Here is a 72,089-nt window from a genome sequence, read left to right on the forward strand (position 1 = left end):
AATTTATAGCATGAAAGATCTATAATCCTAGCTCTGGAGTATGTTGGCAAGATGACACTATATTCAAACGAGGGAAGGGGAGTAGGTTTTGCATTTGATGTAATCAGCTAGCTTCTTAATTGACTCTTCATTTTAGTAACGGCACTTTTCCAGCTGCCTTTTCAGAGTGCAGATTTATTTATAAATAAATAAATAAAAAGGGAACATTTATAGAGAACTAAGCTTCCTGGAAATACCACATTTGAACTCACAAGCTTCTTAACATCCTTTTTATATCCTGATGGTGTAATCCATGTATTTTCATCCTTAGCCAGCAAGTAATTTGGCATTAGCACCTCACTTTATTTAGGGCTGTTGCAAAAGACTCCTGCTTTATGGCGAGTGTTAAGAGGAGAATCTAAACCTGTAAAGACAGACGGTCTAAATTTAGTAAGAGTAATGGAAAGCATTGTGCTTAGAGCTAAAAAAGAAAAGGGATAGCATCGTGGGAACAGATTACTGTCAGGCTATTTGGCTCTTTAGCAGGACTTGCCTATTTAGCAGTAATAACCATGATGACCAAATTTTGCTGTAACTATGAAAACCCATATGACTCTTTGGCCTTACTTATGCTGGCATAAATAACAGCACATTTTTTCCCCATTTTTTAAAAATTATTATTTTAAATTTTACCCTTTTTGAAAACTGGCCTGTTTAAAAAGGAATGAAACAAAGTTTGCTCTCTTTCAAATAGGAATTAATTCCTCCTTGGATTTAAAGCCTCCAGGACTAATGTGGAACCTACATACTCTGCGATGAGTATCTTGTGAGTCTACAAATTAAAAATCTCAGGTAGGATAAAAGCTGTCCTGAAAAGAAAAAGTGGACGATAGATGCAGGAAAAGCTGAGATGTACAAGCCCTTACTTTTTAGATATGATGGTGCATTGTTAGAGATGTCTACAATTTCAAAAATTTGGGATCAGTCTGTGGGGGATTGCTAGCCCATGATCAGGGCAGAAACTGAAGCAAAAGACTTGCAAAGAAAGCTGTCAAAAGTGCACTTCAATGCCTTATATAGGAAACTAAGGTACCACCTATGGTGGCAAAAGAGAAGATGTGAGATTTCCTGGTCACAGAGAAAATACCCGTGTCTGAATCTGACAGGGACACAGAGACAGGGATGTGACAAAAGGCAGACAAATAGAGAGGGTTGTGGGCAACTGGGGCAATGGGTTTTCAGCTGTCATCTGTGTGAAACCAAATTGCAATTACAATTTGCTACTCAGTGATGGATAAATAGAGAGATATAATGCATCCTATTTTTAATACGTGGTTACTTAGATAGCTGCTGGATTTTAAACTGTAAGCAACGTGTATTTTATCTCCACATGTTTTTGGTTTGGGTCCTGAGTGTGCCTGATGACTAATGCAGTATGCTAAGCGTCATCCATCAGCGAGGAGCACTGTGCCAGGAGTGCAAGAGCACTGAAGACTGAGTTCTTTAATTCTTGTCCAGGGAAGGGTATTGATCTCTGTTTTTTAAATGGTTTCTTCAAAAAGGCAATTCTGGGACCCATGCAGTGTTTTAATTTTTTTTTACTTGAAGAGGACTTACAGGATGACATAATAACATAAAGGTGCATTTGCTGCAACAGATGGAAGACCTTAGCTGAAATGGAAGCACTGAATAGAGACCAGGTACTTGGCTACACATGGGAAAAATATCCACTGTTTGGTTCATGTGCGCCCATAAAATGCCAGAGGATAGATGCAATTAACCTGTTTGCAATTCCTTATACTTTGTAGATATTCGCAAAGTGTATCATTTAGAACCATCATATAAAACTATCTCCAAAAGCAAAAAGTTAAAGGTACATTGTAAAAAATGATTTTAACTATAAAAACCTGCTAGTAATTTTAAAGTGGTTCTGGGACTAATTTTTTTTTAATTGCACAGCAGAAGTTCAGACTAATTTCAGTAGAGTCAAACTTGCTGTGCCAGAATTAAACCGAGAGGTGAGAATCAAGCTCACTATTTTTCCTTACTTCACAATCAGTGATCTTTCAAAAACAGTTTTAGAAAATCATATTTATCGAATTTATCAATTTCAAATGGGTGAACTGCATTCAGACAATATGAGCATTCCTGTATTTCTGGGGTGACTGGAGACCCGACTGCATAATGGGAAGAAGAAAAACACAGCTGTGTGAACATACTGAAGACTATCTGGATTCAGTTTATGCTTGTCTGGAAGATGGCAGTGCTCCTCTCAGAGCCTTCATGTGAACACTATAGTTGAAACATAAGACCCTTTTAAAAAGGTTACACAGTTCATGAACATTGCAAGTCCATGCCAGAACATTGTTGTGGTCCATAGCCCTGGGCCCTGACACATGGGGTTATTAGACAGGCAAAACAAGAAGGAGGGTCCGGTTGCCCACAGCTAACAACCCACCTGCAGCCTCAAGTCACCACCTATACCTTCTGGTTGCAATCACATGACTCAAAGGGATCAATTTTCCATAGCCCGGCTGAATGACTGTCAGAGGCTGTGACACATGTCTAAGAGTTCTGAGCCAAGTTAAAGTCTCACTTTTACCAGCCAGGTGGGGTTCTGCTCCCCCTCACAGCTTCCCATCTCCACCTCTGTGCTGGGCCCTTACACTCTGCCAGCCCCTGGGCAGGACAGAAAGGAGGGAATTATGGGACCCTCCTGTCTTGGTTAAATCAACTGCTATTTTGGCTCACTGGTCTGTGAAAATACATCAGCGCTGTTGGCCTAACCCAGCTGTGGAGTAAAACAGGTCTTATGGAGCTTAATCCTGTAGGTTTTACTTTGCAGCCTCCAGCAGGGACAGAAGGCACCACAGCTGATGGGCAACGGCTCATGAAGGCAAGGGAACTCACAAGCTCTGTAACCAGTCTTTCTTACCAGGCTGCTCCAATCAAGGTGACATGGAATATTGTATGTTTGGCTTGCTTATTGCGACAGAAGTTGCATGGTTGGAGTGGAATGAAGGACAACACGCAGTGGTAGAGCAGGTACTCACTGGTATTAACTTCTATTCATGTAAACAGTCCCACTGAAGCCAAAGGGAGACCTGGAGTGAATACGTTGTGCATGTTGTGTGTTGGAAGGTTCTATAATCTGGTTCAGAGTTGACTAACCATAGCATTTTAGCATGAGCATCTGGAGAACTATTTTTGACCCAGATGGTAACAGGCCCTCATCAAATGTTTGGTTTGATTCATGCTAGCTGAATGACTCCACTAACAATGCTCTCATGTTTGAAAAATGGTTTACAGGTTGATATGACAGTATAACTCTGTAGATTTTGGCGCCGTTTGACACAAGAAGTACTCTTCTGGAAATGATTTTCTAATGGAGTGTCCCAGTATCTTATCTATTGCAGATCTTTGCCATTTTTTGCGTGATGGCAACATGCCAGGAGATGCAATGTCACGTTAATAATTGTTACTATGTCATGTATGTTTCAGGGCAGATAGCCAAAGTGATAGGTGCTTTAGAAACAATTAAACTTTTTTTTTTTTTTTTTTTTGCTTTTCATATTTCTTGTTCTCCAGAACTTTTAATTTTATAGGCTGCTTGTTCTTCTCTCCTTGATCTGGGTTGCTGAAACAGTTCTTTTTAGTGACCCCAAAATAAGGCATAGTATATCACTAGTCATCTGTAAACTGTAATTTAGAAATACATGCTTTGGAGGTATGTTAATCATCAAATCTGTTAAGCCTTCTACTGGCTTGCAGTGATGTTTTAAACAAATACAGATTTTCTTTGCTAAATGTTTTTAATTGCTTGCAGGGGTTATCAACATCTGCAAAGGTAAAATACTTCAACTCCCTAGCAAACCGCATGATTTCCAGTTAGTTCCACATCTTTTGATACCAATCCCATGTGCCTATGATGTGATCTGCTAAATACACATGTGTTGAGCAAAATATGCACATGTTGAATGATCACCTCCAGGGTGGGGGGTGTGAAACTGTTTTTAACCGACTGCATTTATCAGTCATTGAAAACTCCCTTTACAGGCAATGGAAAGAAACCATCCTGTCCAGAGGGCCCACCATCTCTGTTTAAGACAAATGAGATCAATGGCTCTTCCTGGATACCTGTTTCTCTCTGTAAACTGTAGTCACCGTAAAGGAAGACTAGGTGGCTGGCTCAGATCTGACCCATGCTGATAAAGCGATATGGTTTAATTAACTTAGTCATAGACTGTTAACTGAAGTGTGTCTCAACATATCTCAGTGAGATGATATTCTATATTCAAGGTTGAATAAAATAGTACTCGGATAATCTTTTATTAAGCAGGAACAGTTCTTACAAGGTTTAGTCCAAGTCTGAAAATTCATCATTCAAAACACAACAGTAAATTATAACCTTATAACCAACCTGATGGCTGAAATGGCATTTACCCACACCATTGACCTGTTTCTTGAGTTTAAGGATGGCATCTAGTCCAGGCTATGAGTGTGATCCCAGCTCTGAAAACAAGTGATCCTGGAGCGCAGAGAAACTTCAGACCCAAACCTGGAAGCATAAGTCATATTCGAGACCCTCTTTACCATTAGTCAATAAAGTGTGTTCCAAAGCTTGTTGTATGGTCATCACTTAAAAGAAGTGTGGGGGTTATTTTGTCCCTTCAGAAAAGCTAGGTTCCTGTATACCCACATATCATCTCTATTTCTTATTTCAGTGTAGCTCACAGCACAGTCAGTCATTAACTGCAGTTATATGGTATATACTAACTTCCGTTCAAATCCATACAAACGCTGTTTTCAGCATATATAACTGAATTGATACAGCACAGTTCTCAGCAGGAAAGTTACACATTGTACCTGGGGAGACAGTAGCTGCACAGCTGTCTTCAGAGTAGGGTGTGCATTTACCTGAACTAGCAAGTTGATTTCCCTAGGAAAAGCAAAAATGGTAGCTGACTGAGTGACAATACATTTTTGAAGCCATATAGGACTCTGTACGAGACATCTACTCCACTCTCCGATATGCTATAATGGAGATCACTTCTTTACAAAAGTAAAGATAGATTTCTATAGATTTCAAAAGTGAAGATACAGATTTTCCATACTAGTTCAGAATTTCTCAATAACAAACCACTAGAGAACAGTCGTAGCGCAGAGGGAAGGATGTTTAGGAGTACTGATAAAGAAGGATAAAGTCTAAGCAGGCTTAGGTCTGATCCTATAAAACACTTGTTTATGTGCTTTCATAATTTATATTATCAATATATGTATTTATACATATAAAATATATTTTTATATAAATATATATTTTAAAATATATATTACATTCATAAAAGATGGCCTGAACTGTGGCTTGTCTTCTCTTCATCAACGTGCCAGAGACCATTTGCAGAGTGCCAAGTCCCTCACCCCCGGCCGCGTGTCAGGGAGCGGTGGCTCATGAACAGACCCTTACTGCACAGACAGGCCCAGGCTGCCGCTTTCCTGGACAGTTACATCCTCCCGAGTAAATAAGCAGCTGCTGAGGGAGCCCCGGGACGTGGTGCAACTGCTGTGGCCTGGTGCGGCCTGCCCGGGCCTGCTGCGGGGCGGCGGCGGAGGCAGCCCACGTTGTAGCAGCCGAAGATCCACACACCAAAAACGTTATCTGGAGGAAACTCTGGTGTTAGCTGGGTGCATCACAGAGGCAGGTGGACCCGGAGGGGGACGTGACAGAGGAGACCGCATCCGGCAGAAGGAAGGGTTTGTCAGGGCTGAGGGAGGCGAAGGCAAGCTCAACTTCAGGAAAGCTGCCCCCCTTGTCACCCAGCGGCGACGCCTCTGTGGAAGAGCCACGGGAGCTGTGAGATCGCTCCTGCCCCTCACTTAGCAGCAGCTTAAACCGCTTGCTAACGCAGGCGCGGGAGGACAGCCCTGCCCAGCGGCGCGGGCTCCCGCGCCCGCCGTTTCCGAGCTGTCGGGCCGCCCGGGGCTCCCCCGCGCAGGCCGCGGCGGGGCGCGGCACCGGCCACGGGGTGTCGCCCTCGCTCCAGACGCAGAGCGGTCTCCCGGGCCGGCGGCGCGGCCGGCGTGGAGGGGAGGGCGGCCCGGCGGGAGCGGCTGGAGGCTGCGGGCGGCGGCCCTTGGGGATCCAGGGATCTGGTGGAATCACCGTCCCTGCAAGTGTTTGAAAAGCGCGTAGATGCGGCGCTTAGGGACAGGGTGTAGTGGTGGACTGGGCGGTCCTGGGTTAATTGGTGGCCTTGGTGATCTTGAAGGTCTTTCCCAACCGAAACGACGCCACGTTCCGTGGTGTCCCACAGCCGAACGCGGGCGCTGCTGGTGGGGCGGCTCCAGGGCGGCCGGGGCCGGGGCCGGCGGGCCCGCACTGCCGGCCGTGCCCCGAGCGCCGCGCCGGGTCGGTGGCACCGGCACAGCGAGCGGAGAGGCCGGCTCCCCCGCCACCCCCGGCCCGGGGCGGAGGCCCTGCGGCAGCGCGGCCCAGGCCGCCCGGCTCGGCGCTCCGTGCTCCACCGCCCTGTGCCACGCACGGGGCGCTCTGCTCCGCCAGCTCCCCGCACCCCTCTTTTCTTCTACTCCCAACAGATGGAGCAGGAGGCAACTCCTGAGTGAACGGGAGAGCCCTGCTCTCTCCAGGGCTTGCAAACATCCCAAGCTGGGAAACACTTAGCACAGCTGCGGGTGACCAAGCAGAAAGGTGCAGTGGTTACACAGCCTTGCTGTAGTGCCCGTCACTGTACGGAACAGCCACAAACTGCAGAATTTCAGTCACCCAAAGAAGAGAACTGTCATTTAGTCTTACCTGACACTAAAGCAATCTGCTGGCCTTTTGCCTCTGATTCCAAATGTAAATGTAGTACATACCTGTATTAACTGTTTAAAAGTTTTCTTTTTCAAATAGCAAACTTTGGGTTTTTAAACCCTCAGGTTTTGGCAAGTAGTTTTGGAAGTGTTTTTGCAGAAACTTTCCATAGACAGTTCCAGCCAGCATGGAAAATTTTGTCCCGATCTTTGTTTCTCGGTCTTGATAGCAGAAACTATAAATGTGGGGAGTGTCAGAAACCATCTTTGCTATAATCAATCTTACTAGCTCTACTGGCATAACCATAGCCACATGGTGTTGCATGAACATCTGTAGAGCTGGTACTGGAGTTAAATAGGGAAGTAATGTTGTGGAATATTTCATTTCACTTCTTAGAAGAGTACAGATGGGCCAGAATTCATCTTGCCTACCTTTAGGTACCCCAGATAAGATGCCCAACTAGGACCAGCCCCCCAAAGCTCTTTTCTGAGCAGCGTCCTTCATTTTTTTCAGCTATCCATAGCAATTTTTCACTGCAGGTGCAAGGCTGTGCTAGAACCTTGGTTTTTTTCATTAATGCCTCCAGGCTCTTTATGAGAAGTGTGCAGAAGATGGGAATACACTGCTTTTTTAAAAGCTTTTGGGGGAGAAACAGGCATCTCCTGCTTAACTTGACCAGACTGCCTGCCAGAAGTAACCGCCTGCTGAGTATAGAGGGAGCACGAGTAACATACTGTCACTGAGAAGGTTCACTTATCTTTGTAAGGCTCATGAGACGGTACATGGCTTGTGGTACACAGAGATAAGTAATACAACAAAAACAACCACATGAAATGTCTGAATTTATGTGTTTAAATATTTCTGTATCACCAATACACTCCTTCCAAGAGGTGTATGAAAAGCCCAGGCACACTCACCATACAAAATACAATATAATTAGTGTTTTAAGGTTCATATGGTTGACCATTCTGCTAAGTAAAGGAACCCAAGCTGGTGGAAGTGTCACAGAAAATTTGGGTGATTGCTTCCATTTTACAAGTAGGTGAAATTAAACCACAGATTCAGCTTGTAGTCAAAATAACACACAGCATCTATGTCAGCTGGGATTTCAGGAGTCCTAGCCCTTTGCTTCTCACTCCAGAGACTTTTCTCTAAAGGGAATATAGACCTTTCTGTATAACAAACAAAACAACAAATAAACTCAAAAACCAGCTGACTGCCATAGACTCCCTCCCTTCAGGCATGACTGTAATACATCAGATTTAGGGACATTAAAAACATGGAAAAAAATTTCACCTTTTCTACACTAAAAAATTGAGGTGGCATGTGCTGAATATTCATTGCTCACAGTTGCAGACTTCTGCACAAAGCAGCAGCCATATAATGGGCCTACGCAGGGCAGAACAGTCAAAATTACAACCAGACATTGTTTTTTAAAAGTAACCCATTAAAAAATGCTCTGCATCTTGGAAAAGATGAAAGACACCCAAGGTACACCTCTGAGTCACCGAAGTTCCATACTTCTTCATATTAATGACTCCAGTGTTTTTTTACTTGAAAACAAGAGATACTATTTAACGATGTATTACCCTAGGGCTGCAGTTCTCTGCTTGCGTATCTGCACATAGCACCTTGCTAATGCCTGGGAAATGTGAGACAAAGATAATGCATAAAGCAGAACTTTGTTGCTTAGCAAGTGCAGTTTCATTTTCTATAGGAGCAAATTAGCACTATATATTTAAACATCTCTAGCCTACGCGTCATCAAAAGGTGTTGTGGGCACTTTACAGGACTGGAAGACTTTGGAAGGCCTGTCAGGACACTATTCAAAGAGTTACTGAATGCATGAATTTGGGATTGTTGGGAGTTTGAAGGGGAGGTGGCTGCACCTCTTCCACATACTAACATGATCTGAAAGAAGTGTTTTATTGGTTGCTATAAATTAGCATTTTCAGCTCTGAGTGCGGTCTCCCAGACATAAGTTTATAGCTGAAGCCATACAGGTTTTTTTGTTCCTACATCTAACGGATAATAAAAGATGGAAAGTTACTGCGTGCTTTTATTTTGGAAATATAATGAACAGAAATATCATCCCTATGAGAGCTTTGCTTACACTGCTGTTATCACAGTGGCCTGAGCAACAGTTGACTCTGTCCAGGTTTTTCTCAGCAGCTGCTCATTCTGATTCTCTGAATTGCTACCACCACCGACTGCAATAACCAGTGGGTAATGGGAGCTGTAAATAAGGTGCAGACACCCAGTCCCTCATAGAAGGAAGCCACCCATCCCTATGCAAAAGAAATTGAATGGGATCACCCGAGAAGTGGTTATCTTAACACTTAATTCTTTGTTGAAAGTCCCTCTTGTAGGCCACCCAGCAGTACTCAGTAATAAAAACCTGTATTTGACCCTCAGTTTTAGATGAATAGCCAGTTGTACATCACCCGGGTGAGCATATTATCAGTTGTTGAAGTCTACCCTCCCCATACAGATTTAAACACACTGGTAAACTCTGGGTGCATTACACTCCCCACATCCTAGCAGCAATGTTCGATGCTCCAGGATGGACTCCCAGGTAGGGAGTTTCCATCAGCCTTACAAAAACCTGCTGTTAGCATACGCCCGCAGCATAGTGCTAAGTCTTTGTTACACAACTCACCTAAGGACTTAATTCTTTATTGTGTAGTTATGCTTTGTCCACACCAGAGAGCAGCATCTTCACTTTCCTAGAGAAAAGTAATTTTGAGGAAGTGTGAACATTTGTATCTCCTAAGAGCACCCACATTGATACACACCCACTTGAACACCCACAGTTGGAAGACCAAGTATTTTGCCAAGGTGTATCCATGACAGGACTTGTATGGGCGCAGTCTGATGGAATAAAAATCACACCCCCAAGCAAAATTACACGGGTATCTTAGCTGATGACAGCTCAGCCTTATTCTTAATTTTTATATAAAAAGCTCGCTAAATTTTTTCAGAGAAAACCTTTGTTTTAAAATAAAAAATGACAAAGTTTATGGAAGTATTTTTCAGGATTTTACTGCAAACCAATGGGTTTGGTCACAAAAAATATGATACATATAACCATGTTAATTATATTACATTACAATGATGGTATACATTACAAGTAAGTCTGTAAGTTTAAATATACATCTAGAGTTACAACTGATGTACAGATCTTTTTTTACAATACATACAATCAGGAATGAAAAAAACCCAAACCCCAAAACCATAAATAATGCCCATTTTACAGATGACACCTTTAAAACTAAAAAAGACCGGAAAAAAAAAAAAAAAGAAAAAGAAAACAACAGCTTTGACTGACTGCAGCTGGGGCATTTTGGTCCATAAAACCCCTTTCTAAAAATAGAAATCTTTTTTCATAGCAGCAATGCTTTCTTCAAGCATTTGGATACAAGTAATTGAGAGCCCATTTCAATAATTTTAGTTGACTGTATAGATTTACAAAAGAAATTTCAAAATTACATTTAATTTATCTTCCAAATATGGAAGAAACAAACAATGCCCCACATTGTGGTATCCTGCAAGTGTCACACTGATGCTTTAAACTAAGTCCATCTGTAGTACGCAGACCACACACATACCATTTGTTCACATAGTAAACCCACATAAATGAACTGAGAAACACACTCTGCAACAGGGAAAGCTTTGGAGCTCACAAGATCTCATCAGAAAAAGGCACATTTCATAAAATCCTTTTCACATTCAGACAGATCTTCAGGCAAGGCTTTTCGGCGCATGACTTCAAAACAGCTTGTTCTTACTCCTACGATCTGCTGTAGCAGTCTATGGCAGCAGTCACTCTTGTTTTTCTTTCCCAAGGAGACAGCACCACTTTGGGGGAAGAACGAATGGAAATGAAAAGCCTGTAAAGCTCATTTAGAGAGTGATGTGCTCTTCAAAAAAAGCTTCCAGCAAACAGTATAGTTGAAATTAAGGCTGCAAAGCTGCCATGGTGGAAATGTGCAAATTCTCTTTCAAGATGACAGGTCAACTGGCAGTTCCACCAGAAGGCCAAACAAAAATAAAAATAATAGTTGTTATTATTATTTAAAAAAATAAAGAAAAAATGTTCACAAGAAAGAGTCCATGGGTGGGGCATACGAGAAGCCCAAAAAAGCCTCAGCGGCTTCTTTGACGCTGGCAGTGATGAGGATGCTGTCTGGGGACTGGCCAATGGAGTTGGGGACTGGCTCATCTGTAAACTCCGGATCAAAGTGTCGCAGGTCACTGGGGCCACTCTGTGGAAAGGGCAGAAAAGGAAAGACACAAGATTTAGACCCAAATGTTTTGTGGGTGCACAGTTCAATTCAAAGTGGGGACAAGTACTCCTATGTAGAGACTCACAGCATTATGACCTCAGGCCCACTGTTTAACAGCTATTGCCAGTTGTAGTTTGACCTTTTTTTTTTCTCCATCTTGCTGGATATTGTCTCACTAAACCAAAGATTCAATTCAATACACTATCCTCCAACTAAGCTCATGCAACATAAGCCAAACACAAACATGCCACTCTTCCATGTGGCAGTTTGCAGGGGAGGACTTTGATTTCTGGCGTAGTTATTAAACTCAGTTTATAAAAAGTTCAGAAAAGTGAAAGAACAACCTGCACAACCAGATCTCCCTCTCTTTAGATGTTAGTATCTGACACACCAAATGTAACTCTGCCCTGAGGAAGCTACTTGCATTTCACACCTTACTTCCCGTTAAGTACAACAGGGATGCTGGGGATTACTTTAAAATAGCCATGCAAATGAAGCATGTAAGAGGCCGGAAAAAAAAAAAAAAAAAAAAAAAAAAGCTAAATTTAGATTTTCCATCAGCGAAAAGTCAGCTACTGCTTATTTCTAACCTTGCCTGGAGAGCCACAGGGGAAGGAAAAGCCATGTTCCCCAAATACAGCCATCCGGCCAGTTCTGCCCACCTCCTGGGCACCCCACAGGGACAAGGGGGAAAAAAGACACTCTCCATACGTTCTATAATTAGAAGTGATACGTACCACATTTGGGTTAAAAGGGGGTGTAATCTTCTTATTAATGAGATCATCCCAGTTAATTGGGGAGAAGAAGATGTGATTCTTTATCTCCATCTGTTAACAGAGAAAAACAGATTAATTCAGACCCAAGCTAGTGTAAGCAGTATGGCCTAGTCATCCTCCCATGCTGCCTACAGGCACTGGCTGGTTTGCACTTACAAAGTCCTCCTTGGCGCCAAGCCTCTTTGTCCTGTCTTTCTGCAAGAGGCCTTCCAGGAGATGTCTAGCTGAGTTGGTAATATTTGGCTTCAGCTGCAAGGGTTTGTTCAAGATGTTGTCGTACATTTCTGCCGTGTTCCTGCTGTAGAAGGGTGGCTGCGGGAACGGGAGAGACCCAGGTTAATGACACTGACAGGCAAGGCAAGGGGTTTCTTGCAGGGAAAGGACAAGGAATCTAGTTTTATCATTCATGAAGGATTCACTGCTTACCAAGCCATAAAGCATCTCATACAGGACTGCTCCCAGGCACCACCAGTCCACAGTTCGGTCATAGGGCTGCTTATGAAGAACTTCAGGAGCGAGATACTGTGTAAGAGAAGGAAGAGAGCCACGTTAGCCAAAGGCATCTTTATAGTTAGGAAAGTCTCCCCATTCTCGAATGAAAGAAGCTAACTGAATCCCAGCAATATCTGAGCTACCAGAAAGCTACAAGCTCTTTATAAACAGGGAGATGTCTCAAGAGCTGTTCTCTCCTGATCCACAAGCTCTCTGTGTCCTGCATATCCTCACTGGGAGCCTGGTATTCCTAGACCCGTAATACCCCCTGGTCGTCTAACCAGCCATAAATAAACACGGGAGATGTCAGTTTTCACTGATGAAGACAGCATTTGCTGCCGCTCTGCGAGTGGCGGGCTGAGAACAGGCCATACCTCTGGCGTGCCGCAGAAGGTGGAGGTTGTGCCGTTGTGCTCTATGTTTTCTTTGCAGAGTCCAAAGTCAGTCAAGACAATGTGCCCCTGCGAATCCAGCAGGATATTCTCTGGCTTCAAGTCACTGTAGGAAGAGATCAAAGACGAGTGTTCATTAGGGGACCTACAGTGAGAATCTTAGGTGCAACTGTTTACAGAACTTCACTAAGTCACAAAATAACATTAAAAGCAATTTTGAGCTCAAACTGAGATCCACTTTTCATGCTGATTCAACAAAGCACATTTTTTTCAGTCTGACAAACCAAACAAGGTCACTTACCGATAAACAATGTTCAGGGAGTGCAGGTAGCCCAGTGCACTGGCAATTTCAGCAGCGTAAAAACGGGCTCTCGGCTCCAGGAAGCAACGCTCCCTCTGGAGATGGTAGAACAACTACAGGAGACAGAAAGAACAAAGTTGCATAAATGGTGCCAAAGCCTGTTAACAATGCACTTAATTAGATTCAACATATATAGGGAGGGAGAACAATAGCAGGAAATGGCCTAACGATCCTTTGGTAGTTCAAAACTTGGCAGGCTGGAAACACTCAATCCAGTAAATTTTCCCTTATGACTTCTCCCCTTGCAACTTTTTTTTTTTTATTTAAAAGGAAGGGTGAAAAAGTCTACCCTACCACCGTGCACGATAGGAAATACTACTTGATTTTCTTAGAGCTTACCTCTCCACCATTGATGTAGTCCAGGACAAAATACAATTTGTCTGCAGTTTGGAAGGAAAAGTGAAGCCCGACCAGGAACGGGTGTTTCACATTTTTCAGCAGGACATTGCGCTCTGACATAATGTGCTTCTCCTGAGAACATAAGAAATCATCAATGTTTAGTACACTCGTTTAGTAATAGCAGTGAAAATATATTTGATTGACATCGCAATGGCATCATGAAGAAGCAGCTTATTACCTCCTTCTTCTTCAGGATGGCTTTTTTCTGCAGGACTTTAACAGCATAGAACTGCTCTTCTGCCTTATGCCGTGCAAGCAGAACCTGAAAGGATAAAATCCCAGAACTGAGCAATACTGAAACAGAGAACAACCCATAAACACAACTGGAAACGAGCCTTTATGTTAACTGTAGAGCACTGCTACATCCCTCTGGTTCAATGTACAATCCCTTTGCTGGAAATGCCTAATGCTATTACCACCCTGGCAGATTTAATCTAGCTCAAAGTTTTTACTCTAGTTCCCTTCCAAAAACAAAGCACGCATTCTTCTCGGCAGCAGTGCCCCACACTCCCTGGCTCTTTTACAACTCGAACGCAGCACCCTGCTCCCTCTCCCACAGCTATGCAGGTAGCCAGGCACTGGGCAGCAGGACACGCGGTTTAAGTGACCACCATTTACCAAAGCCAGTACAAACCTGACCCTTGGGCATTACATACAAGAGCTGAAGAGTATATAAATTACAACCAGAAAAGAAATTAAATTTACCTTCCCAAAACTGCCTTTCCCAATCACTTTTAAGAAATGAAAGTCTGATGGTTTGGCATGTGGGTTGGATGATGGACCAAGATTGATCTGCTGTGAAGGACTCGGCTAGAAAAACAGACAGAAGCCACATTTATTAAAACAGTTTTGTTAGTAAAGAGTCTCAACAGTATCTCTTTTAAAAATGTAAATAATGACTTTGAAAATGAAGATGACTCTTTTACCACTAAGAATTTAATATTGACCTCTACCAAATATCTTAAACTACTAGGAACTGCCTCTAAGATGACTATTATAGCCCTGGCTTACTTAAAAGTTCTTGTTGAGGTCCTAGCCACATTCCATACTTCAGTAACAACTAATAAAGCTTTTTCTAAAATTTCTTCTCTATGTCGGGAAAAAGTTTCAGTTTATTACTCTTTTTGCCAGTTACATCAGTGTGCTATGAGCTGAACTAAACAAAGTACCACTCGTTATGCTCATTTTGCTACACTTCTATTACCGGCCGATTTGCTGTTCTAAAAATGCTTCACTGGGTGAAAGCTACTTACCGGAGGGGAAGGATTAGCATTCATAAGTTCAGGCTCCGGAGGCTGGGAGATTTTCAAGATAGACTGAACTTCAGGGCTGCAAGGGTAAGAGCGTGCATGATTAGATGAGTTACCAGAAGCGTCAGGCAAATCTTTCCACCAGAGGGCAAGCATGTATCGCGAAAGAGGAGTTTTGGTTTGGGCTATTACAGAAGGCAACTGAAACAACCTCTTTGATGAAAGGAATAAAATTAATCTAGAAAAAGTAAATTCCACCATACAAATAAATGTATTTATACTCTAAGTACAGTTCAAAATAGGGACGGGTCACTAGAAATCCCATCTGACGTATTTCTCCCAAACCCAGCTCAAGATTGTTGCCAAATGAGTAATACCTCAAGATCAATTAACTCTTCCATAACAGTCATGCCAGAGGCATTACAGTAAACATTTTTTTAACTAGATCTCACAACTGACAGTCATATTTGTGACCGAAATCCGGCCAGAATTGCCGATACTTACTGCTTGCATGCATACGAGTTGGTGGCTATCTTCTGAATGAAGTCGTTCAGTCCCATTCTTCTCTGCTTCATGAAAGCTATAAAGTAAAAGGACAGGGAAAGGAAAAAATAAAATTGTTAAGCTATCCTGCCAGAAAAATCACAGCCCCGCGAGCATCCTCAGAGAAGCCCCCGGCCGCTCACCGATGAGGATGGCCACCATTCCCCTCATCTTCGAGTAAGTCAAGGTAGGACCAGATGCCTCAGCCGCTTTCACGGTCATTTTGGAGCAAGAGATGGCGGGATAAACACCGACAGCACGCTAACACCGGCTCCCAGCACCGCACTGCCTTGGCTAGGCACCCGACGGCCCTTAAGTGGCGACGGTGATGGGCGGGACCGGGGCGGGGCGGCGACGCTCGTCTGTGTGTCCGCCCGCCCACCCCCCGGACGTCCTCGCAGGCGGCCGCCGTCGCCGTCCTTGCCACCGCCCTACATGGGCCGCAGCCCCCGGGAGAGCCCCCCACAGCATCCCTATCGTGCAGAGCATCCACGAGCAAACGCTGGACCCCCCCTTTTTTTTTTTTTTTTTTTTGAACAGCAAACTCCAGCAGCCTCGTCTCTCTCTGCCCCCACCCCACCTTCTTTTCCCGGCCCTTCTTTTTTGCGGTTCTATGAAGCTGAAATCTGGCTCTGTCCTGGCAGAGCACCTCTGCCTGCCTACAGCCTGGGCACCCACCGCCCCGCAGCCCGCTCCTGCTCCCGGGCGAGCGGCGATAAGGGCGGCTGACATTTCCTTGAAGGAGCTGCAGTGACTCAGGAGAATAAGATTTCCTGCCCAGTTTTCAATAAAACAAACAAATGTCCCTTCTGTGCACTGCCCTGATTCCGGCTCGGACATTACTGAAAGGGGAGGGGGAAAAAAAAGTCCTTTTTAATGCCAAAAAGGGAAACAAGGGGAAAAAATCCCAGGTCCCTGAACCTGGAGGAGACCGCTAAGATCTGCTTCTAGAAAAGGTGGGGAGATGACCAAGAACTGCACAAGTGCAGTAAGGGAGGGGAAACCAAGCAATCAAAAAGAAAACCCCAGTCCCGCTCCGCTGTTTTGCCCCCGCTGTACGCGGTCATTTGGGAACACCGTGTACCCGGGACTTCGCCGCTCAGGCGCTTCCGTGCGGGCGCACCGGGTCACGCCAGGAGCGCTGGTGCATGCACGAAGCACAAAGTGAAACGATGCTGCCGTGGGCCCCCGCCCGTGGGGCGCAGGCGGGCACGGCGAAGGGCACCGCGGCCTCCCCCCGACACTGCCCCTGAGGCGCAGCCCCCGCGGTGCCGGGCTCCTGCGCTACGGGCGGGTGGAACTTTCCACCCGACGGGGCGTTATTCATGCGCGTATTTCGCCTCGCTGTCTGAGCGAAGGGCGATGGGCTGCTCCAGCTGCAACATGCCCCCGTCCTCCTCCTGCCCGGACCCCTTCCCCCCCCCCCCCCCTTTATTTTTATCCCTGCACCGGCTGTTGCTGCCTCCCTCCGCAACCACAGCCGGCCGCTGGGCGGCATCCCCTGGCAGCTGCCCGCACCGTCTGCTCCTGGGGGGGAGGTGATGGCAAGTCCCTCAGCACAGCAGCCGTCACAGGCTGCAGCGCACCCTGAGTAGCAAGGCGGATGACCTGGAGTAGAGAGATAACCCCCGCGAGGTGGGCGCAAGTCTTAAAACGCACTGCAAAGGCTTTGCAGCAAAAGAACCAAGAGGGATGCCTGCCGGCTCCGCTCGTCTTTACACCGAGCCGCCGGCGGCCGTGCCGGAGCGGAGGGGGGCCCTGCCCGGCCCCGCCGCCACAGTGCGGGGCAGTGGAAGGCAGCCGGCGCCAGGGAAGGAAGGGGCGACGGGAGAAGAAAGGAAAAGCTGGCTGCGGCTGGCTGGGCCCTAGCTTCTCCCACTTGTTGCTTTCCTCACTCTGTTGCAGAAACTGCCGCTCCCATTAATGGAAGCGGAGACATCCCCCCGAAAAAAAACCAACAAAAAATCCTAACAGAAGTACCCGCAACAAAACCCTGGGGGGGGGGGGGGGGAAAGGAAGAAACCCCCCCCCACAAAAACTTGACAGTTTGGAATAGCAGCAGCCAGTTTCTTCTGCCCCTTCTGGACTGCTTTCAGAGTGCTGCTGTTAAAAACTACTCGAGACCCGCAGTTTTGAGGGTCACCGCAGTTCTCGTCTCCGGCTCGCTTCTCCCCCCTGGCATCTCCCTGCGGGCTCTACGACGTGGCGCCCCGCAGCCGGGCGCCGGCGCTGCCTGCCCGGCACACTCCCGCCAGCTGTGCGCAGCGGGGACCGTCTGCCAGTCGCCGGGCCGGCTCCGGCACTGCCTCCCCTGCTCTTCTGCACAACCTGCCGGGAGCTGGAACCCACCCCTCTCCTCCCCGCTCCACCGCGGGCCCCCACGCTGCCCGCCAAGTGCCCACGGCGCAGCCCGAGCGCTGCCCGCCGCTGCCCCGGCTCCAGCCGGTTTCACCGGGCCGCTCGCCCCCGCTTTGCATCGGTCTTTTCGCGAAGGGCAGCGTTGCTCTTGTCAAGTCACCTGGCCCCTTTCCGTGCCAAAGGCTGCCGCGGCTGTACCCCGCACGCACCCCCCTGCATCCTCCGGTGCCCGGCCGCTGGAGAGGTTACTTCCCCCGTGGAGCGCAGTTTCCCCGCCAGGCAGGGCAGGCTGTCCCGCAGAGCGGTGAACCCACCTTTCAGCGACGACTTCTCCTCTTTGCCCCTCATCTCGCTCCCCGCCGAGAGCCCGGGCGCGGCGCGGCAGCGCTGAGGCTGTGACTGGGCTCCCGGCCGCCGCCGTAATCCCAAATAACTCCCCTTCCTGGCCGGGCGGCCCGGAGGCAGGAGGGAGGCGGCGAGGGCGGCGAGGCCGGCCACCGTTCTCGCTGACCCGGTTATGGACGCAGTATCGCGGGCGGCTGACATGCAGGAGCGTTATAAAGTTCAGCACGGGCCGCCCCGCACACTCTGCCCCGTTGCAACATCGCCCTCAAAAATTACTGTAATCAGCGCGCACACGCACAGACGCAACCCGGGCGCACGGGCAGCGCCGGGGGGGGGAGGGTGCGCGCCGGTCCCAACTGACCCGCCGGCAGCGGCCAACCCTGCCCCACGCAAGGAGGGGCTGCCCACGCTCCCCCCCGCCACCCACGGGCGGGGGTCCCGCGCCCCGCTTCCCGAAAAGCCTCCGCGCCGGTTCGGGCAGAGGCGGGGCGGGGGGCTGCCGCAGCCCGCGGGGGGCGGAGGGCTGCGGCTGCCGGCCGAGCTTCCCCGCCGGCCGGATAGCGCCGGGGCGGGACCGGCGCCCCGCTCCGAGCTGGCACCCAGCGCCTTCCGCCGGCAGCGCCCCGGCGGCGCCCCCCGCCCGCGCGGCTCCGCTCCCCCGCCGCCCGCCACGGCCCGGCCCGGCGCCGCGCACCCCGGCCGCGCCCCGCCGCGGGAAGCCGGTGTCCCCCCCAGTCCCTCCGTGCCCCCTCCGGCACCCACCTGCCGGCCCCCGCGGCCCCCTCCCCGTGCTGGCGGTGCCGCCGGGCGGGCGCTTCGCGGCGTGGACGCTTTTAACGTGGAAGGCAGGCATCGCTCCCAGCGGACGAGTTATAGTTACTTGTAATTCGCGCGGCGCTTGAGAGGCACGAACCGGGCCCTCGGGAGCCCGGGGTTCGGGTGCACAGCCTGAGTGCTAAGGCCACGTTGTTAAAATTGCTGCTACCGCAGGAGCAAGCACCTCAGCGGCTGAAACGGCCGAGAGCGCAGGCAAGTGGGCACCCAAAGATTCCCTTATTCAAAAGCCAGGTCTTATGGAAAAGCATCAGACGTTGTGAAAATCTCAATAAATTGCAAGGGTTTGCTCCAAGGATTTGTATGGTCAGTGAGTTAGGAGTGTACAGCTAAAAAGTAAATACAAGAGAAGAATCAAAAAAATTACAGTGATGTTTCACACTCGGTTTACTTTTATCAGGCAAAGATCTTGGTAAATTGTCCTGAACGTACAATTCTTTTTATTCTTATTTAGAAAATCTAATAATTTTTCAAAGCGAAATGAGTAAAAATAAAGTAGGTGGCGGACATTGAAAATAAAAAGGAAGGGAGACTCCACACCAGGAATATTAAAAGTTAGAGAACTCCTTGCACCAGGATGCGTGCATGGGAATGGCCTGACAAATCAACAGGGAAGAAAAGAAAAAAAAAAGACTACAAAGGTGATGTGTCTGACCTGGAAGATTCCTGGATCACACATTCCTGGGAGCCAGGGCTGTTAGGGATGCAAATGTTGCCCTCTCCCTTAGCAGCCCTCCTTACTTATCTTGCTGAGTCAAGACCTCAGGATGCAACAGGTTGAACTCTTCCTAGAATTACTTGGCTGACTCTGGAAGGAAGCTTCCACAGATTTTGCAAGTATTTTCAGCATTATTTGGCTTTGGGTTAATTAGACAAAGATGGAATTCAAGCCTTGGACTGCAGGAATGACATAGCCCCCAAATACAAGAGGCAATGGCATTCCTAACAGCATCTGTCTTCTAAAGAAAAATCTCAAAAGGTTTTACTTTCCTCCTGTAAATCCCCAACAAACAAGTTCTTGCCTCTGACCTTGTAATTAAGTTCTGTGTGCAACAGCCAAAACTTTCAGTCAAGACCTTCAAGCTGCCCTCACAAATGCTGTCTACCAGTAGTAGCAAATAGATAAGGAACTGAGTAACAGCTTTAATAACAACCCCAACAGAGATTTTAAATCAGGAGCTTTCGAATGCTATCAACAGGTCTGCTAGTTGTTGTTCTGACAAGAGTTTTATTGACTGAAGCCCATATTGATCTGGAAACATCTAATTGATTTCAGTGTCATATTATGCCAAACACAAATTTGGAACATCTTTTATTTCCCTTTTCTGTTGCTTACGGAGCAGGTTTACTGCATTGTCAATAAGAGGCTTTAGTGCCAAGGGATTACGCTCACAGGATCACAGAGTGATGCAGGGCTGTGCTGAGGAAAAAGTAATTCCCGTCCTTGTAGGAAGCAGTGGAAAATTACAGCATCCTTTAGATGCACTGACCTCTAGTTAAAATAGCTGATAAACGATGCCCTAACTTCCATTTTAATTCCAGCACACTGATTTGAGTCTAACAGAGTTGTCACTGCAACATCATGAGCAAATGTTGCAGGTATTTCAGCTCACAGCAGTCAGAAAGGGGTGACTGCAGGGGCAGCACATTTGTGTGCCTTTCTTTGAGTGTGTCGCCCCCCATCCCTCCACGATTAGTATAAATCCTTGCAATATTGTGTAGTCTCTTGCTTAGAGTCCTCATAAAACCAGGCTGGATGACAGAGGCTTGAATTCGTTATTGTTGTTACGAACTTAAAATACTGTGCTGTGGCTGCACAGTTCAGTCTTATCAGAACTGTGTAGGGCTAGTATGGTACATACTAACATAAGATAGTTACGTTCTAACATAAGATAGAAAAGTGATAAAAAAGGGCTTGTGAGAAAAATGAAGATTCTTAGTGATGCTGTGAATTCAGTCTGCTGGTCTCCTTTGGTCACAAGGCAGCCTGATGTGAAGAGCTGGTACATGCTTCAGGATGAATAGGGTTAAGCAGGCACCGTCTGCTAACTCTGGCACTCAGATTATTTTTTTTCCCAGAACTTTGGCTTTTGAAGGATAATATGAGAGTTGGATTTAGGCATTTTCTATGAAGGACACAATCTAAACAAGTTTTCATGTATCTCTTGCTTGAACATATGTGCTAAAATACAGATGATAGCTGACCTAATCTAGTTATCGGGTCATCTCTCTTTCCCTTATCTCTTCACCTAGTGTTCCTGTGAGGTGTTTGCTACCATGATATATCAGTGCCTTTTATGTGTATACAAAGCCCCCATCGTCACCATTGTAATTCATTATCTTAAAAGAGAGATCACTTTAAGCCTGTAAGCCCTCCAGCAACCTTGGATTTAAGGCACCAAACGCTGTAAATAGTGAGCAAATTAGTCAAATAAAGGAATTTTTGCTAGAGAGAGGTTCAGCTGGCTGGTAACTCAAACCAGCAACTTGGATTCTTGGAGATGAATTTGATATGAAAACAAAGGCCTGCTAAAGGGAGGCTCACACTGTCAGGTTTTAATGCTTTTCCTCTTGGTGATACCACCATGTCTCTTGCCATTATGTTGAATGCTTTAATATTCCTTATTATTTCTAAGACATTTTCTTTCAGGAATGTTAAGAGGCTTCCGGAGCAGGATGCAAAAACATGCACACTAAACAGGGCTTTACTTATAGGGATTTCTCTCTAGTCAGCTGTAATTTTAGAACATATTTGCCACAGTTATCTGGGTCCATTGCTTTCAATAGGGTTATTACAGTATTTCTGAGGGTAGACCAATTACTCTAAGCTAGAGGGCAAGGGAAGAAATATTGATTTTTCCCTGGGTAATTGGTCCAAAATGAAATAAAAGTATTTATATATTAATTCATAATATATTCATCCTTCTTAAGTTTTGGCATTTGAGTTAGGCATAGAGTCACCAAAGGCACCCTCCTTGTCAGAAGAGACCAGTAAGCACCCTGGAGGAAACTCAGTGCATCTGTGGCCTGAATCAGGCAGTGTCTAATGTTTAATTGAAGGAATTTGGGTCTGAAACCCACAGATAGATAGAAGCCTTTTTGAATTACTGGTGATATTTTTTTGTTATTTCTGAGGCTTCATATGTAAAAGGTGTGGAACTACTTTAGAAGACCATATTATCAACATAGCCTGAGAAAGCTGGTCATTTTTTTCCTGATTTATATGTATTTAGATAAAAAGATAAAATCTTAGGGTAAGTTTAAATACCATAGATGATAGGCAGAGATTCCTGACCTGGCTCAGGACCTGGAGGAAGACTTGTAACATTGGTATAATGCTCCATAGTGCTCCTCAAGGATGAATTATACATCTTGGCTTCCAGCTAGTAGCCTTGCATGGTTTCTGTATTGTGCTGGATATACAAGACATACCAGCTTTCTTAAAATTAGTTGACATTATCTTGCCTTGCACTGTGCCTGATACCATCTCAGAGAGATGTGGAAGTACTAGTTCTATTTTATAAAAGTGGGAATTAAACGACAGAGCAGACAATGTGTCTCATCTGAGGGAAGTCTGTGACAGAACCAGAAATTCAGTGTGAAGTTAACTTTCTTCCAATCTAATAACTAGATTAAGATTACTGTACAGCAATATATATTCCATATCTGCCAGCCTCATTCACATAATTACATGTGTTGTAAACAGACAACTTAGGATGGCAAGAGCCAGAGCAGGCACTGCAGGCATCTGCTGTAACTTGGTGGAATCCTACCTAGATATTTGGTATTACTATAGCCCTGGTTCCCTTCCCAGCAAGAGCTACCAATCACAGTGAAAAACGTGGGGCTCGGAAACACTGACACCTAAAAGGTTGTGATTCAGGAAAGGTGCTGAATCCAGATTTCTGGGGAAAGGAAGGAAGTATAACTGTGTCTACATTGAACTGGCAACTGGTAGTGTCACAAGCCACCATCCAACATGTTGGAAATGCCAGGAAAGTGTTTTTCCCACAGCTCACGATTGCTACAAAGAGTATTACCGTGAGACCGAAGAGTCTCACAGCTGTTTCACAAGCAGACACAGAAAGAAAAAGCCACAAACATCTGCAGCATTAATTTCTTTTTTTCACTTCCAGATGCTATATTCAAACCTGTTCAGTCATTCACTGCACTGTGAATCTCTTTGTTAGTATTCCAAACAGCCCAAATTTTTTTAACACCTTAAGCCCTAAAGTGAGTTGGCAACCTTTGATATAGGCTTCACTTACTTTGATAGAAACTGCCTTTACTTTTTTGTAATTACATTACGTGATTCCACAAAAAAAGAGCTTAACTTCAGGCAGCCAAGCTCAAATGTTTCAGCTACAGGTTTACCAGACTTCAAGACCAAAAGGAGCTGCTGGAACATCCCGCCTGGCTGTCCGTGTAACACAGACTTACATTTGCTGCTATGTATATCAGGTCAAACAACTTTACTTTTGAGATTTCTTGTCCCTTCCTCTTAACTGAAGCTTGACTATCTCAAAATTTTCATCCAATTCAAGGATAAGAGTCAGGAGGTTTTGACAAGCACAGACACCCACCCATGCATAATCATGCAATAGACCACAGGCTGTGAGTATATGACCTTTCCAGCCTTCAGCAAGGGCTTCCTCTCCCCAGTGTGTCTGCAGCTGCCCATCAGCACCCATAGGGTGGGTGTTACCAGCCCTTGGATCAGCCAGCAGATCTCCATGTGGGAGCTTCCACTAACTTGCATTAGTCAGCCAGGTGGTGAGCACCTGGGCAGAGCTTCTTCAGCTGGAGGCAGACATGTATCCCAGCCCACTCAGTCAGTGCGCAAGGCAAACAGCAAGTGTAGTACCACTGATATTACATGCATTGGCTGCACTGTCATTTTAACCTTGTAAAAAAAAGATACAGATTTGGAAGTGTGCCACACTCCAAGTAGTTGATGATATTTCTGTAACACTTCCCATCAGAACCTTATAACACACTGCTCTGTTTTCAGAAAATAGTTGAATACAAGAATGGTGAAGAACAGGTCTAGTATATTGGGTTACCAGTGAATGCAGTGTGACTGGTACGTAAGTCTCAGCATGACACTAATCTCTGTACCTGCAGTGAGATGAACGCAACACCTCTCTGCCTCGCTGAATATCATGCATTGATCTTTCATATGAGACAGGCTTAATAATACAGTAGAATATTTTTTTCAGGGTCAAAAAAAAAAAAAAAAGAAGGAGAAAAAGCATCAAACATCTCCATGTATTTTTAATAGGGCATCAGAAAAATTAACTCCTGGAACTCTGGCATGTTGCAAACATGCCTCAGTCCCACTGCTATATAAGCTAAGCGGTTCATATTTTGTTGGCAGTGGAGTTCTTTAGAAATACAGATGAAGTTCCAGGTGAAGAAGCCAAAGCGCAAAGAAGTTAAGCAAAGTACTGTCCAGTGAGAGGAGAGGATTGAAAAAAAGACTTTTGGCCTTTGATGTTGTACCACTTGTGTAGACAGATGAACCACCGAGGGCAAAGATATAGTTTAAATACAGAAAAGCTATGCACAATGTAGCTGCCAACGGCAGCTGTAGCCGCTTGCAAAGCATAGCATGGAGGGCTTCTCTACAGTTATAGGGAACCGTGTTACTTGTGCTGATTTTCACTTAGGCTTGTTTTTATCTGGAGCTCTTTAAACCCTCACACAGGCAAGTAGCAGTGACATTTTAAAGAATGTAGAGATGGGGAAGTTGGATGACTTGGGTCATTGTCATATGATGAGCCTGAAATAGAAGAAACATTTTCTAGGGCTTGTGACTTTCAACCCCATGCTCAAATTCTTGGACATATAGCCCACCCCCTAGAAAGCAAAACGACAACAGCTTTGCTTATGTAGTGACTGACCCAGACTGATGTTTTACATCACAGGCTGTTGGACTCTGAATCAAAGTCAAATGCTGTCTTCTCCCAGGTTCCATGAGGTTTGAAAATAACACTCTAGTTTTGACCTGTTACACAATTTTAAGTTTCTTAGAGCTATTTACAGAAATGATGTATAGGCAGACAAGGAGCAGAGAAAGGAAGGGAATTTCTCAGAAAGGCAGAAAAAGCTGTTTGTGCCAGTGTTTGAGATATGAAAGCATAAAATAAACAATAAGCTGCATATGCCAGATTCAGCTGGGTAGTAACACTGTACCTGCATAATCCTTTTTTTGATTTCATTATACCTGCTTCAAAATGGATAGCACATGGTAGTGAAGTACTCTCAGCTTTGTCTGAGATAGCACTCCAAAGTATTTTTTACATACCACATTTTTGTTATATTTAGTGTTATGTATACATATATATTTGTTGTTGTGATCATGTTTTTAATTTAATATATATTCATTCTATCTTGTTTAACTTTTCTGATTTGAACAGCATACACAGGACTTATAACTCTTTCGTCTAGTCTCAGGTCACACTGATGAACGATCTATAATCGCTCAAGCCCCAGAGCATTCACCCTGGTTATTTCAGGTATATTTGTCTTTAGGTGCTGCAACCACAACTAGTAAACTTCCAAGTCACTTCGTCTGTGTGAGCTGAGTCATGGAATAATATAAAAGGCCTTCTGTTTGTGCATTTCTGCTCACTGGAACATACTTATATGTACAGTAATGACTAATGAACTAGTGAACACGTTTGTTAAAGACAGCTTAATAGGAAAATGTGTTTTGTTCTTAGGGGGTGAAGGGTGTTATGATGTTAGAAACTGTGAGAACCAACACTAATTCATTAATATAATAAATGTTTTTTCTTTATACACATTTTTATTCTCAGATGTGGTGTCTTTAAATATTGAAGAATATTATGAGCCTGGGACATCAGGTCCCACTTTGGTGTATAAGCGTATTTGTGACTGCCAGGATGGGAAATAAAATTCTCTGAGTGCTTCTGAGTATCTTGTGCTATTCCCTTTAACAGTGTCCTCAAATCCTGTTAATTCAGGGATTACTTAGGTTTTTGGAAAACCATCCATGGACCACCTTGTACAACACAGCTATAAGGTTTAAATTCACAATCAACTACAATGAAGGTAAGCTTTGAGTGTTCACTCACTTGCCTTTTTCAAGAATGTTTGGAGAATATTATTACTTTTATTTCTGTGTTTCTTTTGCTTGACTGATTACTTAGAAAAGAAATTGTGACTATTTTCAGGCCATCATCTGATGTTTAAAGGACTACCAGTACTACCACAGGCTGAGAAACACCTCTGTGTGGAATCTGACACTGACTATTATTGGAGATGAGATCCTGGGCCAAGCAGATCTTTGGTTGGACTACAGTGGCAATTCAAAGACTCTTCAAGCAATTTAAGAATGCTAAACTGATTAAAAACTATTTTATCAATATATTACAGCTATTGACATGTAAAAGGTCCTCTTTCATCACTCACTATCATTTTCCAGGAAGATCTTTAAAAAGATTTCAAAATCACATTTTGCTTCCAATTGGCTCCGCAGGAAGAAAAGCAGGCTTCCAGGCTGTACGCCATCATCCACGAGCATGGCTCAGCATCCTGACGCTGCTGCGGGGCTGGCTGACAAGAAATGTGGAACTGCTGAGATGCTGAATTCTTTTCACAACACGAAATGTTTAGACTGCTAGGAAAGAAAAAAAAAAAAAAAGGGAACTGCTGTTGGAGTGCTTGGGGAACTCCATATACAAAGAGGAAGTATCGTGTGACTGATCAGGAAATGGGTACAAAGCATCTGTTTTGGTAGTATTTTCGCTTGTTTTGGGGACATTTCCATAGCAAACTGGAATCAGGCCCTGTGTGTAGGTATTACTTCAGAGTGAAAGGCAGGCACTGATTTGGAGTGAAACGCAACAGCTGTCAGCATGAGTGGATAGCAACACTGCACAACAGCTGAAGGCAGGTCTCGTGCAACACAACATCCTGCTGAATCTGCCGAGCATTGTAGAGCCATTCTGGGCTGCAAGAATTACAAAAAATGCTTTGACTTCACTAAAAAAACTATTTTCCAGGCTGTTTTTTCTGATAGGAACCGGGTCTTTTTTGCCTACAGAATCTCTGGGATACAGTGCCATCTGTGCTACAAAACCCCCAGGGAAGTATGTAAGGCAGCAAGCTGCAAACACGATGAAAGTCCTTTCTGGTCTTGCCTAGCAAGGCACTTCTTTAGCATGCACAGATTTGAAAGGAGACAAGTTTAGCCCTCATCTTTCCATAAACGTTGGCTGGTCTGGAGCACAGTGCCAACCCTTGTGATGTCAGGGCTGTTCGCTCCTTTGGTTTTGTCACGTGATTTTTAAACATCATTTTTCCAGAAGCTGAGTCCAAAACTATGAGTGATTTTCTTGCTTAAAGTGAAGCTCTGCGCATGCGTTAGCACTTGAGCAAGTTGTTGTTAGTCAGATCTTTGCAGAGTTGTGGGGAGGGTAGTGTACTGCCCTCAATGCAATGAAGTCATTTTTAGAGGAAGTCCTTGTATGGACTTATTTATTCATTATTTTGGAAGACTTTAAATAGAATTTCCAGGAGGACCAATTCAAATTCCAGATTTGGTTCTCCTTATTCAGTCATTCCTTAGTCAGCCTTAGTCTGCCTCCCAAGGCAGAGGCAAGCTTGGATATGCTGGTGCAAGTGGGCAGCAGAGAAAGATGACACAAAACCCCTGACAGAGGGTATTTTGGACCTACCCCTGCAAGACAGTTATAAAGGGACTGAAAGAAATGAGAGGTGTATTTTAAGGGCTGTCATGGTAAAGCTGCTGGGCAGCATACTTGGTGAGATGTAGAGCGAGGCAATTATTTGGAGAACTCTTTTTGCCATTGGCTTTTCCCTCTCCAGAGGAAGAAACTTGTTAGCTTAAATGATTTCAAACATGACCCATCCCCATTTGCTAAGTAGATCAAATTAGTCTACGTTTGTCCTGGATGACAGTGTAACAATAGTGACAGGGCATAATATTCTGCCTTGCTCCCTTGGGCTTCTTTTTCAGCCCTGTTTTAACTCTGTCTTCCATCCATCCTTTCCACTGCTCCTTGGAGTGATCTTTTTTCCTTAATCTGCTCCTGCATTTCAATCTTTTCTCCCTCAGGCCTTTCTTTCTTCCTGGCTGCTTTGAGTTGAAGCCAGCACTCTGAAAGCAGCACCATCAGCTACAGTCACCTTCAGAGGAATATCATGAGTTCAAAGTTATCTTCAAAATTATTTCAAGTGAAAGAGATCATTTTCTCATGTTTTTATTTCATAGGGTGGAGTCAAATAGAATACGGAAAACTGTGCACAGTTTTGGCCACCCACTTCAAGAAGGATGTTAAGAAAGTGGAGAGAGCCAGAGTGGAGGGCTACCAGGACAGTCAGTGGTCTATCTCACAGGTTCACTGAGGAGAGACTGAAGAGCTGGGCTTGTATGGTTTGATGAAGAGAAGGCCAAAGGCAGTTGTACAGCAGCCTATGACTTCATAACTAGGAGCTGCAATGACACCAGAGCCAAATTCTTCTCAGTGGTAACAGAAAGTGCAAGAAGGGTCAATAGCAGCAAGATGAGCATTCAGCTTGGACATTAGGAAACAAAATGCCCACCAGGAGGCTAGTGCAGCCTGGGAACAACCTTCCTTGATAGCTGGAGGAAACTCTGTCCCTGGAGGTTTCCAAGCCTCCACCAGAGAAAGCCACACTGACCTGCTCCAGTGGTGGCCATAGTCTGGCCGCGGGGTGGGATGGGTTGCTCAAGGTGCCCCTCTAAATAACATTGTAACACTGCAAAATCGTGTACTTATCCTCTCAAACCACTTAGTGTAGAGTTTGCCATGCTGTACCTCAGTTAGCCAGTCCCTCCTGAACTGGAAGAGAAGGAATTTTTATTTATTTATTTATTTTTAAGGAAGGATAATAATAAACCAAGCTGACCAGTTATGGTAATTCTGGAGTAAGTCAAATACTAGCAAATGCCTCTAACCCTTGCTTTAAATGTAATATATTTCATGTGGACAGTGTCCCTTCAATTTTCATAGTCTTTCAAAACTCTAGGCTCTTGAGGGTGCTGGAATATGTGCAGGTAAAGGTCAGTGCTGAGAGCCCAGCAAACATATGCCCAGAAGAGCAGAACCTGTAGTTTCTGTGGTTAAAACTGTGTTGCAATTCTGATAGATTTGTCAGGCAACAACAGACGTTAAGAGGAAAAAGTTTGTGTGGACGGAGAAGTATCTCACCCTTGAGTCAGGCCGCTCCTGGGCTACAGTCTGATTCTAAAGTAGTCCTGCAAGACAATGTCAATTTTCATCTTAAAGGATATGTATAGACCCTAGGGCATGGTAGGCTACCCTGTATTAGAACATGTACTCTCAGTTCTACAAGCCAGTGTATTTATTTTTAGGTAGGCAAGTAACCTCCTTAATTTTAGTGGGATGATTCACATCCATGTGATGATGCATACGTGTCTTCATAGAATAAAAGTTCTTTATTTTTTGTTTCAATATTTATGACTTTTGTCTGAGTTATTCTAATGAAATCTGTGTTAAATTTTATTTCTGCCCACCTCCCCCCCACCCACCCTGACGTCAACAGACATCTAATTGTTTTTGTGGAGAGGTGTTTCTTTTACAGTTTCCAATGCCTTCTTATTTTTACTGGGATGGCTGAAATACTTTGTTTAGGACATAGGTTGTAAGCCACAGTCTTGCATTTGCTACAATTACTTTTAACATACTTACAAACTTAATATTTTGTGCAGCTATATTAAAAGCAACAGCTATTTCCCATCTGTTTTAATTTGCAGTAAATGAGTTTATGCTGCTGTGTTTTAGGCAGACAAGAGCTTGTCTTCTTCAGTAATTATCTCCAGACAATGCTGTTTGAATGAAGTGATGGGCTAAATGAAAATGATAGCATATCTCAGGTAAACCAAGCAATTTTGTTCCAACGTATTAAAGCCTGATTATAATAAAAGGTTTTGAATTAATTTCCCTAACCACTGAGCTGATATTCACAAATTGCCTTCTGAGATGTACAGTGACAAAGTGGATATAAGCATCTTCTTGAGACTATGGAAGGTATAAAAGAATGATGGGATTGTTTACATCATTTAAAATTAATCCTTTTTCATACCGGCAGCTGGGATCACTCCCCTTACTCCCCTGGTTCCTGAGAAGTGGGAAGGTTTTTGAGGCTTTATCACAGTCATAGACTTTGGTCATTGTTACAGTTTACATGGAAAATTTAAACTATAGTTTCTCCCCCACATGAACCGAAGCCTTCCATCTCTTGTGTAGGAGCTAGAAAAGCAGTAGGTTTCTTCCAGGGAGCTTTCACCTCTTTCCTAAGGCAATCAGTCTGGGGGCAGCCACCTCACTGCCTAGGGCCTTGAAAGGTAATTAGGGGATAACGAATAGCAAGCCTTAGTTAGCCCTTCTCTCTTCTAAAGCGTATTTACCTCAGAGCATTTGCATCAGTGTGAAAAGAATTAAATGCCTCCTTGGACAGGCAGTTCTGTTATGGGATCCATTTCTGCTGTGTGATGGTAAGGGCTGATGACTCCAGACACGGTACCCTATCTTTGTTAGGGTTCCCCCTTCCTGGACAAACCTCACCCTTTGAGAATTGTGATCACATAGATTTCTCTTGCAAAATAAATTGCAGGAAAATATAGTACAGAGAGACCTTGCACCCATTAAAAAGGAAGAAATATTGTCTTTTTTGCCTTTTTTCTTTGTAAGGAAGCAACATGAGCACATTCCCAAATTAAGGTCACTTTTAGAAACAACAGCAAAAAATACAGAAAATATAGCAACTGAGTGTTTTCCTTTTTCTGTGGGGGCATTATTCAATATGACCCCTTTAATTAGGTGTGGGGGGTTTTTATAGCCACTTCTTTAAGTTTATTTCAATGCCTATAAAATACATAAAAATAGTTCTCCTTGGCCAGGATCCAAGTGATTCAAATGAATGAATAGGAGACTCCTGATACTAAGCTTTTCTTTTGTGCTGCATTTTCCTAGAGATTTTCTCTATTAATCTTGCAATAACCCATGCTTCTGTGTGATTTATTGCTTAGTTGCATAACTGCACAAAAGGGTTGTGGGCAATGCCCCTTGTAGTGCTCTTCAAAAATATAATACTCTCCTATAAGGCCTGGAGTTCTTTTCACTGGCGAGACTCCAGGTAAAAGGGCTTTCCATTAGGTCTTGCCAGCCAAGATGGGGATCCCTGCTGGGGAAATAGGACCTCAAACAGAACAGAGCTGCAGTTTGGAAACTGGGTGGAAAATACATGGTGGTCAAGGAAATGTTAAGGCAAGTCAAAGGTCAGATCTGGATGTTTTTCTGGCACCTGGGAGAGCAATGGCTGTGGTGCCTCCTCGTCACTGCTGTTTTCTCTGGTGGCCTCTTTTCTATCCTCTTGCCCTCCCTTCGTCCTCTACCACTGCACCCATTTAGCAGTTCCTCTAGAAATCTCATCTGCTGCCACACTCTGGAAGAAAGCCCACCAGGGCCCTGCTTGGCTAATTTTGTGCTGGCTTCCTTCACCGTATTCTGTGGTATGTCAAGTGCCAGATTTATAACTCAACAGAACAAGAAGCAAACCTAAAGAAAAAAAAAAAAAAAGGATTAGCTCTGTGTTATATCTGCACAGGCTCTCCAAGAAAACGGGACTCTAAGTCAGTAAAATAATGCTTGGAAAGAGGACAGAAAGGAGTACAGGGGTATTGAGGAACCCCCACCACTGAAGGTTTTTAAGAAGTTAAACCCAGATCATCTAGTCTTCCTTCATAGTCAGGGGAAAGAAAAGGACACAGACAGGAACTGATTCTTCTCCTTCTCCTCAGACGGGATTTCTCTTGTAGGCCAGAAAAATGGTGGCTGTTCCTCTCTGTTCCTTGCCACAAAACCAGAGCGACAACCCGTGACCCCACCACCCACTTGGCAGAGGTCTGAAGTCAGGTGAGATTATGGGTTTGATTTGTATTAAAGAAAAATCCTTCAGAGCCACAAGTACTAGGAACACAATTTTTCACCAAAAATTTAGAATGGGCAGTCACCACAGGTTTTCTAAATTTCAGCATCTGAGCTGCCATGGAGCGCTGCTTGCTGCCTGACACGGGTGGTTGCAGATCAGCGTGAGGCTGTCCTGCAGGTAAATCTGGAATGACTTCACATGCCTTCAGCCCAGACTGTTACATTTCTTTTTTAGTGCAAGTTCAGTATGACACATAGAGACACATTTATATTAACTGCAATTAAGCTCTATTAGACCTTTGATCTGCTACCATGTTGTAGTGTATAAATGAATACATTAAAAGAGAAATAAAATGAGAAATAATTACCTTCTGTAAGTTGCAAAGCTGAATTTCAAGCTGTCCCTTTCGAGCAGTTTCATCACATTTTTAATTGAGCTAGGTTTTGTGTCAGGAAAAAGAGCTTTATTGGAAAAGATGAGGGAAAAGTAGAACAAAAGGTGATGTTTCATTAAACAGAAATGCCATGGGCTTGAAACTGTAACCTTCAAAACTTGTGTATTAGGAAATCAAATTACCAAATTGTTAGGTTTTGGGGAGTAAAGCCTTTTTCTTGAAGAGACACACATCGGCAAAACCCCCAAACCTAAGTCTGATTTGGAGATCAGTTTTTTAAAATATTCCATTGAAAGGACAAAATTAGCCAAGTATGATGGTCAGCTGATGTGGGAAAGTGAGAAAAAATGACCATCCTGATAATCAGTCTGAAAAATTAACTCTTACTTTTCGTAGCCAGCTGAATCAGACTGATGGTTTCCTTGCAGGGAGGCATGGACTGACTTTGTTGCTCCAGACCTGATGAGAGGGGAGAGAGCAGGGCTGGGGAGAAGGGCTGGCTCAGTGGGGCGATCCTCTCTCTTGCACTCTGGTGAGGTCAGCTCATGGAGCTTTGTACGGGGGGAAAAGTTAGGCTTCTGTGTGCCAGACACAGGTACCTTCAGGAATTATGTTTCTGCTTCCAGTCCTCACAGACAGCAAAGAGCACAGAATCTGGGGCTATGTGCTCCCAAGTGTGGGGCAGCTGTCTATTTTTCTTCAGTGCAAACTCCCCAAGTGCAAAGTAAAGCTTGCTGCCACTATCAAACAAGAATATCCATACATGACTTCAGAGGACCGTTCTTGAGCTCAAATGTACACTGAGCTGTGAAATAGAGTTGTGCTAGTCAAGTAAGCAACAGGTCTTATGGAGACTTTTTTTTACTTCTCAAGGAGGAGAAAGGAGAAAGAATGGCTTTTACTGTCCCTTCAGGTTTTTGTACAGGCACAAAACACTTTATATGTACAGGTGTTTTTTTGCTGGGTAGTTTTTTGTTTTGTTTTGTGTTGTTTTCTACAGTCTGCTTTTTGACTGTGTAGGCTTTTTTCCATTTCACTGCATATCATGGTTGGCAGCTCAGTCTGCGGAAATGAATAAAATGGAGGTGCAAGATGAGGTGCAGCACCTAGTGAAAATTTCCCACAGAAGCCCCAACTGTGACATTTCTATCTCTCTGCCTGCTGTTCCCTTGAAGCACCATATATTCTCATTGCAGAAGGAGGCAGTCCATTAATTCCCACTGCAAAAGGAGATCTACCCATGCATATGCCTTGTAGATAAACTGTAAAAAATGGAAACTACACCTCAGCCTCCTGCACCTCTCTCTCCAGTCCGTTCAAAGGGCTTTTAACTTCAAAGTCTGGTTGAGAGCATTAAATTGCCAATATTATCAAGTGCATTAAGCCTGGAAACCCAACAGACTGATTATCTGTTGGTTTGCTTCTTGGGTAACCACTCTTATCTGCCAGAGTGAATACCGCGATAGGTGCAAAACGATATCAAACCTCTAAGAAGCAGCAAATCTGTAGAGCTAAGCAGCAAAATATCAGGCCCAACAGGTACAAATACATCAAGAGGATTGTGACATCTCCATCTCATAAAAATCTCCCCTTCCTTCCTTCCTTCCTTCCTTCCTTCCTTCCCTCCTTCCTTCCTCCCTTCCTTCCTCCCTTCCTCCCTCCCTTCCTCCCTTCCTCCCTTCTTTCCTTCCTTCCTCCCTTTCTTCCTTCCTTCCTTCCTTCCTTCCCTTCCTTCCCTTCCTTCTTTCCTTCCTTCTTTCCTTCCTTCCTTCCTTCCTTCCTTCCTTCCTTCCTTCCTTCCTTCCCTCCTTCCTTCCTTCCTTCCTTCCTTCCTTCCTTCCTTCCTTCCTTCCTTCCTTCCTTCCTTCCTTCCTTCCTTCCCTTCCTTCCTTCCTTCCTTCCTTCCTTCCTTCCTTCCTTCCATTTATCTCTCCTCTCTTTCTTTAATTTTTACCTCTTAGTAGTGAGTTTCTAGCCCTCGTGGTGAAATGCGATCCAAGCAAACTCTAAAGCCTAGGTTAAAATACAAAGTCCACCTTTTTAAAGTTCAAGTGTGGGGAGGAAGACAGAGAAGTGAGAGGGCAAGTTACCTCACAAGTATTATGTCTAATGTTGAAATGCTGGTTTGAATGAGTGCTATAGATGTAACAATGAGAAATAGTATTTGGGAAGCAGGTCAGGTTTAGAAAAATACTGTTTTGTAGGCTGTAGACAAAATGACTGGGAAAGATCTCAAATAACTTTGTTAAAAGTGGTTGAGCAAACACTGTAGGTCTCAGTGATGAAAACCATTAATATAGACCTATTCATTATGAAGGTCAAAAATCACACAGAGCTGAACTCTTGAACCACAATATTTTGGGCTAGGGACAGCTGCTTTCTTCCTGGTGTGAGCCGTGTGTGGCATGATTAAGTGCTCACTGCTCAGAGTACAGTAATCCTGTGCGGGATAGGCAAGGGGCACCACCAGATCAGTTGCGAAATGCTGTAGTGAATTGAAATGAGTAGACAGCAACAGAGGACTGAAAATGAAATGGCTACTAAAACCAACAGCGTTGCAAACCTAAAGCATTCCAAAATCATGAGTCCAGACACTGTCCCCAAGTTATAAAACTTGTTTACAGACCATTTTATAAAAAAAATAATCAATGGTAAATTTATTCTTCTTGCTTTCTGGTTTCAGAGTTTCCAGGTACTTCACAATCTCACATTTTCTCTTCAGCCACAAATATTAAGTACCTAAACACCCTTCCCACTCTCCTACATCAAGCAAATAGGGATATGTAAAGGAAACTTGAAATATCATGAGATTCATCATCAAGTGTTAAGAACTGGCAAGATTGCTGTAAGCCTGGCACTGCAGACCAGAGGCATTAAGTATCACATTTTTGAGCTTTAATTAGTAAGTACTTCAGATCCAAATAATTAATTTGAGATAAATGATGGAGAAAAGTAAGAGCTGCTTCTTGCAGATGATGTATCTCTGAGCTCAATGAATGCCTGGAAAGACGAAGCGTTGTAGGGATGGTTTCCCACCTTCTGTCATTTGCCTGTTGCATTGGCACTGGTGAGGGGAGGGCATTTCCCCTCGTGGTTTAAGAGCTAGTGGAGCTTTAATGAAAGCAGAGCTGCCTGTGAAGGATGGATAGCAATGCCCTTTTTGCTATGTCACTGTTTAATGTCATGCAAAGTCATTCCAGATTATCCAGTCGTAGGACCCACAAGTGGCAGGCCTTTTTTTCTGTTCCCATTTACTTTTCAAGCCCAAGAGATACATTATGTGTATATATATAAGATAAATAATAGGAGAATTCTATAAATGTTAGCCATGGTTTGAGTCTGTAGACAATTCACACACTTCTTTCAGAGGTCACAGGATGATTAGGACAACTGGTCCTTCATTAAGACAGACAGATCTTTGATAAACCTTTTAAAGACAATTTGGAGAAATCATTTTTTAAATTGCTTTGTCATGGTGATATCCTGCCTTTTCTTGCTCCTCATCCTCTGACCAAGGGATTATTTTGCCTGTTGCAGTCATCCCCATGGACATCCAATTTTGTCATGTAAACACAGCACAAAACAGCTGGGTCATAAGACTCACTGCAGCCCAAAGCAAACCAAGTGTTGAAGCTTTTGCTTCAAAGTGCTTTAAGTCCTCTGGCACAATCAAGAGCCAGTATGTAACTAGAATTCAAACGCAGGTGCTAAACAAGATTACCTTTGATTGCTGTTGTAGAAACATGGAAAGAAACACTTCTTTAGCCTTCTAATGGCATTTTTACAGATCCTTAAGAACTGGCTACCAAGTTTGTTATGGTGAAGCAACTGGGTTTTAATTAAGTTCAATTAACTGATATTGTGAAGTGGTTGTTAAATGCTTCTTAGGTAGAACCACTGGAAAACATTTGAAAATCCAAGGCGATTCAAGCTGTTATCCTAAGTGTCCCTGCTCAGCCAGTCACTGCAATCTCACACTGAGGGAACCATTTAGGACAGTTGCGTCATGACAATAGAGACCTTAAACTTCAGCTTACCCTGAAAGCAGGTCCCATATTAGTAAAATATGAGCACTTTTTCTGCTTTAACTGAAATAGCCTAGATGCCTAATCAACCGAGGTAAAAAAAACCCCAGCACCCCCATCCCATCACCACCACCAAGAAGCGGTCCCTTGTCATGTATTTTTAACTGGGTCATTCCCTCTCCAGATCTGGTTTCACATGTAGCCAGTTCCGGACCTAGCTGAGAGGACAATAACTGCTGGTAGGGAAGAGAGGGCAGGAGCAAGCGAGAGGGACTGGCCGGTTCAGATCACTGGCCTGTTATACTTCAGGCAGAAGAAAGCATGGCTCAAATCAGATAAATCAGTGGACCTACCCTGTATGGATTCCCATATTTTAGAAAAAAGTGTATTATGGCTATAGCTAATATTGCTTAGGAATCAGCATAACCTGCAGTGTTCACACAGCAGAATGAGATCTCACAAAGGAGTGAGAATGTTTAGTTAATTAAATGTATTTCTAAACTTGTTTCATAAAATTTTATCATCTAGATCAGCATTTAATCTCTACACATAGAAGCCAAGATTGGTATAGGTCAGGGGAATTAACCAGGAGCATTAAGCATTCAAAATCAAAGCAAGGAAGTGAAAGATTTCCTCCTAATGGGGACAGAGGCTTCTGGGATGTTTCCCAGGGGGACAGTTGCAAAAATGGCAAAGAAAGCAGGAAGAAAATTCCCAAACCATTCAAGTGAAATCTGCCTGAGGATCTGACAGCAACTTGTCATGTTGCAAGCAGTTTATGTTTACTGGGACATTTGCATGGCGTTTTAGGGGCTTTTTTTTCTTCTTGGTTTAAATGCAGTTCTGACATACCATCCAATCACAGTACCAACAGTCTAAGTTAATGTGGTACATTTTTCATTTATAAATAAGATCTAATCTTATGACAAGGCAAAAAGAAGTAAAGACAAACAAGGCAGAAAAAGACCCCACATCCCTCCCAAAGCAAAACCACAAGACAGAAAAGAGCCAGAGTAAGAAGAATGTGTGAGCTCAACATATTCAGTTTACGCTGTCTACGCTAAAACTAATGAGGCTGCTGACATACACGGCACTTGTGTCCTTGGTCCTCCTGTGCACAGACCAGGGGTCACCAAGTGGCCACTTTTGCCCTTGAATGTATTTGCAGGACTCTTGCTGGTAGCTAACGAGAGTGCTGCTCACATAGCAGATCAGTGCTGAAAGGTGGCTGACAGCTTATTAAACAGATCTTCTATGATACTTTTGTTTCTTCTTGTTATGCCATGGCATAATTCCTCAGGAGCCTTTGTGCAGCACATCGCTGTCCTGCACACAAGTGTGTTGTTGTTATTTGTTGTCCAGCAAACACTCAGTGGGCGAGAGCCTGCATCTCGCTTTGACATGAAAAACATCCTTCAATTAAGCTTGGCTTGGGGATAAAGCACTTCAGCCCTGAATAAAGGCGCGTCAGAAGCAGAGGCTCTGCCCGCTTGGCCCCACACCGCCCCAGCCCCCTGCCCGCCCTGCCGCGCGCTGCCCGTACCTGCCTCCTCGCCGCCCCAGAGGGGCCTGGGCTCGGGCTTGGGCAGCGATTCTCCTTTGCTGTGGGGCTCCTTCGTCTGAAAAACAGAGGGAACACATCAGGTCACGAGAGCTTCCTATTGTTCTGGGTTATTGCTTTACAACGCTTAAGACCAAAATTATTTTCCATCCAAAGAAAACATGTCAGGCGGCAGTGCAAGGCCCCTCTCCAGCTGTTTCTATAATCAGGGGCAAACTTATGAGGTGCCAGGTACCGCGATCTTCCAGAACAGAAAAAGGCTCTGTGGTTCACTGTACTTTGAATTGCATTTTTCCATTCAAAGTGCGTGTGTTGATTTTACACCCATGGACCAGATGGTTAGCCCCGTTCTCCCGCCTTCATCCCGCTGAGGCAAGGGAAGGGAAAGGAAATGGCAGGCAGGGTCCCAGCAGGGCCATCTTCTGACATGGGGCTGTTTGTGGAGAGCCACTTTGCCCACTCGTTCACCCAGGGCACGGACAGCCTTCATGGGGAGGAGATTTGGGGTAGGGGATGCACGGGTGTAATCCCTTCACATATCCTTTGGTATTGCCAATGGGGATCTACAGACCCATGTTCTCCTCCCTGATTAACACTTTGTCCTCATCCCTGCTATTACAGTGCATCTAACTGCTTCCCCCTGGACCTCTCTTACTCACACAAGAGGCTCAGATCAGAGCTGTGCAGGAATTTGTGTGACTGTGTTCTGGCCCCACTTTCATAAGGGTACCAGCCACTGGCCTCAGTGGTGCTGCTTCTGGGTGACAAACTGAGCATGAAGGTGAAGTCAGTTGTCAGGATTACTGTGGTGGTTTGACCCTGGCTGAAAGCCAGGTGCCCACCGAAACCACTCTGTCACTCCCCTCCTCAACTGCACAGGGGAGAGAAAATGTAACGAAAGGCTCATGGGTTGAGATAAGGACAGGGAGATCACACAGCAGTTGCCGTCACGGGCAAAACAGACTTGACTTGGGGAAATTAGTTTAATGGATTACCGTTCAAATCAGAAAAAACCCCATCTTTCCCCCACTCCTCTCTTCTTCCTGGGCTTAACTTAATTCCTGATTTCTCTACCTCCTCCCACCAAGTGGCACAGGGGGATGAGGAATGGGGGTTGTGGTCGATTCATCACATGTTGTCTCTGCTGCTCCTTCCTCCTCACACCCTTCCCCTGCTGCAGTGTGAGATCCCTCCCAGAGGAGACTGCTCCATGAACTTCTCCAACGTGAGTCCTTCCCATGGGCTGCAGTGTGGGTCCCTTGCACAGGGTGCAGTCCTTCAGGATCAGACTGCTCCAGCGTGGGTCCCTTGCAGGGTTACAAGTCCTGCCAGAAAACCTGCTCCAGTGTGGGCTCCCCTCTCCATGGGTCCACAGGTCCTGCCAGCAAGCCTGCTTCAGTGCATGCTTCCCACAGGTCCCACATCCCCCTGCTCAGGTGTGGGGTCCTCCACAGGCTGCAGGTGGCTATCTGCTCCACCGTTAACCTCCATGGGCTGCAGGGGCACAGCCTGCCTGCCTCACCATGGTCTTCACCATGGGCTGCATGGGCATCTCTGCTCCGGTGTCTGCAGCACCTCTTGCCCTTACTTTACTGACCTGGGTGTCTGCACGATTGTTTCTCCCACATTCTCACTTCTCTCTTCTGCTTCAATTTTGTTGCCCAGGTATTTTTTTTTCTTTCCCTTCTTAATATGTTATCCTAGAGTTGCTACCACCATCACTGATGGGCTTGGCCATGGCCAGTGGTGGGTCTGTCTTGAAGTTGGCTGGCATTGGCTCCATTGGATATGGGGGAAGCTTCTGACATCTTCTCATGGAAGCCACCCCTGTAGCTCCCCCACTACCGAAACCTTGCCGTGAGAAAACACTACAATTAAACATGTGCTATACCCTGTGTATCCCAAAGTACTTCTCAGGCTCTCCATCCCACTGAGACACTGCATCCAGCATCAGGATGGGAAGTAGCAGTCAAACAGCAAATAAGGTGCTGCAGAAGAACAAGTTAAAGAATTCCTGCTAGAATCACCTCACAGGCTTTTGGTGAAAAGTTCTGGTGTCCAAAGACAGGAGAAATTTTCTTGCTAATGTCAACACTCAAGTGCTTCTTCATACAAAGGCATTGTTTGCCAAGTCTGCAGTCCTGAAGGGTTAAAGAGTTTGTCAGTATGAGTCTAGGGCTCTGGTAAGTCACTCAAGTAGTTTTCAACTGTGATGTTCTTTGTGTTTTCAGTTTAAGAAATGCTTTCATTCAAAAGATTCCCAACTCAAATGGCAACTTCACCCACTATTACACACACTCTAAACAGATGTGAAGCTGGCTGGAGTATGCACAACATTGAAAGGCATTGAAAAGGTGGCTCACTTCTGATGGCATATTTCTGACTATATTCAGTCATGATGAGTAACAAGAAAGAAACAGGCATTCAGGACAGCCAGTGTTTTAGCTACTGTAAGGTTCTGTAATTAAAGAGCCAGAGGGACTGTAGGAAAGAAGCAGCATGGGAATAGAAAGTAAGTGTGGGATGAAGAGAGGGAAGGAGAGAAAGTGCTTAGTTTGATGCATTCCAGGCAGAACTGTGATTATGCCCAGAAGAATACAAGCTCAGAAAACACAGGGAAAAGCATTTAAGGAAAAGCACACACTAGACATGGATCTGTCCCTACAGAAAAGCACATCTTTATGTATGTGGAAAACCATGTATGACAGACACACCGTGTCAAGGACAGAAGTGTAATATCCACAGTGTCCATGAGCAATAAAAGCTGAATGCTGAAAGCTGCAAACCCTGAACTATGTTCCTTAATGGAGTCCAGTAAAAAGGGAAACTGTTGGCCATCCTGCCATGAAATAAGAGGCATTGCAGTCAAAGTTCTGCAAAGGTAAAACATCTGAGAAATTGTATAATGGGCCATGTGCAACAAGTCCCAGGGAAGAAAATTTATGCTAAACAGGTACTAAAGAGAAACAGCAAAAGGGAGGCTGCTGTTACTAAAAGCAATGTCTCCCAGGAGTATCCCATGCATGTCCCTCCCTCACCTCAGAACACACAGTGTTCTGCCTGTGCAAGTAAAGGCAATGGAGGCTTTTATCAAGGGGCCTGAGAAACCAGCTTATCCATCAGCCAAGAGCAGCACTGGGCCAGACTGAAGCTGCACATTTGCACCCACCAACAGAGAAGGGTTTGCAGCAGAAGCCAAGGATTGTGCTGACACTGCAGCAGCATCACTCTTGTGTGTCTCATCCTGAGTTAATGCCAGCAAGTCACAGAGCTGACAACCACATTGTTGCACTCCAGCGTGCCAGTCTGCAGGACCACAGCTGGTAACACTTCTGTATCTCACAGCAGTGGTGGGAAGGTAAAAGCCTTAAATCTGGTGAAACACAGAACGCCAGTGACAGAAGTCACACAAACAGGTAGGAAATCTAGTTTGAAATAGCTTGTGGAGCTCCTATAGCACTAAGTATGCCCACTTCAATTATGCATGATATTATTAACAAATACATCCATTCCAATAATTTTGCTTCTTCACCCTTTTACCCCTTTAATTGCTTCACAATTATCTGTGTTTACAGTGGCACTTTAATCACACCTTCCATTTTTATGTCTATGCTGCTATGTCAATTGAGATTCTTAAAAACTGAGGCATCCTTAAGGAGACCCCACTTGCTCTTGTATGCAGGATGTTTCTTTTGTATGTTCTCCTGGATTGTTTTCACATGGTACCAATTCTACTGAATAACCCATTCTCTGAATATGGGAATTTCACATGAAGTATAGGTGGTGTTGATTCTCATGTCTTAACATGTAAGAAAAAGTACAAGGCCACCACATCTACAGAATAGAAGTGTTTTGCAGGTGCTTTTTTTTAGTTATTTTTCTACTTTATGATGGTTGCACTGAAGAAGTTTTGTTTTTCGTTTGTGACAGTGAATATGCTTATCATGGTGCTGGTAAAATGCTGAATTAAGTCTGTTTCCTAGCTGACATTGCTCAAGCCTAAAGTTCAGTGAGAGGAAAGGAGACAAATAGTTCAATGCTAGTGGCCAAGTCTTTGTGCTAGTTGAGTACACTTAAGCCACAGCAGATAAGAACTCAGCAGGTCAAATATTTGAAAACAATATCCATACAATAGTGACTTGGTGTAGAAAAGAGCACATTCTTTCATCCCATGAAGCACAGCTTCTTCCTTCCCACATTTTTTGTACTCTGATAATGTGACCCCAAAAGACCAGTCACTGTGGTGAGTGGGACTGCTCCCACTAAGCCTTGCCCTAGGAAGGTCAGCTGTGGAAAACTACAGCCTCCAATTTGCAAGAGGTAAACCACGTTAGAGGATCCATCCCTGGAGCAGAGGTTAAAAGCACTAAACTATGTTTTGGGATTACTCCAATCCTCATGCCTCTGGGAAACAACAAAGGGAAGAAGTCAGAAGTCCGTATGTCAGTGCGAGCAACACTTGACTTGAAGCACTGATTTTTGCTACAGTTCAGTGCTTTATATATTTTGTGCAAACATGACGTTCACTGCATGATTCTGCTTTTTCTTGTTTTATAAACAGCAAACAGAGAGCAGACTTTACAAACACTTAATAAAGTAGCCGCTGTGTCACTTCCTTCTCTACTCCTTTTGATCAAGGCACACAGTCCTTCAGCTGCAGCACCTCTTGGTGTGTCCTCAGCCTGGAGGCTGCCCGTAAAAGAAAGATGGGAAAAGACACAAGGTATGCAGACTGGCCGCCTGTTCTTGCAAAGGCTGGTTCTTCCCTAGGCCAGGGAGTGGGAAAGGCTGTTGAGATTCAAGTATTTGATGAGATATTTTGAAAAAGCTCATCTATTGCAGCACAAACTAGTAGGCTGCAACAAAGCTTTTACCATCAGTCAGATTCCACTGCCCATGCTGTTTCTCCTTTCTCCAGAGATCAGACCACACTGCTCACCCATCCATTCCCCTCCCTCAATCCTCAGGGCTATTTAACTACTTAGCAAGAACGAGCTCCAGCTGCCCATCATCCATGTCAATCAACCCACTGCCTTCGAGGCAAGGCCACAGATGCATGTTATCAATGCTAATCAGCCCACTGCCTTCATTCCTCTACACTCATCTTCCTCATATCATCCAGCATGAGGATGGTTGAGGGCATCCAGACATTTACACAAGTGCTTCCATCCCATTGTGGGAGCCCCAGAGGAGCTGCGACCCGGGGCAACTGCTTCCTCCATTGCTGTGATGTGTGGGCTATGTTCCTCCACTGCACAGAGCAAGGTGCCATGGGAGACCCCTTCCAAAACAGGAGAAAGGAGACAGAATAAAGACCTATTATTCTTTCAATGACAATGTTAGTAAGGCAGGTAACACTTCTGCTCTAGAATTGACCTAAGACTCTAATGCATGTGCTTTTAATGGGATTACTGCTACGTTTAACATTTAGCCAGTCCTCACCTGCTCTGCTAAACCAAGAGCCAGAGAAATGTGATCTGCTTCATTCATTGCAAAGACAATTTAAACTCTGAAGACTATTTTACACATCAACATTGTTAATTATTTCATTGCTGAACATCTTAACAGAAAGAGCTCATTAATGGTTGCATATTCTGTTCACTTGAAAGGACATCAATACCAACAGTGGAAGCAGAATACATTATCTAGACTAAATACCACAGCCGCTTTGTACTAAAGAGAAAAGACGTTCTCACAGATACCAAATGATACTCATTTATTAGTTATCTGCCTTCGCTGCTGTTTTGTGGAGTTCTATAGAGGATCTGCTTTATTCAGCAAGGCACAGCCCTGGCATCCAGCATATTTTTGCTTATGGGATGACAAGAAATATCCTGTTTTCACTTGAGGTTCTTAATTATCCACATAAGTCATTGGATTCTTTATGACACTTAACATATTAACATTTAAGGCTTCATCCCTGTAGACAATGTATACCAATGAAAACAATTATCAGGATGCAACAGGGCTGAACATACATTAGCTCTGTGTATTGTGTTTGTGAAAAGCTCACCTAAAGTGATGCAATTCATAAAGTTGATGACACAAAAATGTCTATAATCAGTCTTTAAAGCTAGCTATCCATTGAAATTAATGAGAGCCATCCACATTTCTCTTGGCACAACTGCTTCAGCACGGCTGAAGTCTCAGTGATATTATCTGAGCCAAGGTCCTGCCACCTGCCAAAAGAGTGCCACTGTGCCTAGTGCCCAGGAAGGGCTGCCACTGCTTCTGGTGACCAGAGTCATCTGCAGCTTCTGAGAGGAAAGTAGCCTGGACTGCCCTGTGCTGGTGTTCAAAGCAGGAACCCCAGGTGAGTCTGAACTCTGAATTTGCCTAGACCAGCACATGGCTGTTGTAGCTTCTCACTGGCAGGTTCTCCCAGGCTGGCTGTGAAAGTATATTCAGATGTTTATGCAAGTGGAGCTCGGAAAAATGTGAGGACTCCTCATATAGGAGTATGGGCTCTACCTATGGGTGGAAAAAGCACTGATGCAGATTTCCGTAAAACAACCATGACTTGCAGTGGGTTTAATTATGCTGCAATCAAGTCAGCTTGAAGGGTCATGATTAAGTGAGATGCAAAGTTAAGGTAAGGCCGTTATCTGCATTTTGTGTGCTTCAGTACTGTTTCTTCAGTATCTGTGTTTCTCCACACAGCACTCTGCATCCTTTCGCAGCATCTCTGCAAAGGACTGCATCCTTGGCACAATGGACTGCAGGATCCCATTGTTGCAAGCACAGCTGTCCAGGCTATTACTACCATAAACACAGTGCATATGCTATTTAAGATGCCTGTCTACATTTCTGTTCTTCTCTGGCCTCAGAAGGATTCAGCCTACACAAAGTCCCATGTTTGTGTTATAAGGGTTAGAAGCTATATGCTTTTTAGACAGGCATCTCCTGGTGTCCTAGTGGAGGTCATCATCATTTCTGAATAAATTTGCAGCCAGCATGATTCAAACCATAAGCCTCACTTGCCCCTGCACTGTTCCATGAGCATACATTTATTTTTTCCACTTCTTTTGGCCAATAATTTTAATCTTATTCCCTCCCCTCTCATTCTTCAACTTCTCTCCTGCTGCACTGCTTTGCAGATGGGTTGATCTTCCTTTTACAGGAGGTGTGATTTTTCAAGACCCTAAGATAAGACTGTGTGCACCTGTATGAAAAAGGGCTCCCTTAGTAAGATGGGAAGAATGTTACACTACAGCAACATAAGCAGGATGTGGTTTTATTTTACTTTCAGGAGAAGAGGACTGTGTAGCTTTACAAATGTCTTTTTTTTTTCTCCAGAACAGCCACAATATAGATACCGCAGTGGGATCTGAAGGATTCTCTTCCGAGAAGAAGCACCAGGAATGACAAGAATAAAGTTCTTCAACTGCATTACTGATTTATTCAAATAATTTCCTATCACATCTTTGCTATATAACAGAAAAGCATTTGGCACAGGTGCTTGTTATTGGAAAAAAAATGTCCTCCATTCATAAAAGGAATCTTTTATTCAGGCTGCAACTTTATTTTTTAATAAATATCACAGATTTGTCTTGGCAATTATTAAATTATAAAGAGACTTTATTATTTGTGTCAATGTTTTGTTCTACTAAGATTTGCAGGGAAGGAAGAACCAGATATTATTGTTGTCCTAAAAACTCAGTTAAAACAGAGCACAAAAGGCTGGCTTTGAAACCAATAGAATTAGTAGCTGCATAAGATCTTGTAAAACTTGCCACTGATCAGTACAGGTCCAAGCTATTTGTGAGTAGCTCCCATCTAAGGCCAAAGCACACTGAATGGAGAGGAAATTCAGGTGTGTGTGTGAATTCGGAGTTACAGTCACGATGACTGTAGGGTCAGAAGTAGATGATACAATGATCTTGTCTGATATTCTGTATACTGTGGCTACAGAATCTTGCCATGTTTATTGCTACCTCACTCCCCTCACCTATGACATAATTTCATTATGTGGTTTTGAGTTCAGGATTTCCAGTGATGGAAAATCCACCGTTCATTATGTGAGTTATTTGTTCAACATTTTTTTCACTTTTTTCTTATTGATTGCTTCTGCTTGATCTTCCAGTCACAGGATACTTTTATGTCTTTTCTTTGAAAAGCTTTATGTTACAAGTAGCTGCTCCACCAGGGAAATATTTGTAGCCCACGGTCAAGTTGCCTCTCAAACTCATATTTGATGAAGTCATCTTAGCCCTCTCACTGAAGGTTAAACAATCCTGCATTTGGCACAAGGAGAAAACACACAAAGTTCCTACAAATAGCAAACAGAGCTATAAATCTGAGCCATTGCAGTTGCCTCACAACATGTACCTACATACTAAATCAAGTTTAGAAAAAAAAAAACAACCCACTTTAATTAACATTATCTGTCTTTTCCAAAATAAGGTAAACGGAGCTTGCATCTAGACTATCAAAAATAGGATTTATTGCTATTTATTGCCATTTTTCTCTTTTGGTGTAGATTTTAGCAGATCAATCTAAAAACTACAATTTAACTGTCACAAACCAACCAATTCATCATATTCTATAATAAAAGTAATAAACTGTGCCTAAAATAATTTTGACTGAGGAGTTTAACTCTCTTAAGCAGCACAGTGGAGTAAAAAGGTAGCTGTATACAGAGCTGACACAACACTCGCAATGAATGAGGCATGTTGATTACAGAGGACAGAGCTTCCACACATTCACAGCGTGCCTTGGAGCTGTGGATATCTTCCAAGGCTCACAATATACTTCCCTTTTTTCCAGAAATCAGCCTGAAAGTGTCATGAGACTGGACTTTCTGGTCCTTGCTGGCTATAACCAGAGCAGAGTAATTCAGTTGTACATTATGCTGCTCTCACGCACAAAGAATGAGTGCAGGGAAATGAATGTTAACTGAATTTACTTCAGGTTTGGTTTAAGATTTGGGCAAAGGTTGGGGTCAGTTCTTACTTTGCCTGAAATAGTTCTCTGCCCTGGGTGTTAAAGCCTCAGAAATAATTGCTGACACTTGCATGCTCCCAGCTTGCTTTGAACTGCTTCTGGCCTGGGCAAGGAGCATTTTTCCATGGATGAGCAAGTGAGATGTCTCAGCAACAAACACATACCTACAGTGTCAGTTGTTCTCTGGCTGTTCAGTCACATAGTACATAAGGCCAGCAAGAAGATGCTACTGGATTTTGCTTCAGCTACTAAGTGCGCTTACTGTGTAGGTAGTTTACTGACCCACTAGACTATATCCTCACTCCATCCTAGGCACTAGTATAGAAAAGTAGTTGCAATATTGTGTTGTTCTCTATTTTTCTGTACGTAGGAAGAAATAAAAGCTGTGACCACTCATGCTGTGATGGATGCCTTCCACAAGCCAGACAGCTGACAATATGTGGCATCTTGTAGTACCGAGCCTAAGGATTAACTGGATTATCATTATTTCCATTTTAGAGGTAGAAAATGTAAATAACAAAGAGTTTGAAGACTTGTTAGAACTTAAATTTCAGTTCAAAGAATCTGGAATAGACTTTAGTTCCCAGTCCTCCAATTAATTTTCATGCTGAGGTGATAACGCCTAATACATTCTTACATAAATATGACAATCAGTTTACACATACACTGGCTTTTATACCAATGGAGAAGCCCTTTTTTCTGCATATATTCTTGCTGCTCATCAAGCACTTGGGGATCCTTTTTTCAAGGCTTGTGGTTCTGCCATGTATTCAGATAGAAAGAGACAAAAGACTGAACTCAGTAAAGAGAGACAGGGGATCTCAAATCCCACCAACAGGACTGACAGACCCTCAAAACTTCATGTATATGGGGTTTGCTCAGAAACAGGGGTGTCCTACTGCATCGAGACTTCCATTTACATTGCCTGAGATGTTCATATCCTAAGGAATCCAAACAGGCTATATGGACAGCTTCAATGTCCTACAAACTTTGAAGTGATGATATTTTCATAATACTGCAGTTCACTGTCATGAAAGCAAGGTCAATCACATATTTTTATAGGAAAAAAATGATTTATTTTGCATGAATTAACCTGCTGTACTTAGGTTGGATCCTTTTTCTCTTAATACCCGATTGTTCTTCCTTTCATTTTCCCTGCTAAGGAATCATTTGACCTGAAAATAAAAAGGAAACGAGGGTGGTTATAAGCAGAATTTGGAGAGTCACTGTCTACCTGAGCTGTACTTTAAATGATATTTCCATATAATTTCTGACTGCTCAGTGACGTAGTGAGGAATCGATCCTGTTCTCTGTTTAAGACAATGGAAATCTCACTCTGTCTTCAGGGTTTACCTCTTGGGGTGAAAAATGAAAGGACATATTCTAGCTGGCACAAGCAATAGCTTCATTCACAGAGAATGTGAAAAATCAATTGACATTTTAACTGCCTGACGTCTGTTACAAACATCTGCAGGGAAAGAAAGCAAATTAGTAAAATGTGTCCTTTTTACTTAGGTTCATTGGAGGTTGCGATGTTAGTTGCATGTGTGTTCAGAGGAAGAAATGAAGCAAACCTTTATTTCTGTCATTACAGTTGAGCTGTATAGGGGATATAAACGGATGTCTACATAATGCCATCTCTGTCTGGTGTGCGTGTACAAAACTTGAAATGGAATTGTATGCAACTATTGCAAGCCCATGTTATTCTACACCCACATTTTGCAAGAGGTGGTGGAGGTGGAGTGATACTGGCCTGATAAAGAGGGCAGTGATTGTTGTTTGCCATTTAGAAACAGGAAAAGAAAGGGATATAACTTGCACAAATAATCTATGGCTATGTCAGGGGCACGATTAGCTCTTATCAGTGGGTTTCTTCTGGGTCTCATGACAGGAGCCAAAAATGGCGGTGTCACTCATGTAGGTTAGATGAACTCTGTATGCAATTTATGTCCACTGCATCAGAGCTGGTCAAGGCATTATCCCCTACCTGCATAACAATGGCTTGGTGCCAAGGAAGCTCCCAGCACTGGGGAGCATAATGGGGTGGTGTGCTTTCAGCACCGTGTCAGAAAATCTCTCATGATGTATGTGGCCACAAAAGCATTTGTGACATCCTTTGAGTGACTTCAGTAGGGGCTTACCCGGTGTTAGCAATACTGGGATCATTTTCCAATGCTTTCCTGAGTTTGGCTGGCCAGGCAGTGCAGGTGCCCAGCATCCTATCCTTCCCTCCACTTGCTGTCAGCCACCCTGGTTTCAACACAACACATGTTAGTATAAACGTACATGTTGGCATTAAGACATGACTTGGAGATACTGTTGGTGTAGATAATAAACTCCAAAACTTCATTCTACCCAAGAAATAAATCGATGAACTTAAGCTATGAAGTTCTATACAAACATAGTTCTTATCTGGATTGATGTTGTTTGCACTGGTCAGCCATGCAGCAACATCCAGGTTGACTGGAACCTTGTTTAAATCAGATTTTAATCCTATTTCTTTGCTCCAGTTTCCACCCACAAGACAGACTTTAAGAGAGGAATGAACAGGGCCTGCGTGGTCCTTGCAATCTGGCTTTGTATTTGCAAAGGGTCTTATTTCTGAACATTTCACAGTTTGATATTTGATGGTGTGATTATTAACAAGACTTGATATTGCACAAAATGGCTGGCACATGGTGGCCAAAGTTTCAACATAAAGGTTCAGTACTGTTTCATATGCAACTACTTGCATGCCTACTTAGCATATATGTTGGTCCTAAGCCTCTGCTGCTGTGGACTGTCTGTAGCCATGAGTTTTAAGGAGTAAGGGAAGAAAGGATATTTCATGTCTATTGCAAATCATAAAAGCACCAAAACAGGTCTTTTGGACGTGTTTATACTTTCTCGTCCAACTCACTTTATCTCTAGTCATAGCACCAAGAAAAAGGGGACTTATTAAATTGGAAAATATTTAACATGCTAATAAGCATAAACAGTCACTGCAACTCCGGAAGGCAGTTGCTCCTTTTTTCACAGTACAAGTATTCACTTGCTTTCACAGTTACCTAATCAGATATGGGAATGCTGGTTGGTTGTGTGCACTTTCACAGCTATGCACCTCTCTGATGAAAAGTTCCCAGTTGTGCTTAGAGAGTCAGGGATTCAGTTTTTCCATTCCTCCAAAAGATACGTACATCATACAGGTGGTCTTCTTTCCAGCTGTCCACAGAACTCTAAAGCAGATGTACCATAATCAATCTTCCACCATTATCACTGAGGCCATCAGGAGGATTAATTGATTTAAAAATTGTGGCTTTCATCCAAGAAAAGCCTGTTTCTGCCCCAAAGTCACCGAAACAGCATTCTTAGTGAAATGATAGAATATGATCCTATAACCCACACAAATTTGGCAACAGTCAAGCTGGAGCCAAACAGATTTTGAGGTTGTGACAGAATTGAACAAGTCTGTTACCATCAGCTTCACCACACGGCTGCTGCCAAGACATAGAAGATTCAAAACTAAGAATACAGCAGTTTTGCTGAAAGAAAAAAATATTGACAAGTGTTCTGTGAGGTCACTGGCACTCCCCGCCCCCCCCCCCCCCCCCCAAAGTTCTTTGCAAAACTAAGAAAGGGACAGCATCTTCTAAAGATCTGCTGACAGCTGGTTAAGGAAAATATAACTACAAAAATTTCTCTAGGTCTTATTTCCACTCTTCTCAGTATTGCTGCAATGAAATGTAGGGGAGAATCAGGCTGCTAATGGGATGCATGGCACTGATACAATCTGAATTTTGGAGAGTGTCCAAATTGCCTTTTTCCTGTGCTCCACCACTTATAGACTGGGGCAAGTGATAGGTTCAGCACGGTCTTCAGCGTGTGCTAATGTGGTAAAAACACAGATTCACAGCCTACAGCAGCAACCCCTTAGCTGTGAGAGGACAAAGAGGGTAAAGATTGCAAACATTGTCACCACAGGCAAGCCTGAGAGGACAAGGAGGAGCCAGATATCTCAGTAGGGTGTCTTCTGAATTAGGTGGGAAATGCTCCTCCAAATGCAGAGGCAAAGCCCTGGATTGAAACCGGGGGAGTGGGCTGTAACTAGCTCAGGAAATGGCCGATTTGCAGTTGGGTTTCATGTTCCAGCGTAACGCAGAATCCTACAAGAGGCACATTGTGAAAGAGGATTTACTTGAGCATTGCAATCATTTATGGTGTATCCATGCCTTCCAGGGATCAATGCCCGGTTACTTATTTTCAAAGAGTCCTCCCAAAACTGTAGAGTGTGGAAAGTATTAAGTAGCACTTATCAGGGTGGAAAGTTACCCTGCAGTTCATATGTGAGGTGATATCCTGAATGTGTCATGTGTCAACAGCCATATAACCTGTGATAAGAACTTTGCTTGCTGGGCTGTCAGCTCCATTTCCTCTGATCTGCTTGCACAAGGAGCATGCATGGGACTTCTGCTCTACAGATCACACTGATTGACACAGTATTGGCAGAAATTTCTCTATTTCCTCTTCATGACAAAACTGCATTGATTAAAGTTGAAGAATTTGAAAATCCCCACCCCACCCCCACCCTGCCCCTGAAGTTGCTGTATTATCTAAAGGGAATATGAAACAAAAGGCAACAGTAAAAAATACTTATTACTAAAGAGCTTCACTGCAGAACAGATGCCCCCTGTTCACGGTATTGCCTTGTGCGCTCCTAGAGAGGGGAATGATACAGAGAATTTCCCTTTAAAATTTGTCTTCCCTGAAGGTCACTGCCGAATAGCTTCAATTATGAGACATAATGAGCAAGAGTTCCCAGAGGCACTACCAGCTCCGAGTGTCCCAGTTTCTGAGATCCTGGCTTGAGATCTTACACAGATCCCTGGCACACGAGAGGTATTTCTTACCTTCTGCAGTGTCTTTAAAGAACAGCTTGGTACATGTGCATCCAGGAGCCAAAGTGCCTAAAATTACTAGTCACTTCTGACGACTTTGCCAGTATCAATATACACAATCAACCCAAATATTTATATACAATGTTAATTTGGTATATTAGGAATATAATAAGCATAGTTTACTGACATGCTGAATTTAAAAAAGAAAGCCACCTTCAGAGACAGCTGGAACTGAAAACCTTGTAACATTTCGGTGATGTACAGCAATATAAAAGCAAAGCTAAACAGAAAAACTCTGGACTTTCAGTTCTGACAAAAACAACTGGTGATTGAAGTAAGGTACACAGATTTCTGAAATTCTTCCAGTTATAAGTAATCGGATTTTAAAGATACTTTTCTTTTCAGATATATGATATTTATCTTGACAGAGTCTTACTCAACAGTTTCATTGTTTCATGCATTTCCCTTTGGTACTTTGAAAAGAAAGCAAGTTTGTTCTTTTCATCTGTAGCTGTTCCCTCAATAGCTGTCATTTATTATGTAGAAAAAAGGATTGTGTTGTATTTCTGTATGCATTTGGCTTTGCATGCAGCTATATTTTTCTTTCAGTAGATGTATCTTGGGGCTTGGGGAATTGTTTTGATGAAAGGGCTGCTTTTTAAGCCAAAATATCTCTCAAAGAGCTTCAGTTCCTGTGAGCTAGATCACAACAACAACAACAACAACAACAAAAACCAAAAAAAGAAAAAAAGAAACCCTTAAGAAACAAAATGTCATCTTAATAATGCTAGCTTTTAGACATCTGTTTTCTAGGGTACAACCTGTAACTAAGTGTATAGGTACTTCTGCAAGTACCTCTTTAGGAGCGCTAGATGCTTCATAGTAAGGGTAACAACAGCCAGTACACTGACAATAGAGGGGCAGTATTAGCTAATTCATTCCTTTAAGAATAGGGTTTTTTGAAGAGCATCTCAAGGACATCAATCCCTGGTTTTATGTAAAAGCTCAGGCCTGACAATAAATGCTCTGGTTGTGACAGGTCTTGTTTTAATGCCTTTCCAACCCAGAGAAATCAAATCTGCTCTGCTTTCCATGAGGCTGCCTGGAGTTGCATGCCTGATAGTAAAATCTGGTCACTCTCAAGAATCAGACCTTGGGAAGCAGACATGAGCTGTAGGTTTCCTTCTCAGCTACAGCAGCGCATCATCCTGCAACTCCTTAACACACAAATAATCCTTCCAGCAGTGACTAGAGCCCAGGAATCACAACCTGGAAGGGTGTTCAGGCAGGCTACCCAGGGTCTGAGCAGGCTACCAGGTTTTGTGTGTGCTCTTACAGAGTGATGCAGCTGCAAAAGGAGGCATTCACAGTACCCTCCGTTTTCACAAGCTTATTACTGAGTAGTAGTTAGAAGATGCTTTGCAAGTGGAGAGGTGTTTGCTTTCTGCACCTACCAGATATTAAAAGATATCTAAATTGCAGTCTTTGCTCCCCTCAGACTTTCACTTCACACTTTCAGCAATAATATGTGGGAGGTACCCACTCTTAGCAGCTCTTTCAAGGGCAGGCTGGATCCTACTACATTCTCTTGAAGACCATTCTTGCATGCTAATCCTTCTTCACGGTTTAAGGAAATACCTCTAGCCTCTTTTTTGCATTTTCTACGTGCTTGCTCAGCACTATTCTGGAGCACTTAAGTCTGTCTCTGCAATGTAGAAGACTTGAGTATTTCACTGCAGGCAATAGATTCTGCTTCAGAAAACAGGTGTTGTCATCAGGTGCTGTCACACCACTTGTAAAACATTTATTGGAATTAACACATTTGGGGGGGTTGGTGGTTGTAGTTTTGGTATGGTGGTGTTTGGTTTTTTTTTTAATTCTGTCTGTAAATAAATTTATCTGCAAAGATAAGAAAATACTTAGTTGCACAGGAAAGCAAAACCCCACATGGTTTCACGTGACAGCTCACTGCTAAGGATTTCTTAATTAGAAGGCTTTGGATCACTTTTCAGTTCCTTAAAACTGGTCATTTCTAATCTATAGAAGTTCCATGGGCCTGACTCCCTCTTCTTTCAGACTCAAGTGATTTTTATAGATGTCAGATAGGATGACCCTCCCCTACAGAGCTCTCTATCAGGAAAATGTGATATTTAGCTCCTCCAAAATTAATTCCTCAACTTACACAAAACTAGCAAGGGATGTTAAAACCAGTGCCGCCTTTGCCAGTAAGGCTCCAACGTAATTTTGAAATAGTGTAACTGTTATGAGTCTGAACAGGATTTTTTTATTTTAATGGTAATACCAATATGGTGTGATATAATATAGGCTGTACAAAGCAGCTGCACTGTTGCTTTGGAAATAATTATCTTTCCATTAATGCCAATGGTCAAAAAAGTTGACTTATCACGCATCTCAAATTCAAGTGCATTACAGAAACTCTTTTAGAACATCCTGTGCTGACTATTCAGAGAGGGAAAAAGATTTCAGAAAATGGAAAGGGTATAATTGAATACAGAGCAAGTACAGTGTATTAAGACAGGAGACACTGAGGAGTTCTGGGATCTGGGAATTGCATTAAATTACCTTAAATGAGCAGCATGCACTGCATTAACTAACATTATAATAGGATTTAGGGAACGCATGACTTTACTATAGAGGTCTTCGCCAATTAGAACCTCTTTGTGCAAAGAGGAAAATTCTACTTAAAAGGTTATCTGGGAGTTCTAGACAGAAAAATAGTGATACTTGTTATAAACTGCAAAGGAATGCAACAGTTGCAATGCTGAGAGGAGAACAAAATTACTCACTGTGTTACTTATACTGACCAAGACACTTGGGATGTCTTGTGATATCTGTGGCTTCTTGGGATAGACAGACTGATGCATACAGAGTAGCCAGAGGAAGAAACAAGCTTTTCTTTACAGAACATATTTTTTGGTCAGAGATGCATTTCTTTAGAGAGAAATGACATACACAACTAACTCCTGCTGATCCTCAAAAGCACAGTCTAGGCAGGCCGTGAAACGACCCTTGATGGTGAAGAGGCCACACAAACTGGCCAGGGGAGGAGCTGTTTAGGAGTGGGAAAGTCAAGGAGGCTTCAGCTCACCGCTGGGCTCCATGCAGCCATGCTGGTGGCATGGCCCTGCCCTGGCCAGGTGGCAGGGGTGGCCCTGCAGCTGCTCCTGCCCTCTACATCCCCCGGACTTTGTGCAGCCCTGGAGTCCCTGACCATGTTAGAACATGGCTTATTGCTCCCTTGATGGATGGGCTTGAATTTGGTGTTGTTGTACTCAGCTGTTTACAGACCTAGGCTTTAGCTGTCTTTACACAGTCTTGTGTGCACACATGCAATAGATTTGCTTTATCTTCAGTGCTGTTACTCTTAAAGAGAGGAGTATTAATTGCCTGTCAGATTGTTTTTATGACCTTGTCGCACAGTGCAACAGACTCCTTTATTTATCTACTATGAAGCACTGAATTATCTTCAAAATGAACTGAGGGAATGATTACAAGATGGGCAATAACCAGATTAAAATCAAACTCCAATAGAGGAGAGCAACTCCAGTTGTCCCTGTGAAATATAACCTTTGAAAACCAAATGGATCTAACGCAGCATTAGGTTGTAAAAAAATATGTTTTTTCATACAAAGTGTGTTTGACCCGTTTTGTTCACTTTATTCTTTGACATTAGGTACTAAATATTGCCAGAAGCAGGATTCTGAAGAGAGAACATCTTTGCATTCTAGTAAGCAAACCTCTTGACCTTATGTGTCTGACCACTTGCTAATCAGAAACGAGCCTTGTCTGTCCTGCATGACAGGACAAAACCAAACAGAAATTTGGTCTACTGTGTCTGGCCCAAATTCCTCACACCCACTGTGCTGGGTATTTGCTGGTTACTACCACCAATGTAGAAATGAATACTTTTCTCTGATCCCTATGACTGTCAGCAAAGTCATTTAGAACTCTGAATGCAAAGGGTGCTAGATAAATACCATATTAAAAATAAAAATAATTAAAAAAAAGAGAGCGAAAGAGATATCATTTCCAATCCAGGTATTATGGAAACCCTGTGGAAATAAATCATTACCATAAATCATTTTCCAGCTGCAGATGTCCTCAGGGAAAACCCTTGACAATCAGTTTCTTGAAAATAGGAGATATTTTTATTATTTTCAGTAGTGTTGAACCAGCATTCAAAAAGAAGGAGAGCATATTTTTAGGTTTTGATATTGACTTGTCCAATTAATTTACTAAATGTATGGCACTTGAACAGACCTGTGATGGATGTACAAATGACTGACTGCCTCACTGCATATTTGTAAAGCAGATGATGTATCACATCATTTCTTTGAGTCATGGAACTGATTTATATGCTCTATGCTACACAGACATTCTCTTTGTCAGTTGGGACCATAAAAACCCCCACAGGCAATTGTCTGCTATTCAGTCTTTGCCATTCACTGAAATTACACATAATTTTAGCCTGTGCATTTGCAAACTGTGCTTTGCCATTTCCATTTGAAAACGCTTTTGTGTTAAACATTTTTTACTCGTCTAAATAAATATTATCCATAATAACCCTATATCAATCCATTACAAACCCATGAAAGTACGTACTGCATTTAGATTTAATCCTTGAAACAAAGCTTGTTCCCACCTCACTTGTGTGTTGCTTTCACAGCTGATTCTCACAGCTGCTGAGAAATCTGAGCAACACAGAAATCTAAGATTGCTTTTCATCTTGCTAAAGCTATAGAATCTTCAATAAAATCACATTTGAGTCACTGGTCTTCAGATATACGCACGACCAAATTCCTAAAGTACAGACACCTTTTGGGAGGTACGTAAATCTGTGCTTATGGGTAGAGATATGTATTCAAATGTACTCAATTTCAAATTCCATCAAAACCCCATTAGTGACACATTTATATCAATAGCTAAAAGAGCTTTAGTGCAGTCAGCTAGAAACAACTATTTAGGAAATAGCTGTAAGCTATGCTGGTGAAAATAAGTTTTCCATTTGAGACTGTCAACTTGCAGGATTAAGCTACAACTTCAACTTGTGATGATACAGCAAATACAGACCTTCTGCAGCCAGAAGTTGCTGAATGGAGAGAAGTACAAAATATCTTCTTTACTGTTCTAATTGCTCATATTGAACCGCTTGCTTCTCTAAAATTCTCTTTCATTTTCGGACAGTGCTATAATACATTTCTGGAGCAGAATATGATGACTGGGTTTACTTGTATATAAAAAATAGTCAAAGAAGCTACGGAGTTTCAGTAGTTGTGGATTTTCAAGTTAAGTTACATGTAGTATACAAATATTTCCTTTGCTGGTTTTAACATATTTTTCCTTTGAATTATGCTGGAAGTATCCTTGTTAATACAACATGGAGCATTGAAAACAGGGTTGTCTGACAGATTCTCTCTATATACGTCACTCTTATGAGTACAAGGTATGGCTCCCAAACTCAGTGGGATAAGCCCCCATCCTCCAGTCTGAGAGGATGTAGCAAAATATACTCTGAAAGCTGGAGTAACAAAGTGTAAAGGCAAGAACATCCTACACATGAATACACTAAACTCCAGCTGTAAATAAATTTGACTCCTCTGTTTTGACAGACAGTTCTAGATCCCTGTAACTCTTACGTTTAAAGTCTGCTTATAATATTCAGTCTTTTATACCATAGAAAATTTTCTCATTGTATCTGTGCTATATGTTAGCTTTAATGGAAACCTTTAAACTGTTTTTCATTTTTACCTTCCAGACATATTCCTACTATTTCACAGTTGCAATGGAGCAAACAAGTAAAGAGCCATAATTTTTCTCGAATGAGTTTAAGAATATGATTATTTTCCTGTTGGCAGCTTTTCCTGGTTGCAAGAAGGGACAAAAGGGAAATGAAAACTCACTGAGATGATCTTCAGAAGTGTTTCCCAAATCACTGCAGGGGGAGATTCCAGCATGCGCCAAGACGACACAGTTTCTTGCACCAAATGTCAGCCTGAGCTGTAGGCTCATGGGACCACTGGCCTCTGTGTCCTTTGCTCTTTAGCAATCTCTTACCAAAGGATCCTGCTTACCAGGGCCTCTACCAGCCACCTCAAAGTGGATCTCATTATATAGATTAAGGGAAAGAATATAGCTTGGCCTTTGAGGCCTTTCCCAGGCATTTGTTGCCCTGGTATTGCTGATCTGTCCTCACCCACACTATGTATATTTATTTTGCATCCTTTCCCATGTGCCTCCCTATGGGGCAGAAGTAAATTCAGTGAATGGAGGGCTCACCAAATGGGTACTGTCTGCATTGCTGGGTGTGGGATTGACCTTCTGAGCTAACCCTGAGCTGAGGTCTTCAGTGAGCTACCCTCCGTGGCACCCAGGGCTGCTTTCTAGAGTAATCACAGTTAATTTAAGGCTCTGCAGTGTGTACTGAGTAGTTCTAATTATTCCACCAAATTACTGTGTTTCTGTCTTTATCCAGTGTAATCTGCCATCAGGTTGTTAATTTGCCTAGGTTTATTAAAGCCTCTACAGTCCTCTCCAGATTTGATTTCACTGAACAATTCTGTAATGTGAACTTCCCTTTTTCACCTACTTTTGTTTTCCAAATCATGTTTTATTGCAGCACTTTTCACATATATTGGTTCTAGGATCAATTGTCCCATACTGGGGTTTCTGGATTTCAGTTATTTCTATTATGTATGTGCATATGTTTGTGTATTAACTAGCACTTATCAGGATGTAAGTCACATGGTGTCTCATTGCCATGCGGATCATTAAATGTAGGAGGGCTTTTTATCCAAAATGTGTGAGAAAACCATCTTTCCCTAAAAAGCCCAACCAGGTCTGTCACCAAACCCTTTCTTTACAGAGAGCTAGTCAGATATTTCTTTTTCTCATCTCCACATTTTCCTAGTCCATTAAAAGGCACGTATTTTTATGATGCCCCTTTACACAAGGTGTTTCACCTGAAACATATTCTTACCCCATTTCAAATGCAGGTTTCTAGAAGCTGTAGGTTATTTATAGGAGAGTCATAAGTAGAACTGTCTCAAATAATTGCCAACCTTTAGCTTGGGTATATTTTTTTCAGTATTCCTCATCTCTGAAGTAAGACTTGAAATATGGTAAAGTGAAATCTGACTGAAATCAAGAGCTCTCCTATAGACAGAAGCTTTGAATTGTTTTTAATAGTATAATAAATTCCTTCTGTTGTTCTAACAGTGTGATCCAAGAGTGTCTTTGAGAGTAACTTCTAACGAGATGCAAAGGAGTTGTCCAAAATGGTGGCAGCATTAAATTCCCTGCAGCTCTAAGCAAGACTTTCCTGATGCTCTTTCACAAAAGACAACAGGCATGGATGTACCATGGCAGGTGGAGGAAGATGGGCAGCTCCCTCAGCAGCCTCTCTCTCTTTTCTACTGCCAGCGCCACAGAAGTGGCAAGAGAGGGTGAAGAGACCAAAACCCTTTGCCAGACCCACCATATTGCACCTGATGTGGGGATAAATCCCTCCTGGGGCTGATGGGCTCAGCACTCTGTTCAGCACCCCGAGCCCCCAGTCACACAGTGGCGGCTGCACTGGACACACAGAGATGCTCCCAGCAACATGAACTCACATTGCTCAAATGGAGTAAACACGTTAGTTTGCTTTTCCCCTCTCATCCCTTAGCTAGGGGCAGCACATTTCTGTTTTGGTTTTTTTTTTTTATCTTTGGAAAAAAAAGACAGCTCCAAATATTCATGGATTCAGTCTACTAAATGGATGTGTCTGTGGTGCTTCAGGACAAATGCCAGCTAATAGATAGGGTAGCAGGAGCTTTTTTAGACAAAGAGGAAAGAACAGAACAAGCCTTAAACCTAGCTGTTGGCTCTGTTTGAGAAAAAAAGAAGATATTTTGAGCTCACCAACAAGGTCTGTTATCTTTTGCTTATTTAAAGAAAGATCTGAAACAAGGGCATAACAATACAGTGTAAGCAGCATATACAGATCATGCAGATTGTGTATATGAGTATGATTTACCCCTAACAACCCAGTTTGGTAAGTACGATTCACCCCTAACAACCCACTTTGGTAAACCCTCCCTTGAGAGATATAAATCAGATCAAAATTTCACCATGTTCCCGTCTCCCTATTTAGTAGACTGCTAAGCAGGTCTAAAAGGTGGTTTGCCCTCTCTTTCAAAACCAGCTTATTTACATGGGGTGTTCATCGTACAGCACGTCAATTTATTTTGAAAGGAAATTTACCCTCCTCATCAAGCCAGTGAGCTTTATGCAACATGAAGTATATAGATAGACATGGAAAAGTGACGAATAGTTATTGTAAATCATTACCCTGGCAGTGGTCCAAAGCCCTTAGGGCTTCAGCTCTTACACTGGTACAGCAGATATAAGCTTCGATATAACTAATCTACATTGGTTGCAAAAAACAGTAATGTAACTACGTAAGTCAGTCATGTGAAAATTAGCGTGGTTTTCTGGCAATGCTTGAAAATTATCTAGTCCACCACATACAATGCGAAAAAACATAAAAATACAGAGATAATACACTAGCATACAAACAATAGAGGAGACTTAGTAGAGGTTACATCAGTAATCATTTATAAACTCTAACAGACACATGCCTTAATAGAAAAGCCTGGGGAGGTGGAAATGGAAGCGTATCATAAGAAAAAAATCTCATTATTTTAAATACTTTCAGTTTCAATATAATCTTATTTATGTTAAGTCAATTTTTTAAGATTCCACTACATAATTACCATCACAGTAAACAAGCAATAGTGATCTTTTTCTCTGGTTTTGTGTTGGGAATAAGAATAGGAATACAGACACGTGCTCCCTTGGGTGTTGTGGTTTAATCAGGCTGGTTTTTATAAGGCCTTTTTCAAACTGATCAGAATAGCCTGAAATGTGTCAGAGAAAGCTTGTTGCCTAGAATAAACCTTTAATAGTATTTCACAGCTGATTTCTTTTTGAATTAATTTGCCCTTGAGCAAAAAGACAGGGTCAGTAGGACCTGTGTATGTGTTGAAAAGCAGAGAAGGAAGAGTAATGGGGAAAAAGAGACAAGAATTAGCCAGGAGAGACAACTGGTGCACTCCAAGCTCCCTGCTGATTTAACAGAGACTACATTCTCTTCTCCTTGAAATATGGACTGTCTCTGTTCAAGTTCATTGGTTTAAAGTGAAGGGAGTTATTTCACATTTATGCAGCTTGTGCCATTTGTAACCCCTGAACAGAATCTCACCCACAACTCTCTTTAAACTTGGAAAAGGTCAGACACAGAGCTCCTTCAGCCTTTATTATTAAAAGCTTCCTGCCTGACTTTACTGTAGAGAAAGAGGCAGTGACCTTACATTTAATCACATCAAAGACTCTGTGCTTTAACTTACTTAAAAGACTCCTTATGCAGGGTAGCTTTATCCAAGGAGTCTTTCGCCAGACGACATTTTTAAAGCAGCGTGCAAAATATCCCTTTTGCTGCAGACTCCAGCTGCTGAGCAAGCAGCCTCTCTGCTGCCTGCAGTAAGGAGACTGAGAGAAGTCTGGGGGAATGTGCATTCAGCCAAATCTATCCCATATGCACGTAAAACCTAATGGAAATCAGTCGTGAGGCCCTACAGCTGCACAGGAGTACATGTGATTTACAGCAAGGCAAAGGATTTGCAGAATCTTCCATCTTCGGTGCTTTCATTTTTTAATGTTTCAGCCTGAGCAGAGTTAATCTTCTTAATGAAGTAAAATGGAAGAGTAATTAGCTCCTCTGCTTGCGCATATGTTTCACCAGTGCTGGATTTCTGAAGTGCACAGGACAAACCTTCTGTTTGAATTTCCCTATTTAAAAATGCAGCAGATGTAGCGTGAAAAAAAGTTTCTGCTGTGAGCTGTGTGCTAAGGCTCTGATAAATGCCTTGTCACATTTGCTCTGCTTTGTACTTGGAAAGATTCTTATTTGTTTGCTTTTATGTTTCTACACCTGTCTCCTTTTCTTGTGCACAGTTTCCAGGCAGGGATGGTTCTGTCAGGGATGATGGGCTCTGAGCAAAACTTTCTGTTCTGTCTTTGGCTTTTCTCTATGGGGATTAGGTGGAGCTGAATGATGAATGAAAGGTCCAAGGTCTGCCTCAGAAAAGCCCCTTCTTGACCATTTTCATCTCAGCCTTTACGGTTTTGCCACCTTCAGATCTGTATGCAACTGGCCAGCACTACGTGCAGAACGATGATGTCATTTACAGCATACCGGCACGACTCAAGGCAAACCAGAGTTTCCCTCCTGCTTAAAGGACCCACTGAATCATTCACCTCCTGCCTGGGAAAACTCCCCGAGCCAAATACTTGTTCCTAAAGAGAAAGCTAGATATGGCTTGGGACAGGGTGGGGGAAGAAGGGTGGTCTTGTAATTGTGGGGCAGAAGGGAAAAAATTAACAAGTCCTGATCCTTTTCATTATCTTGGAAGGATAATGCCACCTCTCCACAGCTCAATTTCTGTAAAACAGGGTAAAATACTACCTAGTGTTATACTAATCTGTTCAAATATTGTGTGACTACATGACAGCACTTCAGTGAAAAACCCTCTGCTTCTCCTGCTGCCTGTGAGTATCAAAGTTCAAGGTAGAAAGCAGAGCCCAGATGTGCACAGCAGCCTGGATCAGCAGAGCTTTCGGAGAGTGCCCTCTCTCTGAGGGAAGCACAATCTCCTAAGTACAGACCCGTTATCAATGTGAAACATGTAAACAAAGTTTAGGGGAGGAAAGACCGGCTTACTTTGCTGCTTCTCTGGCTCTCCCAGGAGCAGGACTCGGCCTCCTGGGGAGCGATCCCTCGCTGGAAAGGATGGTCGCTCAGGCAGGTCTGGCACAGCGGAGGCTCGAGCTCCGAATCCCCTGGAGGTAAATGCATCACAGTGGACCCTGGGTATTTGAGGCTGGCATGTGGGTGCTTTTCAACGCTGACCATGGGGCTCTTAATCCACCTTCGTACCTGCCAAAACAAAAAGAGGTGATGGACTCTCTTCGCTCTATGGCAGCAGCTGGGATGGCACAGCAGGGTTTCTGCTGTGGATAAAGGCACAGACTGGAGGAAAAAATCAGATACCATCTACAGTCAGGATCGGTTTTCTGTAGGAGAAAGTACTAAGCCATGTCAGGGTGCATGCGTGAACACACACCGTAGCCAGGCTCTGTATGTTGGGAATCATTTGCTGCTTTGTGCAAGTCTGCCATAAGTTTACCTACAATACAAAGTTTTCAGGCTTTATAAAGATATTAAAATATATGGTAGACTTCTAAGAAGAGAAAGATAACTACCCAAAGCAAGTACGTCCAGCCTAGAGAACTCGATTCCCCCTGTGGAGAGAAAGCAGACTGTTTTTGCAGGTATATAGCAGAAATACTGTAAGCTTTCTGCCGTCCTTTTTCAACAGCAGTATCTTTGGTTTCATCTCTGACTTCACATACTATCTCAGCCTTTTCTGTGCCTCTTGTCACTACCTTCAGGAGTCAGTTTCTCATGTTGACCTGACCCAGATTTTGACCCCGACTCCTCTAACCTGCCTCCCCCTGCCTTCTCCTTGTCTCTGCAGCTCCCCAGCTAGGACCCAGTGCACTACAGCAGGAGGGACGGTATTTACAAACATAATTTGCTGCACTCACAGGGCACGATGTCAGCCTTGTGCGCTTTGTTTGCTCTTCCTTTCACTTCTGTGACTGTCTCTTTACTGCCATGTGAGTCAAAAGTATTGGATTTTCTAACAAGATAAGTGAGGAGTCAGAGACTTTTCTGAGCTCTTTCTCCAAGTCATTTTGTACCGTGAAAGCAAAGAGACCACTATATAAGCTGTGCTATATTTGCACTCACTCTGATCAAAACTCTCTCATTTGAATGTGAAGGATAGATAGGGGTGTATCGGGATACGTTTTACCAGCCCAGAGGGGGAAGGCTGAGACAGCCAGAGCTGACAGCCCCACCAGCCTCCTATTGACAGGAGGCAACTCTTTGCTCTGTGAGCTGCACCTCTGGTCCACTCAGGGGAGTGGGGCAGGGCTGCAGGGTTTACTCTGGGGCGTACAGTGCTTGTGTCCCCAGCGGAAGCCAGAAAAAGAACTTGGCCTCAGCACTGCCATGCTTCATTAGGAGATGATATTTGCCATTACAGGATGCTTTACATCAGGAAAATAAACATTTTGTGTTACGTTAGTCATGGGCATGATGCCAAGTGTTTGATTAACAGTGGAAGTCTATATCACAGCAACTGGTTGCCAGGAACACGTATGATAAACAAACAGAATGAAACATATCTAACCAGCCTTCTGATGGTGACTCCTCTGTGAGTGGAACATCTGCAATTGCCCTCCTGTGCTGACCTGCTGAAAATCTCAAGGTTAGGAAAACCTCTCTTTCCTCTCTATGGAAACCAAGCAAACAGATGTCCTTCTGTGGGCAAATGAGCCACTTCCCACTGCATTCCCCATTTGCATTTTTCAGCAACGTCAGTTTGTGTGGATGATATCAGCTCCTATTTCCATGCTCTGGAGCATCTCTACAATGTCAGCCCCACCCCACTTTTGCTCACTATAGGGTCTGGATGCCATAGCTGACAGGTGCCATGTCTGCATGCTTTTGTAACAGATTTTGCAGAACTGAAACCCAAGTGCTTAAAGTTCTGTTGGAATAATTTTTCCAGGACGTTAAAACTAATGTATATGTATGGTTTTTATTGAACTTCTCTGTTTTTATAATTCCTAAAGTCCCTACTAGTGCAGAGAGATTGTTGGCTCACCATTTTCCTGATCCAGACTTTTTTAGCTTCAGGTTTGTGGGTTGTAGGGGGAGGGGTTATTTTTTTTCAGATTTCATTTCAATAAACATATTTTGAAACCGATCTTTTGACCCTGGCAGATTTTAAACACATTCATTTTTGCCAAGCATAATTGATTCTATGATTGTTAAGCACATCATTAAATATATTACTCTCCCCAAGTAAATTCATGGTTGTGTGTCTTGATCAAATTCCAGAACTTGGTATGTTGAAAAGAATAATTATATTCCTGGTCAAAAAACCACGCTTGATTTTCCAGTGTAGTTTTATTATGGAAAGCATACAATGTATGTAATGTGATTCTGAGAGGACTAAATGACTGTTCATTTTGTCCTTTTTAAGTCAGACCTGGTGATCGGTTTTCTGACCATGTTCTGCCTTTCTTCCTTGACATCCTGCAGCTTCAATTATATCATTATGGGTGCACACAGTGTGCAAAAGTGTGCATGAAAGAAGAACCAAACTGACAGTAGCAATGGGCCTGGGCTGCAATAAGCTGCAGGCTCATTTTTTCTTAAAAATTCCAGGGGGACAGCCCAGTCGTCTGCTTAAGACTGTTCAATTGCATACTGTATCAACTCAGGCAGGAATTCAAATGCAAGTCTGGGTTTGAGGTCTCATTAAGACCCAATGATGTTTGGTTTTATGATTTCAAATTCAGGACATTTGCAGCAACACCATTAATCAATAATTTCTGTTGTAGCTTCACTTGTATCACTGTCTTGTGTTTCCGTTTACAGATCTCTAGCCTGCCTGTGTATTAAGAAACGTTCAAGATGTGACCTCAGTACTCCTGATACAGCAAAATCTGCCTGTATCAAATGGTCTTGTAGCTGTACCTTTTAATGGCAATGAAATATGCATTTGGCAGCATAATGATCATAAATTATAGAACACCCACAGTGTGAATGGTAACGTGAAAGAAAGTAACAGGGCGTGCATTTTATGAAGCTGCACACAACCGAGTGTAGGTGGCATCTTCCGGCTCTGGCATCAGCAAGTGGTCCCTGAGTTCAGGGTAAATCCTAAACAATTTTTCTTACTATTTTTTATTCCAGGCTGACTCCTGGTTTTAACTCAGGTACACATGTTTTTCTCTGAACAACATTTTGCTACTTAAAAATGTTGGATTAAACTGATTTTTTCATGTGATGGATCCGTATTATTGACACATTACAGCCTGTACTGAGAGATGAAAAAGAAGTATGATTGCAAACAATGATCTGGTCATATTGTTGTTCTGTTTAATGCAACAGGGTTTTTGGGAAACTAAGGTGGGAAAACTTCAGAGGCATCCAGCTTTGACATTGAATGGACTAGCAGGATTTAATTTTTTAATTGGTTGGAACCAGTTCAAATAGGTTAGCACACCCACAGTGCAAATGCACTGGCAGAGAAAAGTTTTAAAACAGTTCTAGTTTTCCTTCATTGGATCAGGTAAAGTTCATGTTCGTGTATGTCCAGCCATGCCTGCTCAGTCCAGGATGCTGTGCTGACTCAGCAAAATACACATAATATTTCAATAAACTGAGTCACTCTGAAAAGTAATATATAATCTACAAACGTCAATAGAAACCCAAGACCTGCATAGCTAAGCCCAGGGAAGTTGTTTTTCTTCTTTCTGAAGTCTTCGCCTCTGACCAAGGCGCCTGCACCACCTGCCTGCGCGCCCAGACCTGCCCAGCAGCCGCTCCAGGGGAGCTGAGCCTGGGCTGCTGCTTCACTGGGTGCCAACGCGCTACGCTGAGAGCTGCCGTGTTTGTTATTTTTAGAATTTGCCTACATGGATGTGTTAATGTCCGCTGGCCCAAGGACAAATTAGATAAATACACAGTCAAGCCTTGTGTGGATGGCTTGGTTCAGAATGAAGATGGGCTTAATTCATTCTGTACCCACTAGCTTAATTTATCTAAGTTAAAATTTCAGGTTTCATTCTGAATTGAAAGGCCCATGAGGACTTTAACAACATTCAATTAATCTCCTCTAATTTCACATCTTCAGCTAATTCAGACTAATGTCCCTCAGTATCCCTCTGCAGACAAAGCCTGTTTGCCATTTGAAATTCATAGATAACGCAGAGTAACATGAACAGAAAAGTGTAGTAACTGTTACCAATACTCTGAGTGGGAAATGAAATGATTCGCTACTGACTTTCAACATGTATCCCTATCCAAAAGCATTGAAAATATTGATTTGAAACTGGAAGTATGAATTGGCAGCACCTTTGTAGCAGCAAGGCCAAGAGCAGACTTCTGAAGGAAAACAACTTTCCTGGGCTTAGCTATGCAGGTCTCAGGTTTCTATTGATGTTTGTAGATTATATATTACTTTTCAGAATGACTCAGTTAAATTTATTAAAATGTTATATATATATTATTATTAGTCATTGAATTGTAGGTCTACTCTATAGGTTTTTGTCTGGCTTTAACCTTAATAGATGTCAATTTTTTTTGCATATTTAATATTTACATTTACACTAGACAAGTGCTTTAGGTCTGTTTGACTTGAGCTATCTTAAATGTCACTAAAGATTTCAAAGTGCAAAGCTTCATTTCTTTTGAATTCACTTCCACTAAAAAACCTCCCACATTGAATTGCACAGAAAAAGAAAAACAGTTTTGAAGAAATGTCTCATAGTTTCTTCCCTGACTGACAAAAACAAATTAACAAGGAACACATAATAGTGTCACTTAGGACATTGTGTGATGCTCAAATACCATGATGCTAGGTGCATAATTCTTCATGGCAATGTTAGAAGTATTTGATTATTCAAATACATTATCTTTTTATTCTTACCATGATATCCATCTACCAGTAAACTAGAGCTTGGTCCTCGCTGCAGGAAGCAATTCTATTCTGAACTGTTTCTGAAGATTTCCGTATTTTCATTTCCAAAGGAAGGTTTTTTAAAGCCCCCAGACAACTTCATCTACTATTACAGAGTACAAGCAGCTGACTCGTTAAGTGTGTCTCAAATAATCTGGACAGATTATAATTGAGCAGAACAGAAAGAGCTCCCTGTTTCTTTTGCCCCATCACGACTATAGTTTCTTTATGCCTTTTTCTCATCAACAACTCTGCTAGAAACTGCTTCTGCTACATGCCTGTTGTGGAGTGCCCAACAGTTTCTGCTTAAGCTATACCTGCATTTACGAGATTCACTGTTCCCACACGAGTTCTTTCAGGGTACAACCTCTCAGGCTGTGCTGATGGACATGGGTCTGCTATGCTGGTCGTGTGAGCTGAGCAGCTTCCAGTCAGCCACAGTGCAGTAGCTGTGTGTCAGCATCCCATCACGCTCAGGGCTAGTGTCTCTTGCCATTTTCTAAGGCTGAGCAAGAGATCATCTGTGCCCATCCATGCAGACAGGCTTGAGACTTGTCAAATATTACCTTACTACTATTAGCTAGAAGTTGGTTCAAAAAGTTTCAGGGAACCCTTGCCTTGCTTGTTTGGAAAGAAAAAAAATCAAAGCAAGCAAAAGATAGTTGCCCAAAATTATCCGTGAAACATCACTGTCTTTAATGTATCTACTAACCTGAATAATTTCTGAAAAGAAAGAGTTTTGAAGATGTCAAAGCAACCCATTTCAACTTTTCAAAATACAAAAGTGTCACATTTTCAAGTTGAACGGCATTTTAATTTTTTTAGCCTTGAAATAGAGCAATTTGTTTGGAACAAATGCAATCACCTTCACGCTCACAGACCTTCATGGCTGGGAATAAGCTTAAGCATATCCCTCCACCCTGTCACGTTTTAAGATTTTTTTGTACTTTTGGTTTTGTTGAACTACCAAAGGATCTTTGCAGCTAGTCAAAGTTGTTTGATATTTCTTGTATTTCTTGCAATGACCACAAAAAAAATTGAGAAAATTTTCTCCATTCTTTCAAGATAAGTGAGTTCAAAGGAGTGTTGTACGCTACTCTAGTATGTAGCTATCTGTCACTAATGCTAAACTGAATTGAAATGTGACTGTTCTTAAAGAATAACTTTAAATACCCTTTTCCCAAGTATGACCTATAATATTATTGAAAAAGGTGTGCAAGTATTTTTTTTTAAAAAAAGGTCTTTATTTTCTGACTCTTGTTTGCTTTAGTTTCTTTGTTTGCTCAACTTTCCACAAACATGATATCCAACAGTGATAATCACTCAGACTAGAAAATTGCCAGATGTGATTAAATGAGATTTGCCAAGTTCCAGGGGTTTTTTCCACTCCTGGCTTTTCCTCTTATGTAATAGCAAACAGATACACTTTTAATTTCATATGGCTCAGTTGTCAATGGCATCAGTCAGCTCAGCACATTTTATACTTTAATCAGGTATTCATAAACCAGTCCCCATCACTGTAATCATGAGCAGTATTTTCCCTGAGACGAACACCAGCATGTTTTCTGGGGCCGCAACAGATGCAGATGTGGCTTTTACTGGAGGAAAGTAGGTGCTGATGGCACCAGCTGCCATCCTAGGGTGTCCTCTCTGGCTTTGAAAGCCCGGTGCTTCTCATGACACTGACAAGGTTGTTTGCTGGCTTCCCAGCTGAAGGCTTGACTCTCAAGAGTGCTGAATACACTGGGAAGGAAAAAGCACCTTCTGCAGCAACCTAACATCTCTCAGGATTAGGCCCTTTGTGGATGTGAGAGTCACTTTACTGCACAAAGTCCTGTTGCAGACTACTGATTTCAGTAGGATTTAGCAATACGGCATGAAGATACATATTCTGGAGCAGTAAATAATAATGTGAAAGAAGGAGGGTGTAAGTTCGTAGACAAATTTGATAGGCCATTAGTTATCTAAAATTGCAAACAATTGCTGAGGACTGAGGGTAAACTGAATGCTGGAATTGCTTAAGGGAAACTGTGGAAATCTGCCTGGAAGACCAGTATTATCAGCCAGTCCTCACTGAAACATCACACCCATCAGCACAAGAGCATCAAATTTAATCTGACGGCCTGTGCAACCATATGCTCTGTATGGCACCGTTTTCTTCCTCTGAAACTCTGGACAGGCTTTTTTCCTGGTTTTGTGGGGGACTGGAATAAACCACTCTATGTGCTACAACTCTCCTGTACTTAAAATTTTCATCTTCATGAATGTTCCTGTTTGCATCAGTTAGTGGGTTTTTATGGCTGTCAGTCAGCTCCTATTTACTCGACATGTTGCATTGCAAAGTCTCTGGATATTCATTTCCCTACCAGACAGTATCAAATGCCTTGACTGTGATCTAGGTCAGTGCATGTGCATGTGTTTTAGTTCTGCCTCCCAGTGATATCGAATGTGCTTTTCTCCTTCTCAGATTGCAGTTCATCCGATCCCTTCTTTCCCTTTCCTGGCGTTATCTAATTGCACCTCGGACCAGGATTTGAATTTTCATCCATTATGTAAACCCTAGGTGCACAAGGAGCTCTTGGAATCATCTCCCCTGCAGCCTTGAGGGCGACTGTCAGGAAACCTATTTAAATTACAATTAGGGAGATTATGGAATGAAAAACTCAATTGTTCAAATTGTATACAGTCATCTACTTAAATGGAAAGTGGTAAATGAGAGGCAGGCTGGTTAATGCAGGGACTGAGACACATCACTACTCTCTAGCTGGCTTCAACGTTTAATTTGTCATGTCCCATGGGAAATGCAACACAGCAAAAGGATCAGTTTGTCAAATGACCTCAAGCTATTTTTTCCCCTCTAGAGCCCTGAGACACATCATTTTGTTGATTAATAGTCACATTTTATTTTAAAAAGGAAAGTGAAGGGCAACTCACTGCATAGTCATCATTTGCTGCTTTCTCTGCAAGCTGAGAAGCTGCTCGCTAAAAAGCTGGCTGAGGCCGAATAACAGAGCGCATTTTTTCCACCCACGTATGGATGAACACGGCCTGGATTCATGGAGAGTTCAGCCCTCCAAGTGTGCCAGGAGAAAGGCTGCCTGCATGTGATGTAGATTTGGGAAAGGGCAAATTTGCCACAGCTCAGGGTGGACGGGTGCAGGGAAGGACGATGTTCTTTACAGGAGCCCCAGCACACTTCGCTCATGGGCACTGGGTATTGCAAGACAGGGGAATGCAACTCTGGCTGCAACAGGATGCCTGCAAGCCCTAGGGAAAACTGTGCCAGTTCTCTAGGGTCCAGTTTCCTCTCTCATCCTTCTCTTCCTTTGCTGTTTCATCATATATTCTTTAGCAAATCTTTGTGAAGAGCCCCACCTTTGTGGCTGCTTGTAGATGTGACAAATAAATATCACAAACAAGAGCACATTAAGGTATATGTGATGGTCTTGATGCCTTTCATGATCTTCCTGGCATCCCACTAATTGCTAGAACCATAAGGGCTGGATTAGAGGATTGATCTATCCTAGTTCTGGGGTTTTTTTATTTGGAATGTGTAATAATTTTCTATCATCTCCATCTGCCTCCAGCTAGATGAATTTATGCTGTACAGCCATCAGGCAAACTGGTCTGGTGTAAATGTCCATCACTCCACCAAGCTCAACACATAGTTCCCCTTCAGCTCATGTCTCTAGGTTTCCTTCCATGGAAACCAGTGCACAAGGAGGACAACACAGCTGTCCCAGCATGACAGGGGCTGGGGCATGTACCCGAGTCTGAGGGCTGAGAAGTGTTTGTGGGTTGCCCAGACCCAGGTACACTCCTGGTTCATGCTGAGAATTTGACCTGTTCTGTGCTACATCTCTGCTCAAGTTTGTCAATCAAATGTATCTAAGAGGAAGCATAGTAAATATTTCTGTATTTGTTGTTGTCATCAGTTGCAGTGGTAACACTTGAAGTAAATAAAGCAGATCTTTATGATCTTAAGTGTGAATGGCATGTCTCCAGGACACAGCAGCAAGTCAGTAAATGCAAGATTCTGAAAAATAATATCTCAGCATGTGACTGCAGTTGGGCACCAATCCCAAAAGATGATGGGTACCAAAATTACTTGAGAAATTTGGAATCCTCTAAGAACAGGTTTAAATATTCCTCGTGAACAGTTGCATCCATGTAAAGCAGCAGAAATGCCAATAACGAGTGTTAACGAGCACACAGACAATCAGCCTGCCTGATCTGCCTGTTCCAGTCAATGGGAAAGCTTTTGCCCACTCCAGTGATGCAGGAGAAAGTCTGTAAAACCCGTATCTCACACTGATAGCTAAATTAGCTTTTGCTGGGCCCCCATATTAACTGGCTGCTTTGTTTGAAGTGCAGCACAAAAAAACCCTAAACAACTACGGCACCACTTGGGGTTTTCCTCTCTTCCTTCCTCCTATGTTGTCCTTGAAAACAATTGTTAGTTTCATGGGATTCTTTTCTCTGTGAAAAAATAAATAACTGATGTGTTGGAATCAGGTAAGAGCTCTTGGATCAATTGTAAGCACTGATGGCACTTGTTTCTACAGGAGATGAGACAATAGATTCATTGTCCACGCTGCTGTATAAACACCCTCTCTCTGTGTATTATGTCTAAGAGGAAAACAAAACAAAAAGGGGTTTATTGTGTATGTGCAAGTCTAATCTTTCCAGGCTACCAAGTTAAAAATGCTTTTCATCTAGATCAAATAAAAACAACATGAACAATGCAACCCAAATCCTATCTAAATAGTCCAAGGCTGCTCGTTTGTACCTTCTCTTCTCTATTCTCTATTTTATGTGAGCAAACCTAATTGCCAGTAAAC

The 72,089-nt window shown here is 43.1% G+C and overlaps 1 protein-coding gene across 2 annotated transcripts; it reads right to left on the reverse strand.

Moving 5' to 3' along the window:
• Positions 1-9,816: 9,816 nt before the first annotated feature.
• Positions 9,817-18,448, reverse strand: SGK1 (serum/glucocorticoid regulated kinase 1). Of its 2 annotated transcripts, none has more exons than XM_037391958.1 (12): positions 17,962-18,448; positions 15,251-15,326; positions 14,750-14,825; positions 14,202-14,306; positions 13,675-13,758; positions 13,437-13,568; positions 13,038-13,150; positions 12,719-12,842; positions 12,279-12,374; positions 12,009-12,164; positions 11,814-11,903; positions 9,817-11,055 (listed from the first exon to the last, which is right to left on the reverse strand). In XM_037391958.1, exons 1-12 carry the CDS (start codon positions 18,191-18,193, stop codon positions 10,888-10,890), a joined length of 1,452 nt encoding a protein of 483 aa, XP_037247855.1. In that variant the 5' UTR covers positions 18,194-18,448; the 3' UTR covers positions 9,817-10,887. The 2 variants fall into 2 exon arrangements, with proteins under 2 accessions (XP_037247855.1, XP_037247856.1); XM_037391959.1 differs by lacking the exon at positions 17,962-18,448 and adding an exon at positions 15,433-15,781.
• Positions 18,449-72,089: the final 53,641 nt, after the last annotated feature.

This window comes from Falco rusticolus, chromosome 6 (assembly GCF_015220075.1).
Source record: "Falco rusticolus isolate bFalRus1 chromosome 6, bFalRus1.pri, whole genome shotgun sequence".
Classification (NCBI taxonomy): domain Eukaryota; kingdom Metazoa; phylum Chordata; class Aves; order Falconiformes; family Falconidae; genus Falco; species Falco rusticolus.

Bases quoted from the DNA above. Each gene is read 5' to 3' on its own strand.
- SGK1 (XM_037391958.1), bottom strand. From the start codon at position 18,193: ATGTCAGCCGCCCGCGATACTGCGTCCATAACCGGGTCAGCGAGAACG. The intron at 12,843-13,037 runs GTAAGTGACCTT...CTCTTCCTACAG, and splicing joins TCCCTGAACATTGTTTATCG to TGACTTGAAGCCAGAGAATA. The intron at 12,165-12,278 runs GTAAGCAGTGAA...CCGTTCCCGCAG, and splicing joins ATGAGATGCTTTATGGCTTG to CCACCCTTCTACAGCAGGAA.